Raw genomic sequence first — 72,089 nt, forward strand, 5'->3', positions numbered from 1 at the left:
TCATCTTTTTCCTTAAGGTCTCAACGGCCTCCTCTTCCCTAGATTGCATGGCATCCAACAGAGTGCATAGGAAGGCACATTGTTGGGCTTCCAAAGTCACTTGTGTGGACTCTACCCTGCTCTTTGCTAACACCCTCTTTTCTTTTGCAAGGGCTAGTCTACACGCTATGGCGCTCACTTTTTCTTCACTCCTATTCACCCATTCATCTACTTTTTTTTTACATTTCTTCTAGGCTTTTATTGTGCCTGCAAGCTGATGCCCTTAGTCTCCTCTCCTGTTCCTCTATTTCTCTTTCCAAATGTTGTTGCTCTCCAATCTCTAAGGCTAGCCTTTGTTCCAAATTTTCTATATGCTTTTGGTGCCGATGGCTTCTCTTGTCTTCTATTGTTGCTAGCTGCTATACGGCATCTTGGATCTTTCATTTTCTTTTTGCAGATCTTTGTACAATGTCACCAACTCATCGAAATTGTGATGTAGGCTCATGAGGCTGTGTGTTTCCACCACAAGTTTTGCTTGCGACCTCTCATCTTCTCCTCCCTTAGCCTCGAGCTTCTTCTTTAGCTCCTTGATCTCTCTTTGATACATGGCCACTTGGTGGGTCCTCTCTAATTGAGATGCCACCATCATCTCCCTTTCGGCCTTGAGCTTAGCTATGGCTATTTTCTTGTTTTCCTTTTCCCATTCCAGCTGTGACATGGGTTCCTACACGTAGGCGTCATAGTTTGTGGAGTGCAGTGGGACCAATGGTTGTAGATGCCTCTATCTTTGGCCTTTTGAGGTCCCGTCTAGATTTTGCATCTGCAATTCTCTTTTTTCTCCCATCATAGGAGTTCCCACACTTGCATCTTGAGTTTCCTCTTTGTTGACCAGGAACTGCACCCAAGCCACAAGATTATTGGCCTCTACCATGGTAGAGGAGTCTTGGGTGGGTACAGTGTGACTGGGGTGGCAAGCTAGGCACTAGGACAGGTGGGATGGGGTTGATTAAGCTCTTATTCTTTTCCCTCAGTCACTAGGGGTGGTAGGTTTTTGGCTTTCTTGGAGTTGGTGCTTGGACTTCGTGTTGGGGTGGGCTCATGGCTGCCAACTCTTCTTGTCTTGAAGGTTTCTCCACTAAGAGGTGGATAGTGAGGGCTATGTCTCCTTCCTCTTTCTTCCTAAGCTCCGCATCTTCCTCCTTAGCTCTTCTCTTTCTCCCTTCCTCAGCTTTTCTAGATTCCTCTTTTTTATTCTCTTCGCCTCGTCCCATTCTTCTTTCTTTCTTCATTCTTTCGTGCTTTTGGGCTCATTTTGGGCTCCATATAGGCTTGTTTTCTCTTTCTTCCCCCTCTCTTCTTTGGCCTTATTTTGTAGAGTCTCTTTCTTTGATTTCTTGGCCCTTCCTTGGTCTGATTATGCTTCTCGCTCTCCTTTGTCCTCACTCACAGTCCTTTTGCTGGACTGCTCCTATCCATGGTGCAAAGGGGAGCTGTCCGACTACCTTGTCGTCTTGTGCTTTCTCTAGTGCCTCTCTTATGATATCTATCAAGACCTCACCGAATCCGATGGTAGAGGCCTTTGAGGACGATGCTTTTCTTTTTGCCTTGGTAGCAGAGGACTCTCCTCTTGATAGTCTTCCGTCGTTGGCTAATGCTTTTGCCAATGTCTCTATTGTCTTCCTCATGAAGCCATTTAGGTTTACCTTGTAAAAGAACTAGGTAGCGATGCTCTCCAACATTGGGACATTGATTCTGTTTGTCAGTGCATTATATCATTGGCTGGAGATTAGGGCATGCACCATTTTGGCCTGGATTTGGACCTTGGGGTTAGGGATGTCAACTAGGCTGATGCCATCGGTTGTATGGACTATCACTTTGTCCGTTCCCAACATGTCGTATACATCCCTTTTTGGCTGTCTCTCCACTTTGTTTGGTAGGTGCGGTGCTTTTCGCACCAACTTGGGGCTCAACTCATTGGCAGGCCTCATTCTCTACATGCATTGTGACCATGCCTCGGTTTCTATTGAAGGTTCGAAGAAATTTGGCGCAGTTCTCATAGTCAATGACTTGGCCCACCTTCTCCATGTACTTCTACAGCTTGCACTGCTTCACCAATTGCTTGATGATTGGCTCCTCCGCAACTAAGTCTTCTAAATTCAGGATATGCTTGAATTTGAATTGATTGTAAGCCCTCATTTCTAATGAGAGGCCGTACTTCGCATGCTCCTCCTTCAAGAATGGAAGTTTGCTGCTTTTCTCTTGACCTGCCATTTGTTGAGAGTATAGGCATATGAACCCTCCTTATGCATGAGTAGATAAGAGTAGGTAGGTATGAATGGTCCTGAGGGAAGGGGAAACCCTAACCCTAGCCAGTTGGGGCTATATAAACAGCCTAGGGGTCTACATCAACTTTTGAGTGAGAGTGACCCAAGTTGTACTTTCATAAGCAATTGAATAAACAAGACTTGTTCTTGTACTTGTGTGCTCTTCTCTCCCTCTTGTGCACACTCTCTAGTTTCCACTCTGATTTTGCACATGGTATGAGAGCTATCTCTAATCCTTCAGCTTCCCTCAGCCTCTCTACACACCTAAGTGCACAAGAAGAAATCTTGTCCTCTCATTTACCCTCATTTCCACCATAGCCAGCTTGACCCACCTTTGTTGGAGGACCTAGAGAGAGCAAAGGAGAGCATTTTAGCTCCTGATTTTTTTAAAGATATTCTCTTCAGCTCAAGGTGATTTGGCGTGGCACATCAGAGGATGACATTAGGCAACGTGGAGGGCAACATTACACCAAACGTAGAAAATGGCGCAGATCTGCAGGTGACATGTTCCAGAGCTTGGCGCTTACTGATGACGGTGCAATCTTGGTAGCTATCATAGGGCTTTGTTAGCCCCCTTGGTGGACCATCTCCCTTTAAGAGGGTTTGAAGAAATTCCTCCTCTACTAGGTACTGTGAGCAAAACCCTAACAGTGGGTTTCTGGCAGCTATAGCCAATAAGCTTCAAGCTTCCTATTTTTTTCAATTTCTTCAATCTGTAATCATTAATAGTGATTCTAATCACTGAAGCATATGCTTTGAAGTGTGTTCCTGATCTGTGAGAAGTTCCAACACTCGGGGGACATCATAAGTTCACTGAGAAGCGTGCTCTCAAAACCGGTAATGAGTCAAATATCTCACCAAACTTGACAAGATAATACCTAAACATCTCAATCTTGAGATGAGTGCTTCTAAGCACTGAAAAGGCATTTAGTGATATCAGTACTACTACCCTATGAATATTGATGTGATTGAAATCTCCTCGGACTCTTCACCAAATGTCGAGGTCATTAATCGACCGTGCTCAACCAAATGCTCGTACACTAAACCACAAGGTGGGAAGGAACGAGAAGTCACCTCTTCACCAAGTGTTGAGGTCATTAATTAACCTTGCTCAACCAAATGCTCAGACACTAAACCACAAGGTGGGGAGGAGCCAAAAGTCCATCACCTCATTGAAACCTAGGAAAATAGTAAAACCTAAATCAAGGGTTGTTCGAAGGACGAGACCCCCAAAACCCTACCTTGAGATATTACATATGTATGATTTCCAACCTTTTTCATCCTTAAAGCTTTAAAATTGGTTATCATTTGTAGGGCTATCAATTCTGTTATTTGGTTCGTACTTGGCCACCTGTAAAGGACTAGACACTACCATTGCCTAAGGCAATAGGTAAGACCTTCCTATAATGGCCATGGCCTATGCAGATGCAAGGCCTCAAATTCACAAGTTCAATGGAAAAGACTTCCATCCTTGACAAGTCCTAGTAAAATATAAAATGATGGAACAAGGCTACTAGCCCTTCATAAAAGGGACCAAAGTTATTGACCCATCAAATCTCCTTGATGTAGAAGAGGATGAAAGAGCTAAAGCCATTATCATGCTTCATTTGGATGAATCTTTAATTCAGCATATTGACCAACTCTCCACCGCCAAGGAGAAGTGGGATGAGCTTTAAAGGCTCTATGGCACCATAGGGAAAAACTCCAAGATCTTTCTAAAGATTGAGTTTTTTAGCTTGGAGTATAAACAAGGAGAAGATCTAAGTAAGTTTATTTCACATATGAAGGGGCTCATGGCACAGCTAGCCTCTGTTCAAGCACCAATTCATGATGAAGATTGCCATCCTTTTGAAATCTATAAAGAAGGTCCTTCCAACTCTTGTTACTACCCTTACTAATATCCCAAACCCAACTTTGGCAAGTACCATTCAGTCATGCCTAGATGGAGAGAAGAGGAACCATAATGAAGGCTCTTCAGCATTTACTTCCTGTGAGCAAGTGTTTGTCCATATAGCTTCTACCAAGTGCTCCTTCTATCATTTAAAATGGCATATTGTAAGTAATTGCTGGAAGAAGTATCCTAAAAAAATGAAGTGCAATAAATGCAAAAAGACTGGGCATATCACCAGTAATAAGTGTCCTAGTGTTCTGGAAGTACCTAAGGAATTGGAGGCCAATTTTGCCTCCCAATCCACAGATGATCGACTCTTCTGAGTCATGTATCCCCTTTGCCTATAACCATCCTTGTAAGCCTATTCTATAAAGGCATCCAATTTGGGTTAAGGGGGGGCATTCTCTTATGCTTTGTATTCCAATGCCACATGGCATTGAGGGCGGATGTTGAGAGTATAGGCATATGAACCCTCCTTATGCAGGAGTGGATAAGGGCAGGCAGGTGTGAATGGTCATGAGGGAAGAGGAAACCATAACCCTAGCCAGTTGGGGCTATATAAATAGCCCAAGGGTCTACATCAAATTTTTAGTGAGAGTGGCCCAAGTTGCACTTTCATAAGCAATTGAAAAAATAAGACTTATTCTTGTACTTGTGTGCTCTTCTCTCCCTCTTGTGCACACTCTCTAGCTTCCACTCTAATTTTGCACACCATTGTGGGTACTTGTCATAATGCCATAGTTCACCATTAGTGTCCTTAAGGTACTTTCTTGTTGAAAGGTTAGCAAGAATTGATTATGCTTTCTTAGGAAGAATAACATGCCTAAATACAAAAAGAGCATTTTTCCTTCAACCAGTCCATTCCTTCCAAAAATTTTACAACTTGTTCCTCATTCACGAGTTGATTTTTATCCACTCTCTTCCGCCCTTGGTCATTAATGGATGTTTTGTTCGTGCATTTCATTCACCTTACTTGTTTGCATGTTTGATTTCACCTTGCCTCAGAATCCTTCCTAGGATCAAGGTTTGAGAGGTCAAGGGCATTCAGCGCTAGCTTGCAGTGTTTTACTTTTGCATAAGCCAAGCATAGAAGTTCGAATTATACTCTAGATTGGCATAGCGGTCCATGTCGAAAGGACGGATGCCGACTTCAGTGATGTAGATGAGAACATCCATAAGGAAGTCACCGGAGTCAATCCTGCTAGCAATGTGCAACTCTTCCTCGATGAGAATTTGATCTAAATATGGGTGGGTCATGATGTGCTCTTCTAGGGGTTAGTTATGAATGGTGGTCAACACCCTATAGGAGGTTGAAGCTACATAAGTGGGATCATACTAGAAGGCCTTAATGGCATGTCACTGATCAGCATTGGTCATGTTTTGGTAGCCTTCTTGTTCCCACTGAAGTCGGAGAGCATACCACTTCCTCAAGAAAGATGAGTCATTATCAGCTAGCCTGTCGAGTTCCATCCGACTTTGGCTATAGGAGGTGATTAGCCACCATTGTTTAAGGGCTTGATCTCGAGATATCTCGGGATTGGCAATCAATTCCTCCACGATCGTGGGGGTTTTAACCGTCATGAATTTGTATTCCTCCCAAGTGCATGTCATGGAGTAGACATCTGAAGCTAAGGAGGGATTAAGCAGGCCTAGATCCAAGCACTCATAGCTCTTAGCGAGTAGGGTGAATGTGGCATCCAAGCACTTGATGCAAGTGATCACGTCATCTCCTATGCTATCAGCTAGGTCTTTAGCCAATGTGAGGATTGATCATCGTTCGTAGGACGACTTAAGACCTGTTGGCGGGTAAGGTTTGACTAAACTAGATAATTTGGTAGCTGATGGTCATGACTTTGGTTGCTCCTGAGAGTGTGGTTGGGCTTGTTGCATGATGATCTTGGTTAGAGTTGGGGGTGTTGCACTACTAGACACTAGTGAGGTCTTAGGGGCATTACTAGGGTTGGGTTGAGGCAGTGTGTGAGTAGTAGGGTGTGGCTTTGGTCGATAGACTTGTTTAGTCTCTGCCACCTTATGCGTTTGAGGCTCTATGTGTTTCATAGTTTGAGTCATTTATGGCATTGGTGCCCTTTCTCTCACATGGGTTGGTGGGGTTAAGGTTGGGGATGACATTGGAGTAGTGTCCTTGTCCCTCTTGGCTTTAGATACCCAAATCCAGGTGTTACCCTCTTAGTAGCGTTGTGCTTGCAATAAGACCTTGGGAACCCATTGCAGCTTGACCGTTCGTCGATGCAAGTAGTTTCTTCTAGGCCTCCTAGGTTTTGAGGGAAGGTTCCTAGCCTTGCGAGTACGTGGTTGGGTGCTCCTAAGTGGTGGTCATGGATTTTTTGGCACCCATTTGAATTGGTGTTCAAGGGTTTTAGCTTGGTGGTCAACTTTTTTGCTGGTGCTGAGGGTTGGTGGGTGGTGACGAATCACAACCCCCTCCTTAGGCTCGATGGTGGGTTTCTCTATCTGTGGCTTTGCGGACTGTGATGGAGTCACGAAGCCCCTTGATGAAAGTCATAACTATTCGAACATTGCCAATGGCAAGGTGAATGTGCTGCGAGTAATAGTTGACACTGTAGTGTGCTTGTTTCTTCAATGTATGTCCCAGCAACTATTCCTTACCAACGGTCTTAGTGTTAGGCATCACATAGAAGATCACAAGTAGGCTTCCAATCTCGATAGAGATCATTATTCTACACTTCTCGAGCAGTGAGTAGGATTGTCCTCCAAATGGATTGAGTTTGGTGTTGGTGAGCTACAGGCTTACCAATTGCCTTAGGCGACTTGCTCGTGCTTCTCACTATCCGAGAATGGCAGATTGATTGCGGCTAGCACATGCATCCAATCTCACTCATCCTCATGACAAGGGATGTAATTCCTATACAATTTTCTAATTTGCACATCACCCAGAGCATGGTGGAGATGGCATCCAGGTCGACTGGTGTGGTCTTCCATGTATCCATCTCTACTTTTATTGCCTCTGTTTAATTGTCTAAGAAGATTAAACCATTACCCTAGTATTCTATGACCCGTGCATTGCATCCATGACTTGCCTAACAGGATGTCATAATCCACTCCCTTCATGACTATAAAGTCAACAGAGAATTGGATTCCTACAATCTTCAATGGCCAGTTCTTTAATACTCCAAGTGGTTGCACTTTCATTCCATTGGCTAGGGTGACCTTGAACCTAGCATTCTCAATAGGCAGGTTACCCCAATCCTGGAGTACTACGTGGCTCAGCACATTAACCTCTTGCTCCTGTATCCATAATTCCCTTTCTCATGGTGTCTCCTAGAGCTAGGACTCGTAAGATTGTATGCTTTTCAGCTCCTTCCCAAAAAGCATTGATGTGCAAGGACTCGAGCACCAAGTGTAGCGTCAGATTGGGTATCTAAGTTACCACATCATGATCGTGTAGATCAGCTGTCCCTTGCTCCATTAGTCCTTCAAACTACTACTTCAGTTCTTTCCATAGTGTCAGATGCTGTCTAAGCAGATCTCCTAGGCTTAGAGTCACCACGGCGGTCACTAGCATGGCAAGGAGGTCGTTAGCTGCTTGCCTCTTTCCTTACTCTCTGTTTCTTGGCCATTGGCCTTGATTGGTTTGCTGGCCCGTAGCGTGTAGGCTCTGTTTAAGCGACATTGCTTGTGGTATAGCTGCGTCCCTTGACTTTAGTCATGGGGGGGAGACTGGTGTGCTTACTCTTGAGAGATCATCGATCTCATCTTTCAATATGGACTCAACATCCTTCAGGTGCTCCTAGCCTTCTTTCACCCACTCCTTGACCTTTTCAATGGCCTCGAGTTGGTGCTTGGTGTTGGAGTACTCACCAACCTTTACACTCCCCCTCTCTCGACCGTCTATGGAGCTAATGTTTCTGCTTCTGCATCTGTCACATTTTGTTTTCAGCGGCGGGTAGCGTTGTGGTGCTCTCGGTTTTTAACATGACCTTTGCATCAGCTTTCTTTCTCCTTCGCCTACGGCTCTTCTTTCTGATAGAAGCTTCATCTAAGTTGTTGGGTCCATGCAATGATATGCTGGCCTGCTTTGTCTACGCGTGGGTCATGACATACTGTGGGATGGGTGTGTCCTCTCTGTTAAATGTCTCAACTCCAAACAACCCTAATGGTACAGATGGCTCATTTGTCGCACTAGAGGGTGGCCTTTGTCTAGGGCATTCGGCAAACATGTGAGTGATTCCTCACTTTGGGAATTTAAATTTGGCCTTTTCGGGGTAGCATGAGGAGATGTGTCTTGGGTGATTGCAATTCCAACAAGAAATCAGTTCTTGGGTCTGCTCCCCTAGGCCTCTGCCTCTTCCCTTTCCTAATGCCATCACTGATACCAGTTGGTAATCCGATTGTATTGCCCTCTTCGCATGTGATACGTAGGGGTGTATGTAAGGCTCTTCGTTGTTCAGCTCCTCCACATAGTGGACTGGAGCATCACTTAGTGGATGGGTTACATAGGGTCCAGGTGGTCTAGGTATGCCCGTGGGGTTTATCTCCATCCTAGGAATGGCCGGTTTGGCATCATTAGGTGCCGAGAGAGCCAATGGGGCTCCCCTCCTGAAAATTTTTTGCGGCCTATTCGCTAGGTAAGGCTGTCCATATGGTTGTGGGTACAAGAGTCTCCTCGATAGCTTGCAATGTAGGGTATCGTGGTCGAACCTACCACAATTGGCACAAGGTCGGGACCTTGGGTCCTATCACTCGGCTGGCAAGTAGTTTCTGCCACAATACATGCATTGGATGCGAGGGTGTGTTGGTTGTCTCATCATTTGTTGTAATTTGGTTAGCTCCATCTTCATCTTTGCTAGCTCCTAACTTGCGTTTGTGTCCTTTCCTTTATCCTAAGTACTCTCCTCTTGCTCAAAATCTCTAGCTCAATCCATCTTCGTCTCATTCTCTCTCCATTAAGCAAGCCCGAGAAATGGAAACCATACCCTACATGGAAGCACTTAGATACTTAAGATATTTAATTACATAGGATATATTCTTTTCAAGGCTATGCATCAACCAACCTACAAGCATTGTAAGCAATTAAAAAGAGTCTTGAGATATCTCAAGGCCACATCTCATATGTGACTATGTTTTTCTAAAGAATACAAGGAGTTTCTTTTAAAGGCTTATTCAAATGTAGATCGGGGTGGACATCTTGATACCAAAAGGTCTCTCATAGGCTTCATTATTACTCTAGCAAGTGGTCCCATCTCTTAGAGTACTAAGCAATAACAATTAGTAATGCTTTCTACAATGGAAGCCAAAGATGTGGCATGTAGTACAATAGCCCAAGAAGTGATCTACATTAAGAAACTCCTAGAGGACATCATGTTTGGATACCACCCTTAGCCAATTCTCATCTTCATTGACAACAAAGCATGCATCTTTGTGGTTCAAGGAACCGATATTAGGTCTTAAACTCTGATACATTGACCTGAGATATCATTTTGTAAGAGAGTTAGTGGAAAACTCTCATATCACCCTTGATTAGGTACCCTCTTATGACAATGCTACTAACTTTCTCACAAAATCAATTCCACACTTAAAGCACAAAATTGGAATGCAAATCCTTTGCATGCTCTTTAGTTATATTCAGTTATATTTTCTATCTTTTTAAATGAAATCTTTTTGAGGGGAGATGTTAGGATAAAGTCCGGATAATATATTTAGAAATGAGGATATGCAACATGTGGACAAAAAGATCCCATGATCATCCTCATTGTAAACATCCTAGATATTTAGAATAGGAGCTCACCTACCTCATTCAATGTACCATGCATATATATAGTTGCAAGCAATGAAATAAACAACTGTAGTTCACTCTAGTTTCCATACTTTCTCTATCTCTATTTTTTATTGTGCACAATGTCTTCTCATCTACTTATCCTCTAGCCTATGCTTTTCACCATAGGAATATATCCAAGAAGAGAATCAGTCACATAGAGTATAGACCTCACTTACTTCATATTTATCTAATTTCTCAAATGTTCCATCTTTGAGGCCACAATCATGGGCTATGCTTGCTTGTGCAAGCCAAATATTGATGTTGCTTGCACAAAACTAGCATGTTGAATTGTGCACATCTCTTGCATAAACAAGGAATACTCCCTTAGAGATAAGCCCATTTTGGAATTAGTAAAGGGCATGTCTAAAGTAAGATAGAATGCCACAACGCTAAGAGAGAGCCTCTTGAATCCACATGATGGTCAAGTTTTTGCAAGGATGAGGTGGACAATTCTCCTTCGGCAAGGGTTGCTAGCTCAATGCCATTCCTATGTTGATATTTTTTGTCACAACTATGATGGAAAACTTAGATTGGGGGGCTCAAACATATAGAAGCATCTTATTATTGTTTGTCTTGATAGGTTGGATGCTTCTTGGAGCATAATTACTTGCACAAATGCACTGTTGGATTCTTATGTCTTTTTTCCTTTGATCTTTTCATGCAATTGCCCATGTTGATGCAATTATTAGTTTAGTCAAAATGTGAAATACACAATTATGGAATCACAAAATTTCGAGGCAAGAACAAAGAGAGCTATCCCTTATCATGAACAATAGCGTGAAAAGGTTAGAGAAGAAAAAGTCACAAAGACTTCCCAATTGCAAAAGCAATAGGTTGAAAGGGTCTAGCTTTCTCTCGGAGTGACTACTTAAGTTAACTAGGAATGTGCAAACCTACCAAGCTTTCACCTAACCTTCACAAAATACATAACCATTCATGAATCTTCCTTGTATTTGTAGAAACCTAACCATATGTGGATTCTTTTCACCCTTGTGTAACCAGTACAAGCAAGAGTTTGAAGAATTCTGAGCCCTAAAAATGAATGGAAGAATGCAAAGGTTTTGTTAGCTAGCATCCTATGTCTCGAATCTAGCAATCATACAAAATAAAAATATGTAGAATGTGATAAACAAGTTTCCAAATGACTCCTACAAGACAAAAATGATATGAGGTAAGTCTTCACATATGATTCCAATACATAGGTCCAATATGATATAACAACAATTTTCCTAACAACTCTTGCAATATGAAACCGATCCGAGATAAAACTTTACATATGATTCATATAGCAACATGAATAATAAAAGATAAATATGAATGATGCATGTACCCTCTTGCACATACTCTCAACTATACCTATGTAATTTTATATTAGAGATTGAGTTACCAATTACACACAAATGGCATATTCCTTACATTAGAGATCAAGTTTACTAGATATTGCACATTCCCTCCAAAGTGAATGGGCATCAATTACAACTAGGAGAGACTAATGAAGCTTACCATAAACGATTTTAAGTGTTCAATCTTACGTCACAAAGTATCTAGACAATCTCATCTCAAATCAAGAAGTTAACAAAATGTCATCTCTAATTCTTAGATAACCTCATCTCAGAATAAGAAGTTAATAAAATATCATCCCCAATTGCCCTCAAGTTGTTTTGAGAATATAAAACTGCATATAGATTATATACAGACTTGACTATAAAAAGTACTACTTATATGAAATTCTATAAATTTTCTAAGAAGAAGGAAGCTTACAATGGAGGGTAGCACATGCAATCAACCTTGATAGCTAGAGTATATGATCTATGAAGCTTATGAAGAAGTAGTACATGCATAAAAACTAGCCAAGCGAGGTCACCACATGTTGTCAAAAGCGACAACAGTCTAGCCATCACTAGTACTGAATAGATTCTCACCTTAGTATGGATTGAGAGCCTGTTGACTTGTGGCTAAAAGGAGAAGGAAAGAACAATCTCAAGGAAGAGGGAGCAGAAAGTCAATTATTCTTAAACAAATGAACATACTAACGACATCTCTCAATAGCCTCGATGTCGAAGGCTTTGAATGTGTCTTTGGCATCCTTTGCAAGATGCTTGCCCTTGGCACAAAGCTTGATGACTTGGCTATGCAAGCATGGAATCTCTTCATTTGGCATTCAATTGATGAGGGGAAGAAAGTCACGAAGATTGCTTTGAACTAGGAGGAGGAGAAGAAGAAAGCGAAAAAGATAAAGAAAAGCATGTGTGAAAGGAAGAATATGAGATTTGTTGGAGGGGAAGTAGAAGAAGTAGTAGGCATAACAAGACATTGTGTGGGTAAATTAGTGAAGAAGATGCAGGCATAAAAGACAATAAGATAAGAAGATGCATAAAAAGGAGAATGCAATAGAGAAGGATAAGTAATTTTATGGATGCTAGAATAAAATTAATTTTAGAGATGAACCTAAAATGAGGAAGTAACTAAAACTTGGCACTCCACACCTAGATTTCACCGGTGCTTCACACTAGTATTCTCAAAGCACCGGTATTCTTTAATGAGATTAAAAGGCATGTTTGAGATGGCAAGAGGGTCCATGGATGCTTGAGTTGCAAAATAACCAATTCTGAGCGACCCCAGAGCTTTTTTGTGAATTGAGGATTTCTTTGTATTCTCCTTGTGCTTCGTACGGGTGTTACACCTATACTTCACGCCGATTCTAGTCCAGTGCTTTGAACATCTTTTATTATCTCTTCAAATTTTTATTGTGTGTGTGTGTGTGTGTGTGTGTTTTTCTTTCCTCCTCCTCCCCCCTTCCAAATGTGCATTGTGTGTGTGTGTTCCCCGCCCCCCCGCTTTCCTCCCCCCCTTTGTCTTTCCAAATGTGTATTCTCTCTCTCTTCTCTCATAAAATTTTAAATTATCTTCCTCAAAATTTTAAATTCTCTTTCTCTCCCTCTCAAGTTTTTCTTTCCTCCCTCCCCTCTCCCTCTCTTTCCAAAAGTTTTTACCCTCTCTCTTTCCACATCTTTTACTATCTCTACAGTTTTTTATATTCTCTCTCTCTATTTTTCTTTTCTTCTTCCCTCTCTCTTTTCAAATATGTATTTTCTATGTGTGTGTGTTTTTCTTTCCTTCTCCCATCCCTCTTTCCAATTGTGATTTCTCTCTCTTGCTCTCTCTTTAAATTTTATCCTCTCTTTCTCTCAAGTTTTTATTTTCTCTCTCATGTCTCCCTCTCCCCCCCTCTTTGTCTCTCTCTCCAAAATTTTAAATCCTCTCTTCCCAAGTGTTTTATATACATTAATATGTTAATACATACATATATACATACATGTGTGTGTGTGTGTGTTAATAAGCTAATATATACATCAACTTATTAATTAACATACGTTAGTAAGTGTGTGTGTGTGTATAATTGTATTATATTAACACAATATTATCAATATTTATTAATATTAATCTATAAATCATTGTATCATATTAATATTAACATAATATTATAGATATATATATTAATATCACAATATATATGGATAATTTAATGCATATATGTCGTGTGTGTGTGTGTTTTTATATTCTCTCTCTCTCTCTCTCTCTCTCTCCATGGGCGTTGGGCACGTGGCACATGGGGGGGGGGGGGCATGGGTCAATCACCTTAGTGCATGCCATGTGGTACCCCTCCGTGCATGCCACATGCCCCTCCCTCTCGTAAAAATTTTAATTCTCTCTCTCTCTCTCTCAGTTTTTTTCTTCTCTCCTCTCTCTTGCATGTGTGTGTGTGTATCTTTCTCTCTCTCTAATTTTTTTTATCCTCTCTTCACACACACAACATATTTTATGTGTGTGTGTATTAATAAGCTAATATATGCATTAAAGTTTTAATTAACATGTATACACATACATACGTTAATAAGTTGATATATATCATTCTATTATATTAACATAATATCATACACATATATTTATATTAATATATAAATCAATGTTATCTGTATATATATCAATACATATTAATGTAATATCATAAATATGTATTAATATTGATATATAAATCATCATATTATATTAGTATGAACATAATATTATAGATATATATTAATATAGCACTATATAGATAGTATAATGCATATATGTTATGTGTGTGCGTGTGTGTATAAATATAATCTCTTTCTCTCTCTCTCCATCAATCACCTCAGAGTGTGCCATGTGATACCCTTTCATGCATGTGTACCCCCTCCCCCCCCATAAAAAACTTTTTCTAATAATAATAAGAGATTAACTTTAATTATGAGCCTAAAACGATGATGAGAAATTGATGCAATCACACTTTTTTCTTTTTCTTGGTAATTGTTACATATCTAAAATAAAACTTAGTTAAAAAATGGACGAGTTAAATTAAACATGGGCATTTTTTGGGGACAAGCATTGTGAGTGCACCATTGTGGGAGCATATACCCTTAACGGGCAATGCTAAGAAACATGGCGAAGGAAGCGAGCAAAATGTACTGAAGGCTGGAAGCTGGACGTTCATGGCGGCCTCCGCACGTGCCTCGTCGCTCTCTTTGTGCGACAAAGCAGGTCTTGTCGGTCGTCGCCCGTCTGCGCCCCGTAGCTCCTGTGATATCCGTCCTTGTAAGGAACAGGCAAGCGTCGAACCTTCTTGTCCTCTCTCTTTCTGTTAGCACGGCCGGGCAGCCATTCGTCTCTGGCGATTCGTAGGGCTAAGTCGAACACCTCAGCAGGTTTTGTCTAAGAAAGTTGTACGCCTTCCCACACAGCCATTGCTACAATGAAAGCTTGGATATTCTTTGTGGTACTAAGACACTAACACTGATAAACCTCGCCATGTTACCAAATGGAAACTTGAAAACACGTTAGAGTGACGCAATTCTCTCGTAAGACATGGAAGCAGGAGATTCATGTTTTGCAGATAAATCATCATGTTTGAGTCTTGTCAAAACAGTTTGCCGTACTAACCTCGAGATTGTTGAACACAAAAGAACATTGTACAATAGACAGATTTTCCCTTATCTAGACCATCGCCAGCAGTAGTTATGCAAGGCCATGCCAAATCAAATGTTAGGAAACCTCATGTTGTTGGCGAAGAGATTTGAGATATAGGATTGCTATCTTCTTATTCTGAAGGGCAGATTTCTTCCACCTTGCCTCTGAAGGATATACCTTCCATTCAAGGGTGCTGCTATCTTCAATTCTAGTCCTGCCTATAAGGACTCTTGTTACTGTGTTGTCCTTAATTCATTTTTCCTGCATCCTGTCTGTCAGACATGCACATGGATTTGACACTGCAGCTGGGATTGTGCCTCATTCCTTATAGTTCAAGTAGCCTACTCTCAGTACGAGAACCATCTTGAATTTTACCTGTTGCCTTACATGTGTGCTTTCTGCAGGGGATGCAGCTTAAACCCTTCCTTTTTCCATCTTCTCTATTTTCCCTGCAAATTTCACCCTTAAACCAGATAGATACTATGTATTGTACAAGGGGCAAGTACATTTCGGAATTCTTCCTTTTTTTCCCTCTAAAGAGATTTAATCTTCTAAGAACCATGCTTGAAGGATCTAACTGTTCAAAATGTTTGTGAAAGGTTAAGGGGGCCATTAAGAGATTGCATCTCTAAGTTGGATCCATGGTGGCATTGAAGCTCATTTCAATAGCTACTTGCTTAGGTTTTTTACTTGACAACTTAGAGATTTTTTTTGGGTTTTATAAGAATTTGTGAAATGTTTGCAGCACTTACCAATTATTCTAGCCACTTGTCATCTACTAGGTGCCTCATCTTTGTGTAACCTTGGAGGTAGAGGTATATCTTTGAAGTTTTCTTAGCTTGCACATCTTTGATACATCATCATCATCATCATCATCATCATCTTCTTCTTCTTCTTCTACCCCTTTTCTGTGAAGAAATACCTTAATGCAAAAAGATAAATGAAAGTGCTCAACAAAGTATAAACTCAACATAACACAGTTAGGGTTAGGGTAACTTAGAGACAATGAATACAGTAAAGATCTGAACGAATGAATACTGAACATACAATGCTCGTGCAGCAAACAAACCGTGCAAGGAATGAAAACTGTACCCTAAACTCTTGTGTTTCAAGGATCGAGGCAGAGGTAATGAGTTGGAGAGTGTGCCGTACTCTTGATGGATCTCGAAAGGCAGCAAGGTAGCCTCCAAGATATTGGAAAGCAACAAACATAGGAGGTAATGTACTGGATAAATGTTGGATGTGCAAAGGAGAGAAAAATAGTCAATGCAATAGCATTTGATGATATGTCAGCTTGTACAGCAGCTTGTAGTAAAAATGCATACATAGATGATGATGTGGCAGCTTGTACGGCAGCGTGGTATGGTAAGCGTAGAAATTCTGCAGTTGACTGGGGCAGCATGGTAGCTAGTAGGTACAAACGTAATTGCAGATGCCAGTTGGCGACAGCAGATGGATGCATAGCAACAATAGTTGAGGTTGGACAGTAGCTGTAAGAGGTGTGGATTGTGTAATGAAGGATGGAAACACCCTGGATGGGTGTAGACAAGGTTGGGCAACCTTAGTTGAGATGCCTATCTATTTGTAGAAAGTTTTGGGATCTTGAACCTCTTCCCGTCTTAAACTCTCTTGAATTGTGCCCCATCTTAGGGTTTTCATTAATCAAGTATTTTTGGGGCTTTTCAAGAGGCTAATTTAGTATGTAATGCTTATCGTAGCCCATCACCTCTTCTCAAGTCCAAAAATTGAGCTAGAAAGGAAGGCCAACCTAAAGTTTTGTTTTTGTTGTGTGTTTTTATCCCAAGGTGTCCCATCCCAAAGCAACTAGGGTATTGCACAAAGGCTGCACGACATTTATCGAGTGGCCTACCAAGACTAGAGGAGATGGTTATCTTAACAAGGGAGTCCAAGTGGTCACCTTGGAGAGGCTAGGGCATCGGACAAAGGGTATATGTCGGTTGTCTAGTGCCCCACTAAGTCTTGCAAAGGCAGATGGAACCACAATTAACTTTTTTTTTTTGGAGTGTTTGTTTCAAAAAATTAGGGTTGCGATTGATTAAGTAAGTGATAAGCGACTAATGGTTAGATCCAAGACTTCACAAAGTAAGCAAGCTATCTCTACCACTATTGGGTGAAGATGACGAAGGAATAGAATAAGGGTGTGTAAAGCAAGCTAGCAAAGCTAAGCAAGCAAGGGAGGGTGCCTTGGAGATTATCATGTGCAATGTTACGAATATGGTGGATTTAGAGTTGATCACTCCAGAAGACCGAAAAGAGATTAATGCGCATAAATGATGTGTATAAGAACATAATGCCAATGCACTGGAGTTATGCAAGAGGCAATGCATGTGTGATCATACTCATGTAAAATGCTAAGTAATGGTGCCACTCGGATAGTGTCCTCGTAAGAGGATTGTTCACTTGTCCAAGCGTCCTTTTACAATTATGTCATTCTCATGATATGGATGAAGATATAGAGTATAATACTATAATGTACATAATGTCTGAAAAAGAAACTGTAAACAACATCTTGTCAACACCAAGAGAAAAAAACCGCTTCCTCTCAAACAAGAAGGGAAAGTTAGAGAAAATCACGCTCTCCTTATCAATCTGAAGAAGTAGAAGAGGGTGTATCCAAGCCAATTGTAACCAGACTTTCTCCTCGGATAGGGTGGTAAATAACCTGATTAAGCACTATTTACAACAATTAACAAATTCACAAAACTGAAATACATACTTTACTGTATTAACCTGGACATTGGACATCCTGTTGGCCCCAAAACTAGTGTTCCTTTCGGTATTTATTTAACTTAATTGAACAAGAAGTTGATGTACAATGGGATTCTTCCAATTCCTTTCGGTATTCCAACTCCCTTTGCTTTTCAAACTGACCAACAAGTCTTTAATCTGATTTGCCCCTTGATTTGGGCAATCAATTGACCTTCATCTGCTTTGATGGAGATAGAAAATGCCCTAAATTTAATTATTTGCTGGTCCCTCCACTTGAATAGACTAAAATTAGCCTCAGCCGCCCTGTTGAATCCAAGTCTTGGAACTTTTAATTTTTGGAATGTTTCTCGAGACTGCTGCTAAACCCTACTTTTTGTTGTTGCAGATTAGGGTTTACAGTAGAGAAATCTGAAATTTCTTAGCCTCTGGCAATCTCAATGCTACAATCTTTGAAGCAAGGTTGTAGAAAGACTGGGAGATGAGAGAGAATGCTGAGAAGAGAGAAAGTTTAGACTTTCTTCGTGAAGAACTGAAGAAAATATGTCATTTACTGCTGCTCCATGTCTCAACAGCTTGTAGATGCAAGGAATTGAAGAAAATCGGTCATATACTGCTGCTGCCTTGTCTCAACAACCTGTAGATGCTGTCACCTGCTCTGTTGATTGGTCTTCTCTTGCCCTTGGCTACCTCAGAAGGTTCTCCAATGGCTGCAAATGAGACCAGCAACATCTTCTCCCTCCCTCTTGTAAGTTGAATATACTAAAAATGCCTCTTTGCAGTCTGTAAAGACGTTTTTCAGTCTTGCATGGGCATTTTTGAGAAGTGACAGCCTTTCCAAATGGTTTTTCTAGCTTTATCCATAATTAAATATTAATTTTCAGTATTTAAATATTAAAAATTAATCTTATAATTATTTCGGTGCCCTAAAAAATAATCTGATTGGCTAATAATTAAATTGGCTAGGCAACTTTCATTCCCAAGTGTCTCTGCGCCATCTTTGACCCATCAAATTGGCGTTAGATACCATGAAACGCCACTTCTCTATGTCACCAACTGACACTTATGGCCAAATGAATGACCTAGATCAACAACTGGCACCAGATATCACAAAGTACATGCATGGCATAACTTATAACAACTTTTGCCTTTGACATCCTGTGATTTTCTTGGGCCTTGGGCTTGTAAATTTACTCTAACCCTGGTTACACCTCATATATGTAATATTTACTTAACCATGTGATTAAAAATTAATCCACATGCTAAGTGAGGTTTCAAAAATACATGTTCTCATGACACCGATCCTGGGTAGCAAGCACTGAAGCACTTGCCGATTGATTGCGTGGGTTAATACGTGTGCAAAATTATTTGATGAAGGCACAAACTCTAGGTGAATTGTGCGTAGCTCAACTTGCTCTCTGGTGAAATGGAAGTAGACTCCCACATGTTGTGTCTGTGGTGTAATGATTGGATTGCCCATAAGGACAATGACACTCCAGTTGTTGCAATAGAGAACGATAGGGGAATCGCATGGAAATTGAAGGGCCACCAGTAAGCTCCTTAAGTAGATAGCCTCTATGGTATCATCAAAGAGAGCCTTATACTTAAGCCTCCAGAGTGAAAGTTGCCATTCTCTTGCTTACGGTTGGTCCAAGAGATGGATGCTGTGCCCAAGGTAAAGAGGTAGTCGCCATGGGAATGCCAGGTGTCAGGATCTCTTGCCCAATTAGAGTCACTGTACCCTTGCAAACATAAACCAAAATCATAAGTTAGGCCATAAGAATGGGTACGTTGCAAATAGCTCAAAACACAAAGATATGCAATTCAATGCGACATTCTAGTGCAGTGAAATATTGACTAAGCAAACTAAGAGAGTAAGCTAAATCTAGCTCAGTGTGGATTAACCAAAGGAGTTTTCCTACCATAGATCTATAGGCGTGCTTGTCGAAGGGCTGACCGAGGGTATCCTTAGAAATGTGGGCATTGAGATGCCATGGCAATACTAGGTGTCAGGATCTCTTGCCTAGTTAGAGTCATTGTACCCTTGCAAACATTAACCAAAATCATAAGTCAGGCCATAAGAATAGGTACACTGCAAATAGCTCAAAACACAAAGATATGCAATTCAATGTGACATTCTAAGTGCAGTGAAATATCGACTAAGCAAACCAAGAGAGTAAGCTAAATCTAGCTCAATGTGGATTAACCAAAGGAGTTTTCCTACCATAGATCTATAGGTGTGCTTGTCGAAGGGCTGATCGAGGGTATCCTTAGAAAGATGGGCAGTGAGATTTGGAGGCATTGCCATAGGTCATGTTTGATCTATGCAATAGTGATCCATTAACTAAAGAGCACACTTTTGTTGTGACACAAAAATACGTCTCCCAGATTGGACTACCTCCATTGCCAAAAAGTAAGACAATAAACCAAGGTTTGTCATCTCAAACATAGTAGTAAAGATGTTAGCAGATTAGTCAATTCATGGTTGAGTCTGTACTTGTCGTATAGTAGGTTGGGCTTAGAGCTTATTTAGGCATTTTATTTGCCATTGTTTATTGTGGTTTGGCATAATTTGCAGCCAGTCGGCCAGCATTTAATGCTGGCTGACCAGACATATTTTAGGCATTAATTTGGCCTATATATTGTTAGGTTCCCTCCTCCACATTTATTCATTCATCACTTGATAGTTTCTGGGGAGAGGGAGCAGGTGCCAGTACCTTCACAGCCGGTGACTCACATTGCTTCTGTACTGTCTCATGCCTCGGTATATGGATTCCATTTCCCGAGCATACTTCTGAGTTCTCATCTGTATTGTGCTCTTTCTTTCCCTTTCTCTTTTGTCTTGTGTTTTAGCAATTTATTATAGCTTATGTTTACGCTTCCATTGCTGCACCACTTTTGACATGGTATCAGATTTCAAAATTTATGTCTACTATGTTTTTCGGCTGATTTTAGGACTGTTTTCCCTCTTGCTGATCAGGCAGCTGCTGCTCCAATCAAGCGACTAGTTTTGTATGCATTTTTTACTGATGTCAGCATCATTTCAGCCTGCGCATCCATTTCAGCCTGTGTTTTGGTGTCTTTGCCTCTCCTCCTGGCTGGGTGCTTGCATTATCAAGCTGTTTTTGCTGTTTTTGGCAGTTTTTGATTGATTTTTTGACTTCAAAAAGCAGATTTTGTCTTATTTTGATCAGATTTTGGGTTATACTGTATGTGCACTCTTGCTTTTTGTAATCTATGCTCGTGGTTTGACTGTGTTCCCTCTCCCAATCCCTTCTTTTCGCTACTTCTTTTCTAAATCCTCTCCAAATGGCTCCTCCATGCACATCCATTGATGACAAGCTCCATGAACTTGATTATTACATGTGGAGTGCAGTGATGAAGACTTGTTTTATCTAGAAGTGGTTATGGCATGTGGTTGGTAGAGCTCTGGCACGTTCTCAAGAGCCTTCTCCTGTTCCATTTGATTTTGATGAGAAGACAACCATGAGGAGGTAGTCTTTACATGGGATTTGGATGATGCCCGTGCTAATTCAACATTACTTCAGTGTATTTTCAAAGAAGTCCTACCGGTGGTCACCTCTTGTACGACAACTTCTAGCTTATGGTCAACGTTGCAGTTGATGTACAAGGCTCCTTCCACCATGAGGGCTTACTGTCTATGGCAAGCTCTAGCAATTGAAGTTTGAACCCAAGGATATGATCCAATCATTCCTACTTTGAGTTACCAAACTCCAGGACCAGCTTTGCACTATGCAGTCTGCCCTATTAGAGGCACATCTTGTTGGTACGGTACTCTACAAGCTTCCTCCGGAGTTTGATGGAGTGGCAAATGCTTTACGGGTGCAGACATCTATCACTCCTGTTAGTTTTCTTCATATGTCCTCGATGCTACTTGAGCATGAGGCTACTTTGCGACTACAGGGGAGACTTCACATTATGGAGGTTTAGGTGAGGCTCTTGCCGCTTCAGAGAGGGGTTTGAAGACAAAGAAGTAGAAGGCCCAGTGTTACCACTATGGCAAGAAAGGTCATTTAAGGAAGGACTACAAAGAGTTAACAGCTTCTCGGAAGAAAAAGAAGCAGAAGACGAAGCGGGATGGGGACTCCTCCGATGCGTCCTCATCTGCCTCGGATTCCAACTCCGATCCTTCGGCCAAGGCGAAGTCCAAGGTGCAGAAGGGATCCTCTTCTTTGGATCATGGGAAGGGCTTGGTGGCCCCTTCCTCAGCTACTTTCTAGTGGTGGTGATGAGGTCATCTCTCTGGACTCTTCGGTGCGAGAGAGGGAGTGTGGGAGGGTGGTGAGATGGGGCAGCCGTGCCTCCTCTATATTTCTATACCGATGCATAGGATCTAGAGAGGGACATCCCTAATGCATCGACTGACATTTGGCAGGTACAAATCCCGGAGGTGGGATTGACATCCAAGTTCATGATGGACTGGTTACTTGATAGAGAGTAGATGGCTTTCGTCTGGAGCTCACATGAGGAGACACTTTGGCGGTCTAGCCAAAGAAGGGAAATCCATGGTCATTTCTGCACTGCAGCATTGGTGACAGGTTGGTCACGTATGCTACATTAGAAGCATTGTTGACAGACATTGAGAATTGCTATGATCTTCTCTATCTTCAGGAGCTGGTACGATCGACATTGACATCAGGTTCTCTTCGAGGCACCTTGGTGGTGGCTTATGTACCCATTGCTTGGGTATCCGTGGTTCTACTATGATGGACATTGTGGTATGTAGTATGATGCGACATTATCATTGTATATTGTGTTGTATCAGATCATCCATGATCTCACAAAGGGTGTTAGCAGATTAGTGAGTTCATGGTTGAGTCTGTATTTGTGGTACAGTAGGTTGGGCTTAGAGCTTATTCAGGCATTTTATTTGCCATTGTTTATTGTGGTTTGACATTATTTGTAGTGAGTCGGCCAATATTTAATGTTGGCTGACCAATCATATTTCAGGCATTTATTTGGCCTATATATTGTCAGGCTCCCTCCTCCACATTGATTGGAGTTCTTACCTTTTGTCAAAGATGGATCAACACTTTGTCAGAGCCACCAGGGATAATGTAACTAATGTTATATTTGATTCCTATTTTTCTATCTTTTTGACATATGTCACCCCTTCGAGAGAAGTTCTTACCTTGATAGTTGATCCACCAGAAGCTCCTCCTCTTACTAAACACACTGATGTTGTCATTGAGGATCTTGATTCTATCCCTTCTGTAGTAGTTAAGAGAAAACGCTTAAAACGAGTGGCTGAATCAGCCCGAGCTTCTCCAGTCTCCATTGTTGTTTAATCTAGCAGTCAATTACTAGCTTTCCTCACAACGCTGAATCTTTTCAAAGCACATCGTGATGGTACTTTGGAGATTTCCATCCCTTTAGTATAACACTTGGTAGCTGGAGATGCAATTCCCTTTTTATGTCAAGACATTCAACGTTTTATTAAGCTCTGGGTGATTGCCTGTATCCAGTAGCTCTATTGGTCTTGCTAAGACGAAGTCCAACAGACTAAAGAAGAGTTGATAAAGGCAAATAAGGAGGTAGCTTCTGCTCATGAACGCTTTTCTGATCTTTGTACCCAAATGGAGCAGCAGACTAAGATTATTGATGCTCAAAAAATGAAAATTTTTAGTTTGCAGACTCTGTTGACTAACACTATAATCCAAGTGGTTAATGTGACTGAGGAGAGGGATCGATTGTTGAAGGAATCTCACGAGCTTCATGAAAGCTTTGATAGTTGTTGAGACAGAGGACCTTAAATTAGCACATACCACCCTAGAACATAGCAGTATTCAAATTTAGCAACTTGTTGGTTTAGTCACGTTCTTCTTTATAGAGCCCTATTGTACATCCAGTTCTTTCTTTGTTCCCTGCAGACTTGGTAGCTCTCCAATGACAAGTCATGTTATGTCCTTTGTTCCAGGCTAAAGTGGAAAGGCTTCAGTTCAGGATGGACTTATTATGGTTTTCAATTGAGTAGTTTCAAGAGTATGTTTCTCCAAATCACCCATTTTTTGTGTACTATGAGCTACAGAAGTTGGTCTTCTATATTAAGCTCTCAACAATGGATCTATCTCTTCCAGAGGATGGATGGAGTGGAGCCTGGTCTTGTGATTTATTGATTGAAGTCGTCCGAATGGTCTTTGAAGACTCTGTGACTTCGGATACAATGATGATGTCTTATATGTATTTGAGAGGTGATTTATTGATTCCAGACAATGAAGATCTAGCTTGGTATATTGGGGATGTGGTCTTATAAACTGCCTTGTATGTCAAACATTTGGAGTTTTTGATACATGAAATGTTGCAATATTATTCTTCCAAAGTGGTTGCTTGCCCTGACACTTTATGGCATATAATGATTGATTATGTAGTCTTGAATCAAAGACAGAACAAAGCCTCTAATCATGTGCAGAACATTAATCTCTAATGATTGATTCTTTTGGAATTATGGGTTTTCCTTTTTTTGTATGTGTTATTGCAGCAACTTCCAATTTCACAAAATTGGAAGCAGGTTCTTGGGTCTTCTATTGGGTATCAGAAGTAGCTTTCACAGGAGCTGGATTTGGATAGTCTTTTGCAGTGTGGTCTTCTTATTTGTATCGGCTGCATAAGGGCTTATAATCCACAGATCTTCTAGGGTTTGGACAGTTTGGTGAGATATCATTCTTTTCTCCACATCTGTAATACTTCACCTCTGATCTCTGGCCATCACTAGACTGTCGTCCTCTGTAACTTTGAGAAGGAAATCTCCTTGGACCAAAATTAGGACCGAACTCCCTAGGCTTTGGTCCAATATCCTGCGTTGTCATTTTGGATTTCAGCAAGTTGAATATTGCGTCTTCATTTTTTTTTTCTTTTTTCGTGCATCTCTTTCAGAGAGTAGATATTCTCTGTATGGTTATTCCTCAAACAATATGAACAAAAGACTTCAGGAATGGTTGGTTTTTGGGTACATCTAGTGGCTAAATGTCTCGCTTTGATGGGACTTTCCGCACTTGTGTTAAAACACATTACATCTCTTCCATCTCCCGCAGGAGTGGATATATTAGCAATATTCACCTTCAGCGTTTGTAGTTGTTTTGTAATCACAACCATAAGCTCTTTCTTGATACTTGTGATTGAATTGGACAGGTAGTCCTTCAGATTTTCACCTCCTAGAGTACTTGTAGTAGGGTTTTGGGAAGCTTTTGTTAAATATTGCATATATTGGTTGGGTTGGTCCAGAGGGTTCTCTGTTCTGGTTCTGGTTCGAAGATCTTGTTGAGCCTTGGGGTTGTTGATTCCAGTTGGTAGGATTCCACTGTTGTTGAGTCGCCATTGGAGAAATTGTTTGGGGCCATTGTTATTGTGGTTGAATCATCATTTGAGGCATCGTCGTCTGCAGCCCTGTGGATTAGGTGCACTGTACTGTGGCACTGTTTGCATCTAGGGATAGGGGTAGAGAATTATCCCTGGGAATGCATTTGGTGGGTATACCATTCATGGCATGGAAGGAGGTAAGACTTCTCTTCTTGAGGTCATTGCTAACCTTGCTTCAACTTAGTCATACAGTCTTGCACCTTCCACTGCAGCTTGTAGATTGACTGGCCTTCTCAATTCCACGAACTTGCGAACTTCTGGTTGTAGGTCTCTGAGGAAAATTCCTTTCTGGATGCCTTCATCCAAATGATGGATTATCCATTTTTTCAGTATGGATTCCATTCGCGAGACATAGGCTTCTACTCGTTCACCAGAGGACTGACTTAGGTTCATCAACTCCTCTTGCATCCACTCTTCAAAACCGTCACGCCTGAATTTAGTGAGGAAGGCCAACATTAGGTCATCCCATGTGCCAAAAGTTCATGTTGCTTGTCTCTCATACCATTGAAACGCCACGCCTTTGAAAGTGACGGAGAATATTGCTAACCAATGCTCGGGTGTTCTAGCTACCCACACATGCTACCATAAACTCTGCTACATGAAGATCAGGGTCTTCATTATACTCTCTCTTAAAAATGGCCATTAGGACTACATTTGCTGGCATGTCGTCAATATTTCCAGGATGGATTTGACTAGAAAGGGAACTTTGAGTCGCCATGGGGACTTCTGTAAAGAGTACTTTTAAGGCGTCAAAGGAGGCTTCTACTGCAAGCTCGTTCTTGGCCTTGATTTTTACACTCTCTCTTCTCACGTACCTGTGGACTCGTTCTAGTGCTTGCCTCTTGATTGCACCATTCATCAGGGGGTTGGCTCTAACCAGTTGGTCTGTACTCAAAAGAACAGAATCAGAGGGGGCTTTAGTCTATGGAGGACTCTCTGGCCAATATCTCTTCTATTTCTTGATTTTCTACGTTGTTAAATTCAGCCTTCAAACCGCTACAGACGGGGAGATATTCTGAAACCGGTCTATGACTCACCTAAAGCAGTAGTTCCTTTAATTAACACCTGGTCTTTTCACACACACACACACACACACACACACACACACACACACACACACACATACACACACAAATAGAGACCTCACTCCCTCGCTCAACACCAGATTGGCCACGAAGACCGGTGCTCCTCTCGGTATTTCTTTATCAATTAAAAGATGGAAAATTACATAAATGAAATGTTCCAAAATACGTAACCTGTGAACTGTTGGTTTTCATCTTTTTTGAGTAAATCCCAGCTGCATAAGGACAGCTCAGCATGACAAGATCAACATCCCTTTTAGGAAAGCATTTTCTGTAACCATAACTCAATGATTCATGTGCAAAATTGTAGTTTGCAGAACTCTGAATTCACTATTCTTACTGTCCAGCATGTCCAGAACAACATCCCTTTTAGGAAAGTATTTTGTGAGACCAAAGCTCAATGATTCGTGTGCAGAATTGCAGTTCGTAGATCTCTGAATTCACTGTTTCTATGTTCAGATCTTTGAATTCACTGTTCTTACTGTCCCGCATGTCCAGAACAACATTCCTTTTAGGAAAGCATTTTCTGTGACCAAAACTCAATGATTCGTGCGCAGAATTACAGTCTGTAGATATCTGAATTCACTATTCTTACTGTCCAACATGTCCAGAACAACATTCCTTTTAGGAAAGCATCATTCCAGCATTAAAACATTCCCACAAACAGCACTAAATCAGGGCTAAAAAACCCTTCGATGGAATCAGCCCATTATGCAGAGCATTTCCTCTGAGAACAGAGAGAGTTGACTGGAGGGAGCAAGCTCTACCTCCGTACATGAGTTAGAGTCGAAGAAGTACTCTCCATAGCTGATGTTCTTGCAGCAATCTACCCTCAGCTCCTCAAAACTTCATTCTTAGATCTGCTCCTTATGTCTATTACGTTTTTTTTAAAATGCTCTCTCTCTCTCTCTCTCTCGTGAATTTGTGCCACATGGCATACATGTAACAATTTTCCCATTTGAATCTTCCGGTCTAAGATTCTCCATGCTTGGTGCAAAATTTAACCTCGGCACAGACCACATAATTAATCCTCGTGTAAAACAAAGATAATGACGCGAACAGATTCTGGGGTCCAAAAATAGTAACTCCCTAAATTTTAGGGATGGTGATCCCTGCATTCCTCAAGTTGTTTTGAGTAACTTTTATCATTGCAACCACATCAAAAAGTGCAATGTGGCTCAATTACAGTGACTTTAATTCTGTGAGCTTTTTTACATGTGCATCTCTTGTCTTGGCCAGACTCATTGTTCTGCACCATCTCCAGTGGCTAAGCATACAGTCCCAAACCAGTGGCATTCTATTCTTTAGGTCCCATTCAATATGGAACTAGTCCCAAGGCTCAAACAAACCATTAGTCCAATTTGTTCCAATGGCTGCCTCTTCAGGCCATGCAAAGATCCTAGCTTAATCCAAGAGAACTCTGGGGGTAAAAAGCAACAGCAACCAAAGAAAAGAAAAATAAAATATTTATATAAGTAAATAAGAAAAGCAACTGCAAAAAGTATCCACCTAGTGACATACCCCTCTCTTGAAAGAGGCAAGCGACCTTGATTGCATGCCATACATGCTAACGGATGACACAAGATGATAACAAGATTCTCCATGTTATTAGTGCCATCGCATGTATCACTTGCTAGCAGATGACACGGGGCGATAGTAGGAGTTTTTCCACTACCATTTGTGCCATTGCAAGTTCAAGTTTCACATAGGTGGAGGATCACATCCTGTATCCAACTATGATTATTAGGAGTCTTTCTAATATACATGTTTTCGGATGCAACACACAAGGCGATAGCACGTATCCCAGAGCTATTAGTGTCACAATATGTATTTTGATTCAACTGAAGTGTAACAAATACAACTTCAAAGTATTGGGATTTTATTCAATGATACATATATTAATGCTAAGTGTAAACCATACATTGTGCATTATTCAATGAGATGCAGTATTCAATTGTACAATAGAGAATGTACACTGCTTAAAAAAGCATTCTAAGTCAGTGTAGGTTCCAGCAAGAAAGCTTCTCGGTAAAGTTGCAATAATTGAGGCGAATCTGCCAATTCAGCCTCTTCCATCCATTTGGCATCCATTGGTGAATAGTTCTTGAACTTCACCAAAAATCTTCTTATAACTCTACCTTTCACTTTCCTATCCTTATGTGCCAAGATCTGCTCAAGAACTAGAATCTTATCTGATTCCTCTACTTCAGGCTGTTCCTCTTGAACCATATCTTCTGGCACTTCACCAATAAAAGGCCTCAATAGGCGTACATGGAATGCATTATGAATTTTCCAATTCTCTAGCAATTTCAGCCTATATGCCACTCCATTGATCTTCTCTAAGACTTGAAAAGGGCTATAGTAACACATACTCAGCTTTGGAAACAAACGTTCCTTGCCCTTATTTTTTCTCAAACGTGCCTTTTCAAAATGCAATAAGATCCAATCATTCTTTTTGAACAAGAGTTCTCGACGATGACTATTAGCAGCTCTTTTTTGTTTGGCTTGTGACTTTTCTAAGGAATACTTGACCTTTTTATATGCTTATTCCCAATCTTTTACATAACGATCTGCTTTAGAAATGCTATCTTTTGTTTGCAAAATGGGAGGTAATTTCTTTGCACCTTTCACAATTTCAAAAGGTGCTTTGCCAGTAGATAAGTGTACTGTATTATTGTATGCATACTCAACCAATGGCAAGTAGTGTTTCCAAGAAGTCTTATGGTCTGAAACATAACACTTCAATAGATCTAAAACAGTTGAATTTACTTTTTCCATGCATCATGATAAAGCCTTCTTTGAACACGTAATGATCATGATGTTGGCCATTGATCAATTGCTCATAGATTTTAGAGAAATCTTTGTCTTGCTCTTGCTCTTCCGCCATAGCTCTTCCGAGCAAGCTTCGATCCTTCTCTCCTTTCATTGTTGGGGGAATTGGATAGAACTATTGCAAAAAAGGAAATTTCCAATTTGGACATAGAATTCACTTCTTCTCTCACAATGAAAACCCTCTTAAATGGCCCCATCACAATGGCAATCTTTGAGCCTAATAAATGACCATTCCCATATGCTGTTTTTGTTGCTATTAATTCTACAAAGACAATAGACAACAAACATGATTCTAGATTCTTGTATAGGGTATGATAGAAGAAGTAAATAGAAAGAACATTGATGTAGCTCACACTTCTCATGTATTGACTATTAGAGGCAAAAATGGAGGAAATGGCAATAACAATCGTGGTAGAGACTCATAGCTCAACAGGGGCAAGTCTCGATCTTATGGGCAATCTCGTAATAAGTCTCGCAAATGTAAGCCCTTGACATGTTAATATTGCACTTTTTGCGTCATAGGACTCGTAGTCTGCTCCACTACGTTGTGCGTCCCTTCTACATATCTAAAGGTTCATATCATCCAATTCATGGTGATAAGAAATTGAAACAGCTGACATCTGTGGTTTGTGAGATAAAACATCTGCAACTACATTCTTTTTGCCTTCCACATGCACTATCTAAAAATGAAACATAGATAGGAAATTTGTCCAACGCATGTGTTTCACTGACAATTTAGCTTGTGTGAGAAAGTATCTAAGTGTTTGATGATCCATTTGCACTACAAAATCAGCACCAAGCAAATAGTGCTTCCAACTAGAAAGTGCATGGATCACATCAAATAACTGTTTCTTATAAATTTGGTAAGTCCTTTCAATGACAGAAAGTACTCTACTCTCCTATGCCACAACTCGGCCATTTTGCATTAATACAGCACCGATGCTATTTCCACAAGCATCACATTGTACTATGAATGGCTTAGACAGATCTGGCAAAATAAGTACTGGATCTGCAGTCATTTTCCCCTTCAAACATCTAAATGCTGATTTCTCTTTGTCAGTCCGTTGCCATTTGACATCCTTCTTTTCAAGCGCATGTAAAGGATAAGCAATCTCTTCAAAGTGTCTTACAAATCTTCTATAGTAAGAGCATAGGCCAAGGAAACTGCGGATATCATGAACGGTTTTCAAGTCTGGCCAAGAGACAATTGCTTCTATCTTTGCAGGATCTATCTTCACACCATCTTTAGAAACTATGTGCCCAAGGAAGTGAATCTCTTCCAAGAATTCACTCTTCTTGCCATTAATGAGCAATCTGTTACGCTTAAGCTCATTAAAGACTGTAACTAAGCGTTTTCTATGCTCCTCTTCATTCTTTGAAAAGATAATCATATCATCAAAGAATGTGCCAACGAAACTTCGATAAGGGCGGAAAACTCTATCCATCATCTGTTAAATGTAGCAGGAGCGTTGGTCAATCCAAACGACATGACTAGAAATTCATAGAGACCAAATGTCGTTCTAAAAGCAGTCTCATGGATATCCTCTGGCCTGATTCTGATATGATGGTATCCACTTTTCAAATCTATCTTGCTAAACATTCCTACTCCTTGTAATCGATGAAGAATGTCATCTATCCTCCGAATCGGAAACCTATTCTTGATCGCTTTCTTGTTCAAGGCTCTGTAGTCAATACACATTCGCCAAGAGCCGTCCTTTTTTTGAACTAGCAACATAAGTGAATAAAACAAAGAACTACTGGGCTGAATTAGTCCCTTCTCTAAAAGCTCATAACCTTTGTCATAATCTCTTTCTGCTGTACTGCATTGACCCTGTACGGTGGCCTATTGGGCGGACTAGTCCTTGGAATAAGATCTATGGTATGATCTTCAGGCCTCTCAGGGGGTAACTCTCTTGGTAACGAATCTGAGAAACAGTCATTGAATTTATCCAAGAAAGCCCTTCTACTTTCATCTAGTACAAACACATTACTATCAACTTCATTAACTTGCTTTGCAAAAACCAAGTATGCAAAAATATGATTTTTCATTACACAAGTAATTGCAGAAGCAGAAATAACTAGGACAGACTCTCCTTTAAGCGTCACATCTAACACATGAGTCTTGCCCCTATGTACAAGAGTAATCGTTCTATTGTAAGTAGCCAAGATATCATGCTTCCTGTGGCACCATGGAATATCCAACAGAATATCACAACCCTCTAAAGGCAAAATATGGAACTCCTCTGTGTCCACATAGCTCTGAATGTGCATATGGAGTTTGCCAAGAATGTGGTGACAATTTCAGTGTATCTTGGGCATGCCAAATCAACCTGTCCAACTAGTCCCATTTCCTCAGGACGTATACCTAGCTTAGCTGCCAATGCCGGTGAGATAAAGCTTGCACGAGCTCCAGGATCAAAGAAAATAAGTTGTGGAATCTCTGATATTTCCCCAAGCTCTATACAATTTTGTAGCATCATTAGTTGATTGATCTCCCATCATATCAGGTACTAAGCCAACGTTGGGCTTCTTTTTACTTGGCGCATCTTTATCCTCTGCATCTTTAGAAGATTGCTATGGGCACTTAGAAGCAATATGGTCTTTTTGTTCACATATAAAGCATTTCTGAGCCATCATTAAAGCCTTTATTTCTTCAAATGATTTGCCAAAAAGTGGCCTCTTCTATCCTTTATCCTGTTTAAAAGAAGTTTGAGGTTGCTGCTGAAATTTTTTCTTCCAAAAAGACTTCTTTGTAAAGTTGGTCTTTTTCGGAAATTGCTTCTTCTTCTTGCCAGGATCCTACTTTAATTGAGAATCCTTCTTTTTAGTGCCTTTAAAGCTGTCAGCTTTTCCTTTCAACAATGCATTTTCCACATTAGCTTTTTCAATTAACTATACCATATTCGTAACCCTAGTCTTGCTACAATAATCCCTAATGGCTTCGGGCAAACCGCAACAGTACTTTTCAATTTGTTCTGACAGGGGCATTGTGTGTCTGATATGAAAGGTCACCTGAGTCACTATAGTGACTCTTCATAGCTCATCACTGTCACTTCACTCCAGTTTTCTCTTGAGTCTTCAGCAGTTGCTTCGTCCACTTTCTTAAGCTCTTTTGAACTTACATTCACCTCTTTCCAAGGCTAGAAAACTTTCCCAAAGTCACACATACATTCCACAGAATACTTACAAAGGCATACAGAACGGATTAGAGGCTCAAGAGAGGGTTACAAAAGGTCAACAGAAAACATCTGAATCTCATAAGTCATACTAAAACCATTTCAAACTATCAAATACCATTCAATGAGCTTTCAAACAACATTAACTTTCATCAATCATTACTCCATCTTTCATACGGAAGAAAATCAAAACAAAAGAGAAGCTAAACAGAAGCTATCAGAAAGCATCAGAGCCTATCGAAACATCACAGAGTTTTCTATCTTTATTGAAAATCTTCGTGAGCTTCCAAAACATAATCAATCTGATTCAAAACACTCTTAAACACTTTCAAAATAATTAAAAATCATTAAAAATCCATAAAAAATCAACCATTTAGTCTTTAAAAACAACAAAAATTAACAAAAAAACCTAGTCATTTTAACATTCAATAGTTTCCTCATAATCTATATGCTTATTCTTTGCATAACCTTTTGCTACCAGCCATGCTTGCACCTGTCAATAGTGCCATCAGCCTTGTGTTTGAGTTAAAAAACCCATTTTGTGCGTTATGGCCTTCTTACCAAGTGGTAAATCCATAAGATTCCTATGTAGAGTTAGCGGCAATAGAGTCTAACTCTTCATGCATGGCTTGCATCCAATGTACATCTTGCTAAGCTTCGTCCAAGGAAGTAGGCTCATCATCATCTAGCAGTGAGCTCATAAACACATGCCCATCATAATCATCTACTTTATTAAAATCAGCCAAATGTGCTTCTCTTGCATTATGTGCTTCATACCGAGTATCCCTTCTAGTGCACTGTGGTAAAGAAGCATCCATTTTACTCTCCTAGAGATTGCGTAGCAGTCATCTTGGGACTATTTTGGTTGCGTATATAACAACCCTTTCATACTGTATCGCCTCTTCCACTGCATGGGACAAACCATTATTAAAATCTTGCTGTTTGGGAGCATATGGTGCAGCAATAGCTTATTGTATTATGTTTATCCTGCTATTCACAGTAGGCACAGACCCCAAAGAAAGTGGCAAAAGACCCTCAAAGACATCATCAATGTTATGGGTAGCTGGTGTAAAAAATAATAGGTATGCTTTGGTACCATGTCAAAATAAGCGATGGTGCAGAGAGATAGTAGGGTTTGTGGGGAGTAACACAGAGTATGTGCAGCAAAGTCTGAGAGAGAGGAGAAATTTAAATACTTAAGAAGAATATGGTGATGATGCATTGAATCATGCTATGCGAAGAAAAGCTGATATAGTGGAGCCGAAGCTCAGAAGATAGCTGTATTGTCCTGTTTGGATTAGATGGCATCATTAGTGGAAAATCTACTCAGTGGAAGGAGAAAAACGCAGTCCTCTAGGTAGTGGGCTATTGAAGTAATCATTGGAAGGTGAAGGATAGCTGTTGAGGGAGCAAACTGTAGACCTTAATGCCATTAGAGATGTGGACGATGATCACCAGTTGTCGAGGAGTGAAACGTAGTCCTCTAATGCTGGTGAGTGAACTAGGTAGCAAAACGTAAATCCCAGAGTATCGGAGCTATCAAATGTAGGGAGAGCAGTCTAGATACTGACGCGTGGTGGATAATGATGATGCCAAATGATGGAGGATGAGTCGGGGTGCAAAAATGCATGTCCCAGCAGCCTCTCTAATAGACGAGTCATGTCAGGTGATGGAGAAGCTAGGCTGCAAAAACGTAGGTCCCAGTAGCCCTTGTGATAGACGAATGATGAAATCACCGACGCTAGGTGGTGTAGACTGTCGTAGATGCTAAGATGTTGACGCCAAGTTGGAGATGATGATGCTAGGCAAGGGCAAGGAGGAGATTTGCAGACTGAAAAATGCAGGTGAAGGTGGAGCCTTAAGGAGAAGGGTGCTGATGCCAAGTGAATGATGGTAACACTAGGTAGAAGATACTCCAAACGCAAGGCATGATGATGGAATAGGGCCCCAGAAGTAGAAGAGGAAGGGTGAAGGTAGCCACGAGCCATAAACCACAATGTTCTCTGGAAGGGGTGTGAGGGTAGTGGAAGGGGTTGGTGAGAGAAGGGAGGTGGTAGTGGTGACTAAAGAAGATGATGAAGAATGACTCAAGAGAGAGGTGGTGAGTAAAGAATGAATGACGTGATTGCCTATCTATAGGCATAAGTTATCTAGGGTGGTACACCACTGTGTGGGTACCCATAGAGAAAGTGGCCAAAATGTGGACACCAGTTCTTTTTGGGGCTATCAGTGCGAAACCATAAAATGAAGTGTGTGAACTGAAGAAGTGGTTTCTCAACAACTGGCATTTGAAATTGATCATGTGAAAATGCAGCATTTTCAGCAAACAGGACATCCCTATTGACAAAAACTTTCTTCCTTGCTCTCCGAACTGTAGCCAATAAATATGCATTTTGCAACCTTGTTATCAAGCTTCCCACGAAGCTCTTTCGTAACATGTGCATGGGCTATGCATCCAAACACTTGAAAGTAGTCAACTTTGGGTTTCTTGCCATGCCAAGCTTCGAACGGTGTGATTGTCTTCAATGCCCCAGTGGGTGCATGACTCAATGCATGATTTGCGCATTGAAGGCCTTCTAGCCAAAAATTATGAGGCAGCCTTTTCCTTTTCGGCATAAAATGAGTCATCTCCATAAGAATCAGATTCTTCCTTTTAGCAATACCATTTTGTTGAGGTGTCATTCTAATAGTGGCTTGATGCATAATGCCATGATCAAGCAAATATGTCTCAAAAGCATGAGACATGTACTAATATAGCCTCCCCAAAAAAAAACAAATCTGTGCGAAGTGTTTGCATTTTCAAGCCAGTTTCAACCTCAAGCTTTGTAATAGGTAGTTAGGTGTATGCATGTATTTTATGGGAAGATTCATGAGGACTAGGAGATTGGGTCAAGGATGCACTAGGAGGAAATGCTATACAGCATTTTTTTTTGGGGGGAAAAGTTTTCTATTTTGTTCAGAATTCCTTGATGAAAGTGGTTTACAAGCTGGTGAGCCGCCACACTTGTTTGGGATCATGGCATGTTTGCTTAGGTACAGAACATCAATAAAAGATTATTACTTTTCAGTTTCTTAAAAAGTTTCACACCTCAATTCGCTTTCAGAAAAGCTGTGAGTTTTGAATGGTGAACTCACATTGCATAGGTACCCTAGGAGCTCATGTTACAATCAAGGCTTGTTTTTGAACATATAAGTGAGAAAGTGCATTATTTGCTTTCTAACTTGTACTTTGGACACCTATATAGGTTTTGATAATCAAAGCGGATCTAAAGATTTCACAACAGTTTTTTCATAAAAGCTTCCAGTACTCAGGTAAATGATTACTTCTCAACATTTTCTAGATTAATTACTACCCAATGTCTTCCAGAGCTAAGCAGGTAGACATCTTTTTGACAGATAACAAGATAAGGTGCAGCAGTGTTGCTAATTGAAAATTTATTTGTGGTTGTTTTAAAATCAGTTTATCACCAGCTGGGGACTTTCGCAACTACTTGGAGACATTTTTCAGCTCTTTCCAGACAACTAGATAGATTAAGCATAACACCAGCATTGAAGACTGAGGGTGAATTCCATTTGACCACACACTCTCTCAATTTCCTGAAACATACTGGCAGGAGTTCCAACATGAGACCACAACTATGGGTAGGGTATTGGATTGGCCCCGATGCTACTGATGGGTGGGGTTTTGTTGAAGCTATTCTGGCAGCTTCTTGAGGCCCACCGAACTTTGTAGGTGCTTGTTTCTAAGGTCTAGTTTCTTTTGTAATTCTAGTGAGGCACCCACATGGTTGCTGTCCAGTTTAGCTTCACTCAACCCTGTCCTAGGTATGTACCTTCTCCCTTTGCCGAACCTTGTGCAAAATACCGCTGCCTGGTTCTCTGATAGTTCATGGATAAAAGTGGTCAGTCTTACTCCTGATGGTGAATAGGGGGTTTGTAAATCAGAGCTCGCGTCGCAATGAGCATTTGGAATTGTCATTGAGGACGTTTTATCACTGTCACCCATATAGCAAGTACAGCTGGTGTGCACTGCTTTGATTTGATTTACACAGTAGAATTGGAAAAAGCTCGTGTCTCAGTTTGATAAGAATGTTCACGCTTAGGGACAGCAGAAGCTTGTAAAGTACTATAAAGCTGAAGGATGTGAAAGAAGACACATCTATCAGCAGAGCATTAAGGTAGAAGTCGAGATTCGATTACTGATATGTTTAGTCTCAAACTGAAAGATATGGAACAAGGTGCATTATACATCATCTAGAGCCTTGAGGTAGAAGAAACTGGAAAATATGGAAGAAGATGAATACGCAATGTAGGATCTTGAGGTCAGGTTGGGATTCAACGTGTAATGCTTTCTTTAATCATCAGACTGAAGGATATGGAAGAATGCTGTAAAGCGTGAGACAAGTTGAGATTCAATTGTTATGGTGTGTTTAGACATCAAACTAAAGACATGGGTGAAGATATATACCTCATGTAGGAGCTTGAGGTGATAGATCAGAGTGAGGCACTTTGGACTCAAAATAAGCATGCATTCGTATGCAGAAAGCAATCTTTATCAATAGCATAGATCAGGATTGATTGTTTCGTCCCTAATTAGTGCACGATAATTGATAGAATGAATTCATATTTACCATACATAATAACATGGAATCTAAAGTTGTTGATATATGGGTGGTGGTGTTGAAGTTCTTGTGCCACAAAAATTCCCATGTAAGTGAATACCAAAACATGAATTCAATTTCTGTTTGCCAACAGCGAGAGAGTTAGCTATGGTAAAGATCTATATGCTAAGCCTGCCATCATTCTGATATCGTTTGGAGTAGCTCCTCATGTGACTCAAGTTCTATCTCCTTTGTTGTTCTTGACAATTTAGTCCATCATTGTGTAATCGTTTGGAGTAACTCCTCATGTGAGTCAAGTTCTATCTCCTTTATTGTTCCTAAGGATTTAGTCTCAGTTATGTATTGGTCTATTCATCCACCATTGCCTAGTATAGCTCTAGATCACCATATTTAACATTGCATTAGATACATGGTGAGGTATGTGGTGTAAGATTGAACCCCTGGTGTTCCCTTGAAAATGAAAAACCTTAATTAAGTAGCCTTCATCATTGCACACTCCCCGTTGTCTATCTCTTTCATTCACATATGTTAGTGCACACGTATATGCACATATGCATACACATGCACATTTTTAATAGCTTGCAATCATTGTCAATAGCTCATAGCAATTCATTTGTTTGTTTGATTGCTCTCTATTCTCTTAGCTCGTCAACATCGGCAACTTGTAGCAATTCATTGTTTGTCCAACAACTTGCTTTTCTCTCAATCCATTAGCGCGTGTTTTATGTTTTTAAAGCAATATTACTCCTCTTTTTTTCCTTTTGGTTACACCATATCCCTTGGCCCTTTTTCACCATATCCCTTGCTTCTTTTGAATAAGGGTTTGCTCATGCATACAGATTGAGTGATTTTCCCCCTACAGTGCAAGGGTAACAAAACTAGGGGTGGGGTTAGACTTGTGCTTTGTCCTTAAAAACAAGATGTATCCAAAGGCTTTTTAAGCAATCTTGGGACCATTACCCAAGCTAAGCCAAGAGGCAAACCCATGGGAGGAATATTTGTATTAGTAACTTTGCAACTTGGAAGCAAATAATTTGGCTTTGAAAGTATTGCTTGCTAAAGTGCTTATACACGTGGTGCTAGAGAGAAAGTTGGCATTAAAGATGGCTGCTACAATTTACAAGAAGATTAAGGATGAAGTCAAGTAAATGACAACCAAAGTTCAAGAAGAGAAGGTATAGAAGGGATTCAAACAAGGAGGCAAATAAGCAAAGTATGTCATGCAATCTTTTCAATTGTTGATGTAGCTTCGTAGCAAAAGAACATTGCATTCCGTGGATGTTAAGGAGGCCTCCTTAATGAATGGCATGAAAGAAGATCAAAGGCTAGATGATGAAGATGACCAAGGATGTTTAAGAGTTGTGCATGTTAGAGACCAAATTTGAGCCAATTTTGAAAAGAAGAAAGGGTTTGATTGGATGATCCCGTGGAGCAACAAATGCACTAAGAAACTTTGGAGTTCGGAACATACAAGATGTAGAGTATTCAAGCAATTGAATTGTTTCAAGGGAATCAAAATGTGGATCATAGATGAACTTACAGAAGTAAAAGTACAACCATTTGAAATCACTAAGATGATGGCAACTAGAAAAGGGGGCAAATGGGTAGTTCATTGAGGTGGTAAAGTGATCATAGAGGAGTTCAAAAAGCCTAGGCATTGAGTTTCTTTAGGGACATGATTTATTTAGTAACTCTAAAAATATAGCTATTGGTTTTCTTTTTGTGTCAATGTATCACATAGTCGATTTGTTCTTTGTGTTGATGGCACCTTGAAGTGGGTTGTCTAAAATTTTGATCTATGCCTCTTCATTCTATATGCTTGAGGTATCTAAAAGGATGCTAATGCAACTCTCTTTCCCTATCTTTTTCTCTTTATTTCTCTCTCATGGTGGACATATATAAGCAAATAATTGGTGGACAGAAGAGAGATATTACATAAATCAACAATGAATTTGTAGATATACCAAGAGTCCATTGTCACACGGGGAACCTAAATGTAATGATATTACAAGATTAGGCAAGTAGGGATGATCTTAGACAAGGCTTGTAACATTTGGAAGCATGATGAGGTACTCTTTAAGTTTATAATGTCTTGCAAGTGTGCCATCTTGTCATCATTATTTTGCACCATATTGTGATCAGGGGAGCCAATGGGGCTTGTGGAGAGAGGGCCATCCCAAAATCTTGCCATATTTGAAAATTGAGAGGGCTTTTTACTAACACAATTTTCATATTATCAAGTCTCAAAATGTTCCCTTTGTGTTGCATAGATTTGCCCTTGTGATTCAATGATCTTTATCTTTTGTAATATAAAAATGAGAATTATTGCAAATCAAGTAGCATATACTTTGATACAAACAAAATCAGTTAGATTATCCACCAAATAGCCATTGATAGAGTTTTAACACCCTCAATTGTGAGTTTCAATTTGAAAGCATTATTGATAGTGATATGCTCGAAATAGTCACACCACCACATATTGTTTCTTCATTTGGTGTATTTGAAGATACTTGGTGTGGCCATGAAAAATCCCAACAAGAACTCTTGTGTAGCACTTGTTATTGCATTGGACCAATATGTCCTTGTGTTGTTTCTTATCTATGTTTTTTACATCTATACAAGCCTACATGTGGAATAAGTATTGCTATGGTTCTACTTCACATAGAGTCAGTATTGCAACAAAAGTTGTTTTATATCTTCTATTGGTGAAAAATGTTGAACAAGATGTAACGCCTTATCATGCCCTAAAGATTATGTAGGAGGTTTCTCATGTATTGGTCTTGCCAAGTTTGGAGTACAATAGAAAAAGAAAAGGTACATTTATTACCAAGACTCTCATGCTATTGGATGTGCATATATCACTCTTAATGAAGGAAAATCCATGATTCTCTTGAGGAGGAAGGTTAGTTACTACTACGATTAACCTTTCAATATATGGTCACAACAAAAGAATTGTGTAGTTTTTCGTGCTTGAATGGAAATATAATGTTTTGTATGCATGCATATGATTTAGATCTTGTGTGCCTCTCTCATAGAATAGCATCCTTAAGGCCACATTTACTTTTCTTTTTTTATTGAACTTTATAAATAATTTATTGTTTGATAAACTTAAGGATCTAGTTTGGCAACATTATAATTGAGGTTTTTTTGCTTGTGCATACATGTGCGCCCCTATATTTATGTGCTTAGACTCATGATTGCATATGGATATGCATCCATTAAGTGATTATACATGCCTTTGTAGGAGCACAATGTCACTTGCACATGAGTTGTAGTCAACAAGTTAGTAGATAGATGTGTTCTTTAATAAGATTGTGCACAATGAGGTGCATGTGTATAAAATGTGCACTCATTGATCCAATGCTTTGAGATAAGAATCTAGTCACATTCCTTCTAATATGAATTTTAAGCCCTTCAAATCCTTGCCACTAGTATGTTGGCTTAAATGTCAAAATATGGTAACTTTTTGCATAGGTGTGCCCTAAGTTGTCGGGAAAGTCAAATGTAAACATGTGGATCCACAAAGTGTTCAAGTGTTGGCCATAAGCATGTGAAAGCTCAATGATGTGAAGTGGCAAGGAGGTACTCAGAGGGATCCTTTAACATCATAATCCAAACATAATATGCTTCTTTGACTTTGACATGTGGTCTAATTACTCTCGATTCATTAATGCATTGGTGATATTCTGTAATAAACCTTGGCTGAACCCCAAACTGCTATGGTGCCTTGTATAGGGGGTACTTGGGCACTTCCATGGAATGATCAAATATCTTCCCTCTTCAACGTGTATGGCCTCATCAAATATTTGCCCTCATCAATCAACATGTATGCCCCCATTCTAGCAACTCATTGGACTAGAAGAAAGACACAATATTTAAGTCAAATGTCTCCTTTTTGTAAGCAAAGTCCTTAAATTGTACTTGACCAATGCTTGCAAACCTATAGATGCTATATAAGATTTAATATGTTTTTGGGATGGTAAATTTTCTACTATAGCGTTGCTTGTTAGCTCAATGGCTAAGAATATGCAAGGTGGAGAATGGAGATAGTCCCAAGTGTAACTTAGGTTAGGGGTTTTCTCATTATTCTACATGATGTACATAATGATGAGATTGTGCATCACCTCTTGCAAGAGACTGAGATGTTCTTGAAAAAGCAAGACGTGTCAATAATTTTAGGTGACAAAATTCAATCTCAAATATAATGGCTCAAAGTAGGAGATTCTCCCACCTCACTCTTCTTCAAAGCAGTGAGGAAGAAGATATGTGAGGACACCATTTTGGAGGTAATATATGATGCTAGAGTAATCCATAAAGGAGAGAAAAGAGGGAGGGATGCTCTCCATTCCTTTTTTTCTAGCATAGTGGGATAGGAGCCAGTGCTCATGAGGTGTATTCTTCATGGACTTTTCAATTTCTAGAAAGGGCAATACCTATTATTTTCACTAAAAGGGTTGAGGTGCTTGATTGGCCACTCATTGATGATGAGACAAAGGGGATAGGAAAAATATGGAGGATAAGTCCCCATGCATGGATGGACTCTCAATTGAAATATTTAAGACTATTAGGATGCATATGCTAAGAAGCTTACCTTGATGGTGCATGTGATCCTAAAAGAGGGAAATCTCATTGAAAAGTTTATTTGCAAGAATTATCAAACTCATTCCCAAGAATGCAAGGAGGTGACATGCAAGGATTGGAGACCTACTACTTTACTCTCCTATAAGATCGTTGTAAATGCCTTTGACTTGTACATTGAATTTCTTTGTGAAGAGATTAGCCACACAATATAGTTTGATTTTGTATATGGTTGCAAGATTCATGAAGGCATCCTAAATTTGATCCTTTTTGTTGATCATTTATTACAATTGGATTAGAAGTTTGTCCTCCTAAACATGAACCTGAATAAAGCATAGGGTAGGGTCCGTTCTGATTTCATACTCTGTTGGCAAAAATTGGTTTTGGCTATTTTTGAGTGCCGTGGAAAAAGTTTGCATTAATGACTACTTTCTAGTCCCCTTCTCATTGTGGAGGTCAATTTGGAAGGGTTGCCCCTTGATACCCCTCTTGTTTGTAATGATAATTGACCTTTTCATTAGGCACATTGACTTTTTTAGTATCTTAGAAGCTAATTAGAGGCCTTTCACTCTTAGACTGGTCAAATGTTGCATGCCAACTCTATATATGATGATTAGGGCTGAAGCTGTAAACAAATGGACAAATTTTCTTTTGGACTAATCAAATCCTAACTAGATATAAGAAGAGGAGAGAACCCACCATATTAAATGCTTGTTTCCCTCCTAACTTTTGGGTTGACTTTGCATTAGATAATAGCTATGCCTATCTCTTTTATCTCTCTTCTCTTTCCTTTCTCATCAATAGGCCCATCTCTAAAAATGTGATTTGATATCTTGATTACCCTCACTACTATTGCAAAAAGAAAACAATTTTTGTTCCAATGTATTTCTTTAAAATTATATCTTTCAACACCTTTGATATTTTGATTTGCATCTTCCCTTACTTATCTTCTTTTGCTTTCTCAAATTCCAATACCCCTTTTAATTTGTTTATCTTTGCTTGCATGATCACATATAAAATTTGTAAGAAGCTTGCTTGGTAGTGGATTGTTATGACAAGGTGTCACTTGGATTTCAAGGAGGCCATGTCTTTCTCAAGTTGTGCTATTACATTTTGAAAGCTCTCATTTAGGGCAGGTTTGTTTGGACTCTTTCTCATTGTGTTTGTAATGCTTCAAGGAAGCTCTATAGCAAGTTACCTTTAGTTGTTGTAGGACTCTCTCCCTCTTCCTCTATGAAAGATGCTCTATTATTTGGTTCTCAAGAAATACTCATTCTCAATTTGCATAGGTACCTCTTAAAAGAAACTCTCGAGTAGAGAGCCCTTCTTTTTACTTTGTGTTTATGCTTGCATTATTGTGAAGAAGCCTTGGATCAAATTATGTTTTAATGTTACATGTATTTTTTTCCTTTCTTGTAAGCAACAACCCTTATTATCATGGAGAAATAATGCTTAGAGACATGGATCAATCTCTGACAAGAAGAAAACTCATATTTGCATGATATGGTGAAAGAGTATTCAACATGAAGAGGAAGGAGCAACATGGTTCTTACTAATTAGGTTCAAGCTAAGAGGTTGAGAGATGAAGTTAAGAAGCATATTGATGCTTGGATTATTGAGATGTCAAATCACATTGATGGTTTATGCTTCTTACAATAATCCTCATTAGTGCTACTAAAAGAAAATGTCAGAATGGTGATTTGACATCTCTATAACCCTCATGAGTGCCATGAAAAGGAAAATGTGACAATAAGTTTACTAGTGATGGACATAACGGATTGTTAGGATAATGCAATCTATCACAACTTCAACAATGATATGAAGCTCTCAAGGCTAATAAAGGATTTATCAAGAGACAAAGTCAAGGGTGGTGCACAAATAATTGTCATTCTAGGAAAGCAAAAGGAAAATGGTACACTTTCACAAAGATTGAAGATCTAGATTGTAAGCCAACCTTGCCAATCCCATTAGAAAGGATAGATATTTGCACTTTACATGCCAATAAAAGATTCTTTATAAGTTGTAGCTTTAAATTTAGCTTATGCTTACTTTATAAAGCTTGAATCACCATCAACTATGTGCATAAGGACATGCGCTTGAGGCTTTGCTATTATTGTGTCATGGTTCTCCTTGGATGTGATTGGTATAGTTTTGTCAACCTGTGGTGACAATGTCATATCCACTATTGATTGATCAATGCAAGTTCTATTGTCAGTGGATTGAGTGTTGCAAGCAACCGTTGATGGTAATGGTTGCTTTGATTTATCAGAACACACGGATGTGTCAAAGTTTTCATCGGTGTTAGGAGAGATGACAATGGGTTCCTTGGTGAGTGGACACAATGCTTTATTCCTTAGCTCTTCAGCACTCTTGGTCTTAATCTTCTTAGCATCTACAACCACTTGCAACTGTTGTTGTTGTTTTTGTTCTTTCCTCCTCTTTTTCTTAGGCAATCGAGGTGTATCCCTTGAAGACTCATGACAATGAACTAGGTCAGCTGTTGATGTGCTTGGTTGGGCCTCAACATTCTCTTTCTTTAGTATAATCTCATGGGACATAGCTGTGGTCTACTGAACAGCCTCGCTCTAGGTTGTGAGGGTACAACTGCCTCTCTTTTTGGAGATTCTAGCTCTTCAGCTAATTCCCCTCCATTTAGCTCCTCATCTGATTGCATTGGCAGTTGCTCTTGGTGGTTGGGCATTTGCTCTAGACTCTTGTCCTTACCCATTGGAACATGCCTCCATTGCTTCTTATCGGTGTAAGTGTTGTGTTTAGAGTTGTTTTTCTCTTGCTCAAGAGGTTTGGGTGACTCTAATGTAGAACTAAGAGATAGTCTAGGATTCTTGTCAGGTAAGCTTGGACGAAACCAGCTGAAGAAGTTAGGGTTGTATTGATGGGAAGCATAGAGATCTAGGATTGCAAGGTCTTGAGTGAGGCAAAAGACGCGCTAACATCAAGTACCATGCTCCTTAATCCTAGCATGTTAGCCACATGTAGATTTTCTTCTAGAAGTAGTTTATTGTACAATGAATATTTTTGGACAGTGTGGCAGAAAGCTGGACCTCATGGACCATTGCCAACACTCTTAATGAGATCGGTGCAATGTATGTGGGATCATGTATTAATGTCCAAAGGGCTTTCCTTTGCTCAACGAGTGTCATTAGTCCTTTGGTTGGAGTACCATTTTTGCATAAAGTTGCCGTGTTGTTTCCCTTTTCATTTGATTGCTTTGAGCTTTTCCTTGTTTGTCTCACATTGAGTAGTATAGAGCGAGGGTATTAAGCACAATTCTCTAGCTGTGGCCTTTAGGATGTCCTTTATGACTTCTTCAGCGATGGCTACATAGCGAGAGCAAACATGTTCTTGCTTGTCCCAAGTCAAGGGTTTGGCTATGAGCTTTGTGTGCTCTAGTGTTGGCCTTCCAATGTCCACATGGACATATGCATGTGCGATGGTTGTCAGCTTGTGATCAAGCTTCATCATGCACTTCATCTCTGGTTCATTAGTTAGATGTGCCATCTCCTTTGCCAAAACTTTGAGAGATTTCTCCTCAAGGCTTTAGGTGCTTTGGAAGTGCTGGAGGTGTCAAGGATGTTGGTTGCAACACCTCTTCCATAGGTAAATTGCTAAGGACACATTCCGCAAGGGGCATTGTCACGGCCAAAGGCTGTGACTGCCGTGATTCCTGATTGGAAGTAGTAGCGACTAGTTCAGTGGACTGGCTATTGTTGGTAGATTGTGGTGTCAGCTCCTTAGGTAGGTCGGAAGTGGTCATGTCTTTTGTTGCCCTTTGAGCATTCACGTGTGTAGATCGAAGCATCAGTTGAGCTAGTCGCAGTGGATTGCATAGGCATATCCTTAGGCTGAGAATTAGGGGTGGTGTCATGTCCCACCTCTTGGACATTTGTAATCTTAGATGGAGATAGAGATTGGGATTGAGCAGCATCACTTAATGACTGTTGTTGTGCTTCCTGTGTCTGTTTAGGGAAAGAGGGTGTAGGAGATTTGGGACGCCTAGGTGGACTTGGCACTGGCTGGAAGATTTGCTCATGGCTGTTAGATGATTCTGCCATTCACTTTGTTGAGCAATCAACCTTACCATGAGCAATGTTGTACCTATGATGCTCGTTATCCTCTTGGGAAATCAAAGGCTCCTTGGGCACAAGTGGCTTTTGTACACAATCGACAGTTACATATGATATTTTCTTGTTAACCACGCTAGGTTGAGGATCTACCCTTCAAACAGTCCCGTTTTGTTTCTTGATTTCATTCCTGAGGGGCTTGGTCACTCCAAATTTTTTGACTCAATACTTGTTCTTTCATTTAGATTTCCTTCTGCGCTTCTTTGCTCTTGATACATCTTAGCCTTCAGTTGACATAAGTGGTTTAGAAGGGGGTTTTGGTACCCAAATCTATCGGTTACGTACGTAATACCCTTGAGCACGTAGCAACGCTTTGGATATCCATCGCGGTGTTGTGCTAGCTCTCCATCGATACCTTCGTCTATAAGGCTTGGGCTTCTTTTGTGGTATTCTACGATATTTGTAAGTCCAAAGCCTATCCTTGGCATTGTCTCCTAACTTCTTGTTTCAAGCATGGCCTCGCTTTTACTGGCTTTCTCTGTTCAACATGCACTTGTATCAACTCTTTTAACAAGTCCTTGCTCTCATTACTAGGCTTGACTAGTATGTCAGAATGTTCCTTGCCTTTTCCTCAGGTTTGATGAGGTCACTCTTACTAAAGGTTGTGATTATCCTCACACCCAATAGTGTCAAGTGTATCCTCTAAGCTACATAATCAGTCTCACACTTCGTTGCCCTTTTGAAGGGTCTTCATAGGAGGGTTTCCTTTCCACAATTAGCACTATTTGGAGGAACATGGAATAGGATAGGCAAGCTTTCAGTTTCAATAGTTACAAGGATTTTGCACTTCCCTATAAGTGCTTGTGGGTGTCTTCCATAATGATTAAGAGTTGCATTAGTCAATGTGAGCTCTGGTTGGACGGCTCATGCTTCATAAGTCAAGATATGAAAATCATCTCCTTCATTGATGAGAGCATCGACACAGTACTCTCGTTTTGCGTGAGTTTTGACCCTAAGATGAGCAGGTGGTACAATGTCTTCATCTTCTAGGTCTTGGCTTATAAATTCAAGCCATCTGATACATGCCTTTGAGTCCCCAACTGCACAACTAGATGTGGATTCTCTACTAATGTCTTGGGTCATCTATGCAGTGCTATTGAAGGTGCATCTATCATCATGATTGTCATGTCTAGTCATCCTTGTAGTTGTAGCTTGATGTCGTTACATTCCACTTTGACTAGATGCAGTCCGAATGCAACCTATACATGTTTTTGTGGTGTGGCCTTTTTTCCCTTGTTGGCTAGATTAGCCCATTGAGGTTCTAGGGTCTCCATTTGTCTTTATTTGGGTATAGGCTTTTGGTTGCTATTTTGTAAGTGAGAATCTATGCTTGTGCAAATCCCTTACTACACTAGGATCTAATTTGGAGGACCTATCACGGCATATATTTTCTCTCCAGCCTACTTGGGGGAGGTGCGGAGGGGTCCCCTGTGCGGGGGTCTGGGGGGGGGGGGAGTCCCCCCCCTCGGCCCATAGGGCCGTTACGCTAAATACCATGTGCCATTTGAAGGACCGTAGCCAAGTTTTAAACTACTTGCTCTAGGTTTCATCCCAATGATAAGTCTATGATGTGCTTTCGGCTCTATATGGTCTTTGGATCGGTTTCAAGGATTAGATGTGCCAAATTTGTATTCTATGCACCTGCCCAATTTTGACAATTTTCTGTCTGATTATGGGATGTTCAATTTTTGAAATCGGACAAGGTATGTTCGATCGAACAAGGTTGTTGGTTCAATTCTTTGGTCCAATCGTTGCGATTGGATGGTTTGAGTCCAAGTGGTCCAATTTTGGGTTGGTCCGATCGGTCGATCAGACGGCCTGAGAGTTTGGTGATTCGAGTCTGAGTGGTCCGAGTCTGAGTGGTCTGATTTGATAGGTGTCCAATTTTGGAGTGTCCGATTCTGGGTGGTCCAATTCTCATGTCCGATCCTGGGATGTCTGATTTTCAAAATTGGAGAGGGTATGTCCGATCGGACTGGATGGGTTGGTCCGATTCTGGGAATTAGAATCTGGTAACAGTGTCCAATTCCTATGGACGAGTTTCCAGGAACAACGAAAATCACTCGATTCTAATGATTTTGGTTATGAGGACTTGCACAAACTTCTAGAATAATGTAAGAATAGACCCTAATGAAGGATTGTATGTACTTGGAATAGCGGATAAACTCCAAAATACAAATCGGCAAGAAAATCAAACCCTCTTGCCCTGTTTTGATAGTAGAAACCCTAATGCTTGTTTTCTTTTATTTTTCTTTGTTTTTTCCTACCCTAATGCATCCAAATCACAAAGCAAACACCCACACTAATGCAGCATGCTTTTCCAAATCCAAAAAACCAAAAACCTACTTGCTAACGAGATCGTATACCTCTTCAAACTCCCTCGCTTCCTACCTATCTACCTCAAGTGCCGGTTCGGGGAAAACCCTACTTCAATGCTAGATTCGAAACGGGTGAGTACTCAAGACTTGAATCCATTGGTCCCGGCACAATGGAACCAAAATGTAGAGGCGATCAACCACTGAGACCCACGAACCACTTATTGTTTCAAGCGTTCCAAGCTGAGCACTAATGGCCACCTCTCACATAGCCAACGTGCTATCCATCTATGAGTGTAGTGAGCTTAGCCCCATGCCCGATCGAGATGCTTTCTCTCGCGAGTACTCCGATAGCTCCATGATCCAAGTGTAAGCTTCATGCAAGCTCCATTCTCAATCTCTATGCTCTAAGCTCCATTTCTGTGAGTAAGACAAGAGAAGAGAAAAAGAGAGGAGAATATGGAGAGCTTCTCCACCATGGTCCCTCACCCTCACACATTCACTCCCTCACACTCTCACACTCACTCTCTCAAGCATAAGCTCAAGCAAACAAGCAAGAAGAAGAAGAAGATAGCTACTTTTGGTCACACACAAGAACGAGCTTCCCATTCACTTTTCAACTTTATATACAAAGCCCTTAATCCCTATCGGGTGTTATCCCCTTTTTTACATGGTCAGCCGTGACCTAGGCCCTTTTTCCCATTGTCCTCCTATCTTCCTAGCTTCCTCCTATCACCCATGTATCTTTATAATTTGCACGGGTGAGAGCCCGACATTCTTAAAATAAATCATGATGCACCTTGCGCTCTTTTACAAAAGTATTGACTTGCTCTTTTTCTTGTTCACCTTTCTCCTTGATTTAGGAATTTTTTGCACTTCATGTGTTTTTATAATTTTCTTGGCATGCCTTCGTCTTTCATTTCACTTTTGCCTTGGCCTTGTCTTCTGCTTTAGATTTTCTGGATTTTTCGCATTGTTCATCTTAGGGTTAACATCCCTCGTATACGTCACATGTTTCGTACGTCGAGCATGGCCAGCTTAAGAACATGGCATGCTCAAAATAGATCCATAGATGGAGTCCAACGAATATCAGCAGAGCAGATTCATGTGCATGGAGCCACATTGAATCTACACAAATGGAGTCCAATGAATATCAGCAAAGCATATTCATGCACATGGAGCCACATTGACTCCACCTTTTCAAGCTTTGCATGAGAACCAAGGAATATTTGGCTTGGTCTTGATATGGATGGCGTGAACCCATTCGGTCTCCACTCAGCTTCTTACAGTGTGTGACCTGTAGTCCTTGTTAACTACAATATCCCGCCATGGCTTTCTACGAAGGAAGGACACCTAATCCTTAGCTTGCTCATTCTTGGCTACTACAAAGTCAAGAATATGGATGTCTATCTCCATTCATTAGTCGACGAGCTTAAGATTTTGTGGGAGGAGGGGGTTATCGTGAAAGATATGAGTAAGCACGATGGTCGATGGCTTGCCAATATACGAGCCATTCTCATGTGGAACATGCATGACTTTTTGGGATTTGGGGAGTGCTCAGGTAAGTAGGCTTCCATTCTCATTGGTCATATCTATCATAGCTCGTTCAAGTTTGTGCTGACTAAATGGGGGTATTGGGATAAGTATGGTTACCTCGAGTTATCATGCATGTCCATTGTGTGGGCCACAGTTAGACTTTGGAAGGTCACAAACCATGAAGAAGATGGTATATCAAGGATAAGTCTCTTTCTTGCTGGAGGGTCATGAACTGAGGGAACGTCTTCTTGGATGACCTCCAATACGAATGAATGCCCAAAGCCGATACGAGTTGAAAATGGTCAACATGGAGTCACATCCAAAATGGAATGCAACAGTTCTCAATTTTCTTTGAGTTGCCGTATTGGACCTACTTACACATCAACCACTTGTTGGATCCCATGCATATTTTCAAGAATGTGGGCAGCTTACTATGGGATCACATCACAGGAAAGAGAGATACTGCAGGGGCACGAATGGATTTAAAGGAGGTAGACAAGATGGAGGTTCTTTGGCCACAATCAAGTCCTGATGATGGTCACTTACAAAACTACCTCACGCTTCTTGGGTTTTGTCTAATAAAGAAGAGCACATTGTGAAGCAAATTATTAGGTCTATCCGCACTCTCATGGGTGTGATGTGTTCTCTTAGATCCACTTTTTCTAAAGACAACCAACTATCAAGGCTAAAATCCCATGATTGGCATAAGATATGTCAGGTTTGTACTTGCCTCAATTGTAAGTGGCCTCTGTATTTTACTATTTAGAGTCTAATTGGTGTTCATAATGTTTCTTCATTTGTGGCAGTTTGTACTATCGATCGCGATTAGGGAATGTCTAACTCCAGAAATATGCGAGGTGATTTGCAGGTTATCAAATTTAGTGCAATGGATCTCACAGAAGGATATCAAGACATCCTCTATTGAATCCGCAAGAGGAGAGTAGTGGAGATGGTCTGTCTCTTTGAAGTACTTGTCCACCAGCATGCTCACGATAAAATCCACCTCCTAGTGCATCTTGTAGATGAAGTGGAGATTGCGGGACCTGTCCATACGCGATGGATGTTCTTCTTGGAGTGCTTCATGAAAACTTTGAAAGGCTTTGTGTGACAATGAGATCGGCTAGAAGGTAGTATGTCTGAAGGTTGGTTGGTGCCGGAGGCATTAGTGCATATTTCACAGTGGTGGCTACCAATGGTGGATTCACACCACAGAGGATTCACTAGTAGTAATAAGGAGACGTCACCTGCGTGCAATAAATATATGAAAGTACCCCTTATCTATCCCCTATTTATGGGACCTTACCTTATAAAATGTACCTTCCTTCCCTTAAATAGCCCCCCTCCCTTACATTCACGTGGTACCATACGATAAACCCTAGTGGACCCCCCAGGATCCACACAATAGTATGCTATAGTCACTGAAGGATGATGATAGATTGACTTGAGATGTGGTGGTTGGAAATGAGGTAGGAAAAATGATGGATGCTACAATGGAGGAGAAAGTGAATTGTTTTTGTATGTTGCACTATGCATCCATGGAGACGTGACTTGCTAGGTATGAGCAAGCTAGGAAAGATTGGAAAGAAGTGCGATCAAAATTTCGACGCAGTACGCGGCATCAACCAATTTGATATCCTAAGGGCATGGAGAAGATATTGTGGTTTATGTCTATGCAATGGTTACATGGAGCTTTGATTGTAGCCTCTCGCAGAGGGGTAGAGGTCTCTATTGAGGAGTGGGAATTCTCGAGGGGATGTAGTCTAAAGGTGACCACATGTTTTACAAGCTGTCATATCTAGATTTTATATGTGACAACTAATCTAACTGTTTCAATGTACAATACAAAATATACAGTGCAACATGGTTGCACAGGCAACATTTCTGCGTCGATGAGTGTATCGACAAAATGAGCTCCACAACGGATTGTGGTGTCATGGCAAAGTTTAAGCAAGAGAGCCGATGGTGAGCCACCGATCCAAACACCATTATAGATGAGATGGAGTATTTTGGAAATTTGCAAAGTGTTATCTTAGTGGATTACTATAGCTTCTCCATGATCATATTTGATGTGCAGTGGTTCAAAGTGATATTGAAAGGAGCTGGGATAACTTTTTTATGAGGTCCATTTGGATTTCTCCAAATAGATTCCAAAAAAAGATGGATAGATCTGCATGAGACATTTGTCTTGTCGGCCCATTGTGAATAAGTGCATAAACTATTTTTTAAAAATTTTATTACGACACAGATATGTCACAAATGTCGAATCTCTCTTGTATATGTTTTTGAACATGTAATTTTCTATGCAAACCCCTGAGAATCTCGATGGTGGTATGTTGTGCCTTCAACTCCCCAAAGTGTGAGAGTTTATGATGAAAGAAATATTCCCAGCATAGATGAGGACAATATACAGATGGAGGGGTTGATATTGCAAGGGGTGGAGGTTGAAGATGGCTTGAAGCATGTAGAGGAGGCAAAATCAGGCAACGATGTCAGAAAAGACAAGAGGCCAAGAATTCTTTGAGAACGAGGTGGACTTATCCTTTTGTGGTAACCTATCTATCGACCTTCCAATGTATGTGGAGTTGTACTAGGAGATTGACATGGGACCATAGGTTACGTTATACTTATAGCATTCGCCTTCTCAATTCGTTGATGAATCGCTTGTAAGGATACTCTAGAATATGTATTTTAAGTAACATCATTTTTTTCACAGTTATATTACCGTGCTTTGCTTGAATCTTTATATTGATTATGCTAACATCACTTTCTGTTTGTACAGGTGAAATTTGACGATATTTGGAGAGCACGATGAGTCAAGGGATGATGGACGAGGAGTTATAGGAGATATTCAAACATATGTCTTCAAATCACAGATGGCTCGATTCAGAGATATAGTGGACCAAGAGTTGTCTCAGACACCATCAGGTTGTTCTGTTAGATCTAATTTGACACACTTTGATGCTTCAGTTTCCAGTAGACAAGGTCGATGTTCCAGACTGGGCCCGGATGGAGAAAGTGGTTTTGGGAGATGCTGCGGAGATGTGGATGCACTAAGCTTGTGGTGGGCTTGAGATACAGGTGTTACTCCTCGCTCTCATCAAGTTTGGGAGGGGATGGCTCAGGTGGTTGTTATGAAGGCACCGATGTAGTTTCTCTATCTCATCATCGTTCTAGTGGAGTTGCATCACTTATAGGATTTGTCATGCCTATGGGGATGTCTACTTCAGTGACTCCAGCTTTTGCTCAGTCGTTCGCATGTAGCACCCCTATGGGTGCTACTCCTATGAGAGATATCACCCCTGTGGGTTCACCAGATGTACAGGGGTCTCCTGGTTATGCCCAGGAGTGCGGTTGTAGGTGGAAGATGACAAATCTTAAACATACCCCAAAGGGGTATGGATACCTTGTAGATGACAGGATAAGAGTCATGATCATGAATGAGATGACGGGAGGAGGATGATGTTTTATATGAGAGAGTTGTTCCAACAAGTTTTTCGGCACGTTTTGGATCATTGAAAGAATATACCCAAGGGGAGAAAGGACTCATAGTAGCCTCCTTGCATGAGAAGTTTCTGATACCTTGTGGAACAGAGAGATTTTCCACAAGTTGACAAACGATACACACACAAGGCACTCAAGAGTAGCGCCTCAAAGCTCGAGTGGCTAGATGCAGATGACTGGGCGCAGAGACTCAGGGAGGAGGCTACAGATTCTCTAGGATGTTGGAGACAGCAGTCGGAGGCAGCAAGGGCACGATTGGAGGCAGGTGTGGGAGTCTTTGCTCAACCGCCAAGACCCACGGACCACTTATTGTTTCAAGCGTTCCAAGCGAGCTCTAATGGCTATCTCTCACCTAACCGATGCGCCGTCGATCCTACGAGTGTAGTGAGCTTACCTTGATGCTTGATCGAGTACCCTCCTCTCTCTTGCACTCCGGTAGCTCCACGATTCTCGATGCTAGCTCAAGCATCCTCAAGCCTCCTCCATCTCCAAGCTCCATCCTCCATTTAGCCGCACGCGCAAGAGAAGAGAAGAGAAGAAGAGGAGAGGAGATGGTGAAGAGCTTCACCCTCTTGATCCCTCACTCCCACACACACTCACTCCCTCACACTCTCACACTCCCTCTCTCAAGAGCACACACAAGCAAGAAGGAGAGAAGAAGAGAGGAAGAATAATACTCTTTTTTGCCACACACCAAAAGAATGAGCTTCTCATTCACTTTTCAAATTTATATACAAAGCCCTAAATCCTTTTTGGGCGGTCATCCCCTTTTCCCTTTTTTACATGGCTGGCCATAGCCTAGGCCCTTTTTCCCATTTCCCACCATTCTAATTTATCCTATTCCCAACTAATGCACACACTTTGCACAGGAGCGAGCCTGGCACTCTTTTACAAGGATTCGGGAGCGCTTCCACATTTTAATGGTGCGCCTTTTACTCTTTTGTTGTCTTGGGGTGACACTGAGACTTTCTGAGGGTCATGCCCGAACATTTAAATTTTTCAGGGTCTGGTTACCGGTCAAGGTGCCTTTTTTGCTGTTTCCTTTTTTCTATTTTCTGCTCCTCTGTGTTGCGGGAAACATGGTAACATTACCCCCCTCCTAGCCAAGTTCCAGTCCCATGGCACTGCGGTGGGAAGGAGTGGCTAGTTAGGTCTGCTCTGCTAGGCAGAACTGGTAGGTGGATGACACTGCTTCCAAGGTGGGTGTGTGAATGAGAGGTGATAGAGTTTAATGATGATAACCAGGAGAGATTCCGGCGTGCTTTAGGCTTCATGAAGATGCTCGGCATCTTTCACACAGTTGTCGCATCCATTATGTAGCCGGTCGTCTCTTGAGCACCAGAAACGCTTGAAGCAATAAGAAATCCCTTAGGAGGATGGTATTGGAGGGATTTATTTTGGAGAAGCCCCCCCCGAACTCTGTCTTGACAAGGATATGGTTTGTCTTCGCATTGAAAATCTGTGTCTTTGATTTGAAGATCTTTGTCTTTGAGTTGAAGGTCTTCAGTACTGTGTTGAAGATCTTCAACTCTGCCTTGAAATTCTTCAGGCTTGTGGAATCAATAAGCGATCCGTAGATCTTGAGGCGTTGGGCATGCATCTTTGGTTCCAAGATCTATGCCAATGGCAGATCTATCTTGACTTGGTTCAATCACGGTAGCCATCAGTAGGCAGATGGCTGGACACCGGCATATGGAAAAAGTTTTGGTCATTAAAGGATGCCGTGGGTGATCCTCTTCAGCAGAGTAGCCATTTCTTGAAACTCGAACATAACCTGCAAGAAAAGTTGTGGACTCCCTAAGGGGTGTGTCTGCCTCTCCGTGTAGTGCATGGTGCCCATGGCAGTGGAACTGGGAGATGGGTCTAACCTTGGGCAAGCCCTTGGTAATGTCCCACACTTGAGGACCCAGTTCGTGTGTCGTTGGAGGTGCGGTGCAAGTCTTAGGGTGACAGGTCTGAAAGTCCTGCCCTTGATGTGCCCTAAGCGTGAAGTGGGGAAGGGGCTAGGGAGAACCCTAGGTGCAATGACGGCGGTGCATGACGCGGCGAAGGGGAGTTGCAAGCGGATCTTGTGAAGGCCTCTCTCACTTATCTTGGCTTAGTAGTAGATGCATCCCTTGGCTTTGCTATGCTTTGCTGTTGTCTCTTCTTTCCAGTTCACCCTGTTCTTTTGTTGCCTTGTGGCTTGCTTCTTCTTCTTCTTCTTCTTTTTTCTTTTTCTTCGCTTATTATATATATATATAATAAAGAGGCTTATACATGGATACATGTGATACAAGGGCATGACGGGAGTTTACTCCTTGTTATCCGACTGGCGGGTAGGGGATAGTGGAGGGCGGGGGGCCTTGTTAAGGAATTTACGACTCAACAAGTAGCCCTTGACATTGAGGCGGGTTTTGAGAGTGGTGGTGGAAAGGAAGGGGTGGTTGCACTGGGTGAATTTGCTATCGCTCATATCTTCGAGCAGTGCAACATAGAAGGATGGCAAAAGAGTAGCGCGCATCATGAGGCGAGTCATGGTGCTGCTATCTATGGCGTTGGGGTCGAAGTAAAGGGGTGGGAGGTGGCGTTCTTGAGGTGCAGGCTCTTGGTGGACTAGGACCCTAATTAGTCTAGGATAATTACAAGTGGTTATGAAGGCGGAGTCAGGACAGGAGGTGAACTCGCTAAGAAATCTATCTATAGAGCTGTACAAATCAGGGAGGGTAAAGAGAAGGGCGTCCTTATGGGAGGTGCTATTGGTGTTATAGATAATGGGAAAGTCGAACCTGCCGTGGATGGATGGATTAAATTCGATACCTACCCTTCGAGGATACGGCATGAAAGTGGGGTTGTTTCTCTCAGAAGGGAGGGTGTTACAAAACGCCATCCAAGCGTCAAGGTTGACGTAAAAAATGAGTCTTCTCCAGGTGGTTTGGCAATTATAGCCTTCCACCGATCTAGGCACCTGGAGGACTTTATACTGCCAAAATTCGCGGTCCTCGGCTCCCCAAGTAGTTGGGTTGGCCTCTCGCTCCACTAGCCACTTGGCCTTGAGCCTTGCACCTATAGCGATTACGTCGTTTACAAGTTGAATGGGCATTACTCTGTTTAATGTAGTGGGAAACTCAAAGCTCAAGTCGAAAGGATCGCGGGCACATTCCTAATGTTCCCAGATAATCAACTTTGCATGGAATTCAGCGGGGAGATTCTCAGGGCGCGCTAGCAGAGGGGCAGGTTGTCTTGGAACAGGTCTAACGTTCAGCTTTTTCCTTGCCTTCTCTACCATTTCTCTCCTTGGTTAGCCTGGGCTGCTTTCCTCTCAGTAGATGTGTCAGGGAGCTGCACTTCCTCTTGTTGTGGAGGAGGGGGTGGTGGGACGTAGTCCTCCTCCTGAGGTCCCAGATCAAACTCTGGTTCACCCCCCTCTGCTTGTATGTCTTCTTGCGCCTTCGTCTCTGTGAAGTCGAGTTCGTCTATTTCCTGCGCCGTCAGGCCTACCTCTGCAAGATATCTTCTTTGCTCCTCCAGGCTCTACGGCGGGCCTCCTAGCTGCAGTGGCACATGTAGGCCTACTGTTAGGGCTTTGCATGCAATTGCTAGCTTCCTCTGCAGCACCTGATCATTGGTCTTGTTTCCTTCCGGTTTGGTGGAGTGGAGCTGCGTGTTGAGGAAGGTGTGCTGTTGAGCTATCATGGAGAGCTGGGCCGCCTCTGCCTGATTCTTAGCCAACACTCTATCTCCTTTCGCTTTGGCCAGCCGGCGTGCCAAGTCTCGTATTCTCTCCTCATTGTGGTCAGCCCATTCTTTTGCTCTTTTTTCCATATCTTCCAGGTTCTCCCCATGATGGAGGGTCATAGCCATGAGTTGTTGCTGTTGGTCCTCGAGCTCGCGGTGTAGGCGGGACTGCACCTGGCATTCATCGGCTATCTGTGCATTGAGCTGGTCCAGCTTCACCTGCATCCTTCGCACCTGCTCTCCTCTTAACTGGTCCAGCTCTGTAGCCTCCTGTCTGATTTTCTCCAGCTGGTTTTGTGCTTCCAGGTTGACTGCCGAGAGCTGGTCGTTCTTGCGCTGCAGGTGATCATTGGTCTCCCTCTCTCCGTTGAGGCATTTCATTAAGATTTTTCTTCTTCCTTCCCAAGCAATAAAGAAGAAGCCTTTAGCACAACAATCTCCCTTTGGCATTCTGCTATCTGCTTTGTTTTCTCCAGCTGGAGAGCGGCTCGTGATTCTCATTCTGTTGCCAGCTCCTCCATGGCTATTCTCCTTTCTTCCTTGGCCCTTTCTAGCTGCGAGAGTAGCTCCTTAACATATTCGTCGTATTGGCCTGCTGGAGGTGGGGGATGGGATATGGTGGCGGTGGTGACAGTGGCTTCTGTTTTCTGCCTCTTTAGCTTCGGCCTTGGCTCCATATCAGCTGTGGCTGCCCTCTTGAATCTTGACATTAGGGTGGCCACGCCCGCTTCTCTTGCCAACTCCCTTTCCACCAAGAATTGCAGCCAAGTGACCATATTGGTCTCATCAACTTTTGGAGTGGAACCTTGGATGGTAGAGGTGGTGGGCGTTGTCATGATGAGAGTGGCTGGCGTGGAAGGTACGAAGAGGGGGGGAGTTGGCATCATCGGTTCTTTGCCTTTTCCTTCTGCTGGGGGCGGGGGTGTGATTTCCAACACACTGGTACTAGAACCATGTGCCTCTATTCGGTGTGGGCTCTCTGTGTCTTCCCTGTCTCTTTTGTGCTACTCCTCAATGGAGCGACGGGTGGCCAGCACTATTTCTTTCTCTTCCTTCCTTCTCAGCTCCTCTTCAGTCTTCTTTTTTCTCTCCTCCTCATCCCTGACCAACTCCCTTTGAGCCCTCTCCAAATATTCCTTTTCTTTATTCTTGCGCTCCTCTTCCCTCTTTCCTTACAGGGCTTTCGTCCTTTTTTCTACGTGCCTCTGTGGGCTGCCCTGGGACTCTCCCTCTTCATCTTCGTTAGTCTCCGTTTCACCTAAAGATCTACGCTGCTCTTCTGTGTGAGGTGGGGATTGTGACGGTGACTCGTCACTTCCTTCTTCGCCTCCCTTCTTGTCTTCTTCTTCCCTTCCTTGCCCTAGTGCTTCTTGGATTATGGCCATAAGGATACCTCTAAACCCTATGGTTGCGGCTTTGGAGGATGATGCCTTGCGGGTTGATCGGGATGATGGGGATTCTCCTCCAGCGGCTCTTCCTTCGGTTGCTAGGGCCTTAGCCGAAGCCTCTATGGTTCTCCTCACAAACCCATTCAGGTTTACCTTGTCCAACAATTGTGCCGCAATGCTGTCGAGTAGAGGCACGTTGATCCGGCTCATTATGCTGTTGTACCTCTAGCTCAAGAACAAGGCGTGCACCATTTTTGCTTGCAGCTGGATTTCTGGGTTTGGGATGTTTGCCAAGCTAATCCCATCATTGGTATGGACCTTCATCTTGTCCATTCCCAACCTGGCGTAGACGTCCCTCTTCGGCTTCCTTTCCATCTTATTCGGCAGCCCCAATGCCCTTTCCACCAACTCCGGGGTCAGCTCGATCTGCACTTGCCTAGTGGCTTCATTCTCGCGTACCGTGATGGTGCCTTTGTTTCTGTTGAAGGTGCGCAAAAAGTCAGCGCACTGGGTGTAGTCCACCCTCTGACCCACTGCGTCTAGGTATTTCTGCAGATGGCACTGGTCTATGATTTGGCGCACTGCTGGCTCTTTGATGGCCACGTCTTCAAGGTTGAAGATGTGACGGAAATTCAACTGGTTGAAGGCTCTCGTCTCCACCGTGAGGCCATACTTCAATTGCTCCTCCTCCGAGAAGGGGAGCTTGCCCACTTTGTCCTGGCTTGCCATGATCGATGCTTGCAAGTTCAACCATTTCCACTATTAGTGCTTTTTGACAAATAACTTGCTGAAAGAAGAAAAGCATAGTAGATTTTATTGAGTATAGCCTTAACTTTTCTTTTCAGAATTTTACCATTACATCTTACCATTGCATTTCAAATTTCTTACATTTCATACTTGGTTTACTTTTTAAATTCCACCTTACGATTCCACCTTACCCCTTCCCCCTTTGGAATGAGAAGAATCCTTCCCAGGATTGGAGGTTGAGAGGACAAGGGCATTCAGCATAAAGGGCGTCGGTCTATTTGCACAGGAGCCACGCATAGAAGTTGGGGTTGTACTCTAGCTGAGCTTCTCGGTCTAATTCGAATGGGCGGATACCCACGTGCGTGATATATGTCAAAACATCGGTTAGGAGATCGCCAGAATCGATTCGACTTGCAATGTGGAGCTCTTCCTCTGTTAAGAGGCGGTCAAGGTAGGGATGCCCCTTGATGTGCTCTTCCATGGGTCGGCCCCCACGAAGAGTGGTTAATACTTGATATGAGGTTGGCGCGACGTAGGTGGGATCGTACTCTGCTGTTTTGATTGCACAGCGCTGCTCAGTGTTGGTCATTATGCGGCACCCCTCAACTTCCCATTGCAGCCTAAGAGTGTATCAACACTTCAAAAACGTGAAGTTCGTATCAACGAGCTTGGACAAATCGGTGATTTCCTGATCAGTGATAGCAGAAGTGGTTCGCTGATCGTAGGATGTGATGAGACGTTTAGTGGCTTGCTCTTTGGAGATCTCGCTGTTGAGCAATTCAGCAGCAGTGCGAGAAGCTTTTGCAAATGTGAATTCAAAAGTCTCCCAAGAGCAAGGCATACTGCGCACTTCCGTTGCAAAGGGTTCTTCTAATAGACCTAAGTTCAAGCGGTCATAGCTGAGGGCTAGCGACATGAAGGTAGCATCAAGTCGTTTAATGCATTCCACCACGTCATCCCTGGTGTCCTTAGCAAGGTCAACGGCTAGTGCTACAAAGGATTTTCGTTCTTAGGAGGGCGTAAGGCCGATGGGTGGCCAAGGTTTGTTAGAATTAAAGGCCTTGACAATACATAGTTGTGGTTGGGAGTTTCCTTGAGCCTGCCATTGGGCTGCTTGGAATATGGGTAGGTTAGGGTCAACCACAATAGTTGGACTACTGTAGTCAACTTTGCTTTGGGGAGTCAGATTGATTTGGTCGGATGATGCCTCCTGTGACGGTGGCTGTTGCTTGGGCCGATAGGTTTGTGCGACTCTCTTGGGCCGAAGCGTAGATGAGTCGGATGGTCGAGGCTCTGGAGAGCACTACGGCCTATGGTTTTGAGGTGTTGTGGGACGTGGGCTGATCAAGCTTGAGGGTGGCGCATGAATAGTGCCTTTGGCTGTGGGGACCTTAGGGATCCACAGCAAGGTATTCCCCTTGTAGTAGCCTTGCGCATGCAAGAGGGCTTTAGGGACCTATCTTTGCTTGATCACGTGGCGCTTCCTGTGATTGCATCTTGGCCTCCTAGGTTTAGGGTTTTGGGTCTTATGAGGATAGGAGCGTCGACTCCTAGGCAATTGTTGCGGTTGTTTAGGCACCCATTGAAAGTGAGGCTGCTAGGCCTTAGCTTTGGCTGTTGCTGGTTGCGGTTTATGGAAGTCGGGGAGTGGCAACCGCGCGCTACCCCCTCCTTAGTCTTGCCTACAGATGTTTCTAGCGGTGGCTTTGCAGATGGTGATGGTGTTGCGTAGCCCTTGTTGTTGAAAGCTGTGACAATGCGCATGTTGTCTATTGCTAGGTGGATGCACTGCGACTCATAATCAACATTGCAGTGAGTCTGCTGTTTGAAGATTCGCCCCAGGAGTGACTCCGTGCCTACGTCTGTAGCACTTGGCAATACGTAAAAGAGCATTGGAACAGTCTCAGACTCGATAGAAACGGCGACTCTGCACTTGCCGAGAAGTACGTATGATTGAGCCCCATATGGGTTTAATTTGGCAGTTGTGGGTTGAAGTAGTGGTTTGCCAAGTTGGATCCAATGATTGTGGGTTAAGACATTGAAGTCTGCTCCCTTGTCGATCAAGGCATTGAAAGCGCATGTTTGCTTGGCAGTGACCGTGACACGGAGATAAGCGGGTTCTACGGCTTCCTCATCCTCTTCGTTGCTTTCAGTGATTGTAGCTACCCGTACTTTGACCGGTGGTTCTAACAATGGTGGCTTGTGCCAAGGATGTGTGGGAGGGTAGTACTTCTTGACATGGTTGCCATTGAAGAAACCTATTCCCTCACCGTCTAGTGTCTCAAGCTTGACATTGCCGGTTCGGCTGATTGCACGAGCCTTGAAGGGTCTGAGACCTCTGAATTTTATTTTTTGCTTATGCCCCTTAACTGAGTAAAAGAACACTAAGTCACCCTGGTCAAACTCGCCCTGCTTGTCAAACCAGCTCTTGCGTCGGGCTTTCTAACAGATAAGTGCGTGGGTGGGTAGAAGACGAGTCTCTAATAGGCGTTCAAGCTCGACCAGGCGTTGTGTCCATGCCTCCTTCCCTTCCCATCGTTCTTGAAGTGCTATTCTCAAGCTAGGAACGAAGAATTCTAATGGTAGAATTGCCTCAATTCCATAGGTCAGCCTAAAGGGGGTTTGGCCCGACAGCCGTTCTATATGCTGTAGGGTAGGCCCACAAGGCTGCCATCAGCTTGTTGTCCCAGTTGCTGCATGAGGCTGAGACTACTTTAGTTAGGACATTGATGAGAATCTTGTTAGTTGATTTTGCCTGGCCATTTGCCTGAGGGTAGTATGGTGAGGATTTGTGATGGATAATGAGAAAGGCGGATAGGAGATGTGCTATCACTTCATTGATGAAGTGTGTGCCTTGGTCGCTAACCAGTTAGATGGGGCAGCCGAAGCTCGAGATCACTTGCTCCCATAAGAACTTGGTAGTCGTCGTAGCGTCGTTTTTTTGTGTGGCTCTTGCCTCTGCCCATTTTGTGAGGTAATCCGTGGCCACAACGATGTACTTGGCTTGTGAGTATTGCGCCGCAGGACTGATGGGCCCTATGAAGTCGATTCCCCATTTTTTGAAGGGTTGGCGAGCAATAATTGGGGTCAGCTCCATTTGATCCTTACGAATCGGGACTTTTGTCCGTTGGCACTCATCACAATGCTTGATGAATCGCTTGGCGTCGCGAAAAAGTGTGGGCCACCATAGTTGAGACTGTAGCACCTTCCGTGCCATTGTGTCTCCACTAAAGTGTCCTCCCGTGATGCCGTTGTGCGCCTCTGAGAGCACATCGTGCATCTCATGCTCACACATGCATCTACGCAGCAATCCGTCTTGCCCCAGCCTATAGAGTTGGCCTACAATCAGCTGGTAGGGCTGAATCTTCAGGATCAAGCACCTAAGTCGGGCTTTTTCTATTGGTCGCTCGGGTAGTCCGTGCTCAAGCACTTGGACTATGTCGTCTGCCCAATATGGCGTTAAATCAGCCTTAAATAATCCTCTCTCGCGCTGGATAGGTGGAATAGGTGGGCGTCGGGTAACTCGTCAACGATGCCTTGTCCAACGGCTTCTCTTGTGGGGATGCGTGACATGTGATCAGCCATGTAATGCTATTTTCCCTTTCGTACTACCACGGAGAAGTCGAACTCTAGAAGTAGGAGGAGCCATCGAGCTATGCGCCCTGTAGCACAAGGTTTTTTTACTAAATAGAGTAGGGCTTGATGGTCCACGAAAAAGATGAAGGGTGTGGCCAATAGATAATGCCGGAATTTCTTCACAGTGAACACCATGGCTAATCCCTCCCTTTCTGTTGTCAAGTAGTTCATCTCCATCTTAGTGAGTTGTCTGCTAGCAAAGCTCACTAGATAATCTAAATTGTGCTCGCCAGGTTGGCACAACACTGCCCCCATGGCAAACTTAGAAGCATCGATGTGCACGTGGAAGGTAATGGTCCAATCTGGGGCTCGTAGAATTGGTGCTGTTGTTAGAGCCTTTTTCAATTCTTCATACGCCCATTGGCATGCCTCGGTCCACTTGAAGACAATCAGCAACTTGTACAATGGTCTGGTGATCAGCGCGTAGTTCAATACAAACCGCCGATAGTATCCTATATGGCCTAAGAAGCATTGAACTCCCTTGTAATTAATTGGGGGTGGAAGGTCAACAATAACCCTGACCTTCGAGAAGTCAGTGGCAATGCCGTTCTTCGACACCACGTGTCCTAAGATGCATCTGTGCTTTACCCAAAACTGACACTTCAAGGGGTTCAAGGAGAGATGATATAAGCGACACTGTTCAAAGACTGCGCGGAGTTTGTCTAAGTGTTCGATCCAGGTCGAATGGACACATAGGTCGTCGACAAAGACCTCTAACTCCTTGCGAAGCATGTCCTTAAAGATAGTGCACATGAGATGTTGAAAAGCGGCGGGGGCATTGGTCAACCCGAAGGGCATAACTATGTATGCAAAGACGCCCCACTCAGTGGCAAAGGCGGTCTTGTGCCTGTTTGCAGGATGCACTTGCACCTGGTTGTACCCTGAGAAGCCATCTAGAAAATTGTAGGCTTCCTTGCCTGCCACCCTCTCAAGCATGTGTTCGGTGTATGACAATGGATAGTTGTCTCTCTTCGTAGCAGTGTTCACCTTCTTGTAGTTGACGCCACTCGGATTTTTCCATTCTTCTTCATCACAATGACTATGGGTGATACCCAGTTTGTGTGCTCAATTTCGTAAATGAATCCAGCTCTCATCAGCTTGTCAATTTCCTCTTTGACAGCATGAGTATATTTCGGATTCATAGGGTACGGTTGCTGCTTAACCGGCATTGCGTCCGACGCCATGGGTATGTTGTGAGTCACAATACTCGAATCTACCCCCTGTAGCTCTTCTAAGGACCAGGCAAACACGTCTATATACTCTCGCAAGAGAGCGACAAGGCCCATTTCTTCCTTGCCCATCAAGTAGTCGGCAATGAATACTGGTCGGGGTGTTTCCCCTTCCTGGGCTAAGTCTACCTCCTTGACTTTGGTTGGTCCCTCGATTGGTTCGCTCATCTGCCCTTGACGTTTGGCACCTAGTAGAACTACTATCCTATCCCATTTTTTGAATTTTGTGAAGCGTTTAGGGAGGTCCTGTGGCTTTCGCAGTTCTTCTGATCGTGTATCCCTGGGTTGCTTTGCCTTTTCCTACCTTACTCGTCTGCGCCTCAGGTGGATGGGTAGGTCCCCCTTGGTACGTCTGGTTGTGGGCGACCTAGGGATCTCTGGATCACTATCCGAACTAACTTCCGATTCAGAGTCAAACCCTCCATCTTCGCTGGAAGAGGTGGTCTCTCCTGGTGGCCGCAGTTCAGATGGTGATTCAGTCCTAAGTATTGATGTCGTTTCTGGCTGGGCTAGGCCTGCTTGCTCAAGGTCTATGACTCCCATGCGTTCCAACCAAGCGCGATCACATTCCATGCGCATGACTCCTCACTCTACTCTAAGGGTCTGCCTTTTCTGCGGCTTGGCGTCTGCTCGTATTTGGTCAATTTCTCGTCCTTCAGTGTCGTATTCTATGGTATCTACTTCACCCTCGCTCTCATCACTGAAGGATTGGCAGTCTTCGTATTCGTCACTAGAATCTTTGTCGTCCGACTGCTCGTCGTCTCCTAAGGTTTGGTATGTCTCATGCCGTTGGTCGGGGACTAGGGCCCAGTTATACATGAGGTTTAAATCGTGCACTCTAGTCCATTGCCACTTGGATTCCTTTAAGAGATCCTGGAGTGGTTTGAAATTTGCAGCTGGATTGCCAGCTAGCTGGCTCGTTAGGTATTCCAGTATCCCCTGGAGTTCCCTTTTGTTGGATGGTACTTGGAAGGAGACAGGCTCAGGCTTCCCCCAGCGGCTTCCTGCCATCATGCAGACTGGTGTAGAGAGTGCTTCGTTAGACTTGCCGACCGTTTTGATGGCCTGCTCATATGCCTCCTGCTCTGAGAATGGCAGGTCGATTGTAGCAAGAACGTGCATCCAATCCTGCTCATCCTCTGGGCATGGGATATACTTGGTCAAGGGCCCATAGGGCTTCTTGACCTGAGTGTTCCCCTTGAGCATAGCAGAAATGGTGTCTAGGTCGACTGGTGAGGTCTTCCAAGTGTCCATCTCTATTCTTACGGTGTCCATCCTATTGCCAAGGAAGATCAAGCCGTTACCCCAATCTTTGATGACTCTAGCGTTGCGCATCCAGGGTCGGCCTAATAGGACATCATAGTCCACTCCCTTCATGACTATAAAGTCGACAGAGAATTGGACACCTGCGATCTTCACTGGCCAATTCTTCAATACCCCGAATGGCTTTACTCTCATACCGTTTGCTAGCATGACATTAAACCTAGCAGCTTCGACAACCGGGTTTCCCCAAGTCTGAAGCACTACATGGCTGAGCACAATAACCCTAGCTCCTGTGTCTACAATCCCCTTTCTTGTTGTGTCACCTAGGGCTAGGACCGGTAAGACTACGTGCATCTCAGAGCCTTCCCAAAAGGCATTGACGTGCAAGGATTTAGGTATGGAGTGCAGCGTCAAACTTGGTAATTGCGTTTTTGCATCATGGACTTGAGGGTCTACCGTGACCTACTCTTGTGACCCTTCGACCCACTGCTTAAGATCTTGCCATAGGGTAGGATGCTGCTTAAGCAGATCTCCCAAGCTAAGTGTTACAGGGGTAGTCACTAGCGTGGTCAGGAGATCATTGGATACTCGTCCTTCCCCTAACCTAGATTGTCCGGGCCAATGGCTGTGGCGGCTGATCTGCGGCTTTGTCGTGTCAAGGCTTAGTCTTAGCGGCACTGCTTGTGGTGCAGTTGCTTCTGCCGACTTAGGTTGAGGTGGTGATATTGGCGTGTTTCTGCTGGAGAGATCATTGATCTCGTCCTCTATGATGGGCTCAGCGTCTTTGAGATGCTCTTGAGCCTCCTTCACCCATTCCTTCACCTTTTCTATGGCCTCTAACTGTTGCTTCGAATGCGGGTACTCCCCTACCTTAGTGCTTCCCTTTTCAGCCGTCTTAGGGACTAAAGTCTCTGCCTCTACGTCTGAAACCTTCTTTCTCGTAGGTAGAGTCGTAGCACTCTCGGTTTTTAATGCGACTTTAGCTTCCGATCTCTTCTTTTTCTGCCTGTGGCTTTTCTTCCTTATGGAGGTTGCGTCAAGATTGCTAGGTCATGGCAGAGAGATGCTGGTTTGCTTCATTTGGGCTCAGGTCATGACCCGCAATGGAATAGGTGTGGCCTCCCCATCGGGGTTTTCGACACCAAACAACCCCAATGGGACAAATGGCAAGTTGGCTGAGCTAGAGGATGGCTTTCGCTTTGGGCAATCTATAAAAAGATGGGTGATTCCGCACTCTGCGCACCTTTGGTCAGTCTTGTCTCTGTTTTGTTGCTCTCTTTCAGGGCAGCGTGATGAGACATGACCGGGGTGACCATAAGTCCAACAAGTGACTGGATCCTACAGCTGCCCTCCTAGGCCTCTACCTCGACCTCGTCCTAACGCCATCATCGGCACGGGTCAATAATCCATGAGGACTGCATTGGCCCTCATCCTCATGCGAGACGTAAGGGTATATGTAGGTCTCTTCATCGTTTTGCTCCTCCACGCAGTGTATTGGAGCATCGCTCGGTGGGTGGGTCATGTAAGGACCAGGCAGTCTAGGAATGCCTATAGGATTTATGTCCATTCTAGGGATAGCTAGTTTCATATTGTTAGGCGCGGGAAGAGCCAATGGGGCTCCTCTTCCGAAGAATGGCTGCGGCCTGTTCGCTAGGTAAGGCTGGCCGTAGGGTTGCGAGTATGGAAGCCTTCTTGGTAATCTACAATGCGTGACATCATGGCCGAACCTACCGCAGTTAGCACAAGGTCTTGACCTAGGGTCTTGACACTCGGCTAGCAAGTGGTTTCCGCCACAGTACACGCATTGGACGTGCGGGCACGTTGGTCGTCTCAACATGTCTTGTAACTTGGCTAATTCCATTTTGACCTCAACCAAGCCTTGGTCTGTCTCGGTGGCCTTCCCCTTATCTTGGGATGATGGGATTGACCTCTCACTAGAGGCTGACATTCTCTCTGAGCTCCACGAGTTGGTCTCCTCTAGATTTGAGCTCCTGGAGCTCCGTTCTTTCAGCTGATCATCGACTCTGATGGCTTCCTCAAACACTCTAGCCACTGCGTCCCACTGCAAGCTTGAATTGCCTGCCAGAGCCTTATACAACTCCTCGTCTTGAATTCCGCTGATGAATATAGTCAAAACTGCTCTGTCAGTTGGTCGCTCGCGTAGAGGGATTCTCTTAAAGAGACTCCTCACATGGGTCACATAGTCGCGGATGTCCTCCTTCTCTTTTTGCTTGATGTTCATCAAGCATACTAGCAGGTTATCGGAGTATCCGGGATCGGCAAATCTCTTGACGAAGAGATCCTTGAGGTCATTGAAGTTGGCTCGCTCTGTAGCATCTAGGCTCATATACCACGTCCTACCCTTGTCGCCTAGGCAAAGCTCGAATGCTTGCGAGCATTGAGTTTGGTCGTTGAGGCCATTGGCTTCGCAGACTTGCTCAAACTGCTCAACAAAGCTATATGGGTTGTCATGAGGTTGGTACTTATCGAGTTGCTTGGCAATAATCGATATTTTGGCCTGACTTTTTGAGCCTTGGTTTGCCCCTAATCCTGCGAGTAGTGACGTCGCTAGTGCGGTGGCACTCTACTCTACTGCGGTGTTATCGAGCAGCTGTTTCATGAGGCGCTCGCTCAACGTCAAGTCTCCCTCCAGTGCTCTCTCATGGTCCGTTCGGTTTCGGCCAGCAGCCTGCTGATCCCTATTGTACTCATCTATTCCCTGCAATGCCTTGCAGGCTAGCCTTCTCTCCTCCTCTAGATCTGCAATGATTGCGTCTGCTGTCCTACTGCGGTGCTCGTACCGGGCGTGCGCGTCGTAACTGCTCACTAGCTGCTGAATAGCATTTGGGAATATGTTCAAATCGAGCTCCTCACTAGACCGATGGTTGGAGCTCTCTTCCGTCATGGTCGAGTTCTTGAGCTCCACTATGCTGTCGATCAGGTTGAATAGACTTAACAGATCCTCGTCGTTGGTGCTCCTTGCTTGGTCCTATTCTGCGCTTTGATGGTTTGTCTATGTCTTGGTTCTCTCCTGTTGGTGGGTTCCTTGAGTGGCTTTATCTGGGTGACTTCCTTGACTTATTGAATACAATCATTAATGATTGTTCACTCAGGGTGTGTCTTTTCTCGTGCACTTGTGGTCAATCAGGCTTTCAGCTTCCTCATGTGTACTTCAAGTGCGGAATTCAATGTGAGTGCAGCAACAATCTCTATATGCTTACGCCCTCTTGTCTTGTCTCGGGCCTGATAAGCTTCGTCACTCAAGTCCTGGCCATCCTAGCGGGTTCTAGGGTCTGTGGTGCTTCTTTCTGTTCACTAGGGGGTCGGTCACAGGTCCTTCGATTGGATTTCCATTCTCAATGCGTCAGGTCGCTGGGGAGTGCTCCAACACTATCCCCTTGTCCCTTGGTCGTAACTCCTATGTCGGGAACTACCTACAAGGCGTTCGCTATGTTGTCTTGGAGCAGGTTGCACTTCTAGTCGGTCGTGGGGTAAATTTTTTTATGTTCTCTTTTTCTTTTTTGCCTAAGGGTGTGTCTGATTCTGAGAATTGGACGTCCGATTTACCAGTGGTTCGATTATAGGAATCAGACCAGATGGGTCCGAGTTTGAGCTGTCCGAGTCTCAGAATCGGACGGGGGTTAAGTGTCCAATTTTCAAAAATCGGGCAAGTGGTCCGATCGGACCAGGCGTGTGGTCCGATTGCTAGCGTGTCCTAACTCGTGAGTCTGATTTTCTCGATCGGACGATCGGACTAAGCGTCCGATCGGACGGGGTTGGTCCGAGTCCCAAAATCGGACGGGTTGGTCCAATCGGACGGTTGTCTGAACATCCGATTCTCAAAATCGGACGTCTGATTCTGAGAATCGGACGCTGAATCGGGTGTCCAATTCCACCGACCCGAACGCACTTTCGAGCATAAATTCGTCCAAAATCTTAAGATATCGATTATTATAGGCTACAAGATTCAACATGAATGATGCTGGAGTGATGGGGGAGAGATCTATATACCTGGGGATCGCCGATAGCAACGTCACTCCTCGCACTAATTGATCGAACGGGTCACCCAAGCTCTCTCTCTCTCTCTCTCTCTCACTCTCATCTGGTTGCAAATGAGGATTCCCTTGCCCTTCAAGAACTTAGAACCCTACTGGACATTACCCGGATGCTACCGATCACTCTCTTTGCGATTCCTACACATTCAAATGAGCATTTCCTCCATTTTCCACCTGTTTTTTCCGATTTTCTCCCTGTTTTACAGCAGCAAACCCTATGCCTCTCAGGTGCGATTTCCTAATGTTAACCTACTCTACATGCAACAAAAATCGAAAGAAAAATAGTGAACTAATTTCTCCATGTTTTCCAATCATCAAACAACCAAAATATCCCAAAATACTTACTTGTTTTGAAGATAAAAAACACCCAAACTTCCTACCTATCTCAAGCTCTGTTTCGGGGATGAATACCCTACTTCAATGCTCGATATGAGGCGCGCAAGTGCTCAAGCTTGAATCCGTTGGTCCCGACGACGGAACCAAAATGTGGGAGCCTTCGTTCAACCGCGATGACCCATGGACCGCTTATTGTTTCAAGTGTTCCAAGCGAGCTCTAATGGCTATCTCTCACCTAGCTGATGCGTCGTCGATCCTACGAGTGTAGTGAGCTTACCTTGATGCTTGATCAAGTAACCTCCTCTCTCTTGCACTCCGGTAGCTCCATGATTCTCGATGCTAGCTCAAGCATCCTCAAGCCCCCTCCATCTCCAAGTTCCATCCTCCATAGCCGTGCTCGCAAGAGAAGATAAGAGAAGAGAAGAGAAGAAGAGGAGAGGAGATGGTGAAGAGCTTCACCCTCTTGATCCCTCACTCCCACACACACTCACTCCCTCATACTCTCACACTCCCTCTCTCAAGAGCACACACAAGCAAGAAGGAGAGAAGAAGAGAGGAAGAAGAAGACTCTTTTTTGCTACACACCAAAAGAATGAGCTTCTCATTCACTTTTCAACTTTATATACAAAGCCCTAAATCCTTTTTGGGCGGTCATCCCCTTTTCCCTTTTTTACATGGCCGGTCGTAGCCTAGGCTATTTTTTCCATTTCCCACCATTCTAATTGATCCTATTACCAACTAATGTGTACACTTTGCATAGGAGCGAGCCTGGCGCTCTTTTACAAGGATTCGAGAGTGCTTCCACATTTTAATGGTGCGCCTTTTACTCTTTTGTTGTCTCGGGGCGACACTGAGACTTTCTGAGGGTTGTGCCCGAACATTTAAAATTTTTAGGGTCTGGTTACCGGTCAAGGTGCCTTTTTTGCTATTTCCTTTTTTCCATTTTTCGCTCCTCTGTGCTACAGGAAACACGGTAACAGCAGGGGTGGTCCATCATCAACAACCACATGACTTATTTGGAGGACTTTGTAAGTTTTTCTTTTGTTCCTCTTGCTTTTTTTTTTTGCAATATCGCTTGTACTGACAATCGTGTTTCTAACAATTGTTTTTTTTTTTCACAACACTCCATTACAAATCGCAATCCCATCGGTCTAGAGACTTGATATGCAGAGAGATACGGTCTCACTGCATTGATTGATAGATTGTATGCACGCGGCGGTCTAGTAAGTCACTCATCTTTCTTGTCCGTAGTTACCATTTTTATTAAAATGCATTATGTATGGTGGACTGATGTGTAGTTGATTTTTTTTCCAGACTCCATTCAATGCTCCTTTGCATCAAGATGAGCTTTCGGATGGTGAGGATCTATAGCTCACGCTTGGATTCGTAGAGTGCACATCCTCTTCCTTTTTGGTCTTGTGATTTATGCATGCATCTTCTATGTACTGTTTATTATCATACTTTGTATCTTGCCATGATTCCATGAGTTTTCATCGGCGATCTTGTATTTCTTCTATGTATTAGTCTTGTGGGTTCAGGTACATTTTGTGCTCATTTTGACGACCATTGTACACTTAACATGTAATCCATTTGTAGAATATAAATACAACATATAGCTGCCCTGCCACAATTTTTTTTTTCTTTGTAACCATCACTATTAGCATCACAACTTTACTGCACGAGTTGCTATTGGTGTCGCAATGCGCATTGCAAACCATCGATATTTACATTGCAAAATTGACACCAATACTGATGCAAATACTAACGCCCATATCGACGACGCCAATAGTGACGGTTTCATGGAGATGCTAATACCGACGCGTTTAGTGACAATGGGGGTAATTTTTTAATGAACATTTTCGTCGTTTTGAATGTTTGTATGAGGCCTGTATCTTGTAGTGTTATATGGCTCTTCTTATGTCATAATATATCTGCCTAGTTGTCATGAAGCCGAATAATGTCTCAAGGCTCTTTGGCTAGCACATGGATTGTTGTTTGTGAGAAAAACTTATTTGACTATCTTTCTTTATTTCTTTGTAGCCTCATATTTTGTCATCCATTTCTCCATGGCTAGATAATGCACGATAGAAAATTGATTTACTTTAACTTCAAGAGATCTATCCATTCTCTTGTCCTTTCCCTAACCTTATGCAACATCTCCAACTATTCATGGATCATTATATGGATGCCATAAGAAACATGTCATCATGTTGATCTTCTATATAATCTTATGCATACTAAATAATTCTAAATCTCAACCATCCTTTAGCCATGGAACCCTAGGTTCTTGCCTCTCTCCACACAAAGCCCTTCAAGGTCTTCATGAAATATTCTAGGAATAACATCCCCTTGTTGTGAATCGTGCAAACCATTTCTAGCTTGTCCATGAGACGTACCAATAGATGCAATTGGATAGTGAGTATCAATGTGAGGAGGTATTTTTGGTTGAGTACCGCTACAATGGAGTTTCTTTTTCTACTTTGATAGATGTTGTACCTATTTCATTTAGTGAGTTCTTTTATACTAGTTGGTTAAGCTTACATATTACGGAGCAAGCCTCTAGGATCAATGACCATATGATCTTAGTCGTTAAAATAGATTGCAAGAATAATTAAAATATAAGATCTTTAAGAAGGAATGAGTCTTACAGACATCATGACCAATTTTGTTTACTTGGCCTCATATCTTTTATGAGTGCTCCACATGGATTGTGCATTAGACCAATCAGGCTATGAATATTTTAGATTATACATTTTTTCTATGTTTCTTAACCCTTCGACCCATGGGGCCTTTGGTAGATAAACGTGTGGCCACTATTGTGTTCCCAAGGGCAATAGGCTTGCATGACAT

General features: G+C 42.5%; 1 protein-coding gene and 1 long non-coding RNA gene across 2 annotated transcripts; both read left to right on the forward strand.

The window, feature by feature from the left end:
* Positions 1–14,398: 14,398 nt before the first annotated feature.
* Positions 14,399–36,693, forward strand: LOC148037449 (uncharacterized). The gene is made up of 3 exons (XM_087677303.1): positions 14,399–14,619; positions 35,420–35,486; positions 35,635–36,693. The coding sequence occupies exons 1-3, from the start codon at positions 14,506–14,508 to the stop codon at positions 35,886–35,888; spliced, it is 435 nt and encodes a 144-aa protein (XP_087533429.1). The 5' UTR covers positions 14,399–14,505; the 3' UTR covers positions 35,889–36,693.
* A 15,572-nt stretch (positions 36,694–52,265) lies between these two features.
* On the forward strand, positions 52,266–70,454 carry LOC148037450 (uncharacterized). Its single transcript, XR_015690787.1, has 3 exons — positions 52,266–52,292; positions 70,205–70,267; positions 70,395–70,454. It is a non-coding gene; the product is annotated as an uncharacterized LOC148037450 (long non-coding RNA).
* Positions 70,455–72,089: the final 1,635 nt, after the last annotated feature.

Source organism: Lygodium microphyllum, chromosome 4 (genome assembly GCF_053477565.2).
Source record: "Lygodium microphyllum isolate KBCC chromosome 4, Lygodium_microphyllum_v1.1.10, whole genome shotgun sequence".
Lineage (NCBI taxonomy): Eukaryota > Viridiplantae > Streptophyta > Polypodiopsida > Schizaeales > Lygodiaceae > Lygodium > Lygodium microphyllum.

What these genes read in the sequence shown, in the direction of transcription:
- LOC148037449 (XM_087677303.1), top strand. Translation starts at nt 14,506, where the DNA reads ATGGCGGCCTCCGCACGTGCCTCGTCGCTCTCTTTGTGCGACAAAGCA. An exon ending in TCCGTCCTTGTAAGGAACAG is followed by an intron (nt 14,620 to 35,419) that starts GCAAGCGTCGAA and finishes ACACCTATATAG; the next exon opens with GTTTTGATAATCAAAGCGGA. An exon ending in TAAAAGCTTCCAGTACTCAG is followed by an intron (nt 35,487 to 35,634) that starts GTAAATGATTAC and finishes TTTTAAAATCAG; the next exon opens with TTTATCACCAGCTGGGGACT.